The sequence below is a fragment of the Miscanthus floridulus genome, chromosome 9 (genome assembly GCF_019320115.1).
Source record: "Miscanthus floridulus cultivar M001 chromosome 9, ASM1932011v1, whole genome shotgun sequence".
Taxonomy (NCBI): Eukaryota; Viridiplantae; Streptophyta; class Magnoliopsida; order Poales; family Poaceae; genus Miscanthus; species Miscanthus floridulus.
In genome coordinates, this window is record NC_089588.1 from 48021543 (window position 1) to 48093458 (window position 71916).

The 71916-nt window shown below is 44.4% G+C and overlaps 4 protein-coding genes and 3 pseudogenes across 4 annotated transcripts; 4 read left to right on the forward strand and 3 right to left on the reverse strand.

Annotated features, from left to right (window-relative positions):
- Positions 1–24181: 24181 nt before the first annotated feature.
- On the forward strand, positions 24182–25459 carry LOC136479832 (uncharacterized; annotated as a pseudogene).
- A 9210-nt stretch (positions 25460–34669) lies between these two features.
- LOC136482842 (uncharacterized) lies at positions 34670–38068 on the forward strand (annotated as a pseudogene).
- A 406-nt stretch (positions 38069–38474) lies between these two features.
- On the reverse strand, positions 38475–39086 carry LOC136484393 (uncharacterized). The gene is made up of 2 exons (XM_066481616.1): positions 38678–39086; positions 38475–38605 (listed from the first exon to the last, which is right to left on the reverse strand). Exons 1-2 carry the CDS (start codon positions 39084–39086, stop codon positions 38475–38477), a joined length of 540 nt encoding a protein of 179 aa, XP_066337713.1.
- Positions 39087–41518: 2432 nt separating this feature from the next.
- On the reverse strand, positions 41519–42411 carry LOC136479833 (protein pxr-1-like). Its single transcript, XM_066477568.1, has 2 exons — positions 41862–42411; positions 41519–41700 (listed from the first exon to the last, which is right to left on the reverse strand). Exons 1-2 carry the CDS (start codon positions 42409–42411, stop codon positions 41519–41521), a joined length of 732 nt encoding a protein of 243 aa, XP_066333665.1.
- A 12383-nt stretch (positions 42412–54794) lies between these two features.
- LOC136479834 (uncharacterized) lies at positions 54795–55505 on the forward strand. The gene is made up of 2 exons (XM_066477569.1): positions 54795–55155; positions 55294–55505. Exons 1-2 carry the CDS (start codon positions 54795–54797, stop codon positions 55503–55505), a joined length of 573 nt encoding a protein of 190 aa, XP_066333666.1.
- Positions 55506–58900: 3395 nt separating this feature from the next.
- LOC136481872 (uncharacterized) lies at positions 58901–62748 on the forward strand. The gene is made up of 7 exons (XM_066479152.1): positions 58901–59143; positions 60009–60077; positions 60752–60865; positions 60974–61048; positions 61835–61966; positions 62061–62202; positions 62418–62748. The coding sequence occupies exons 1-7, from the start codon at positions 58949–58951 to the stop codon at positions 62567–62569; spliced, it is 879 nt and encodes a 292-aa protein (XP_066335249.1). The 5' UTR covers positions 58901–58948; the 3' UTR covers positions 62570–62748.
- Positions 62749–63031: 283 nt separating this feature from the next.
- LOC136484371 (uncharacterized) lies at positions 63032–70495 on the reverse strand (annotated as a pseudogene).
- Between the last annotated feature and the right edge of the window lie 1421 nt (positions 70496–71916).

Here is a 71916-nt window from a genome sequence, read left to right on the forward strand (position 1 = left end):
GATAAATGAATCCAATCCAATCTGAACTTCATCAGATTAATGAGATCGAGTATAGCAGTTAGAATCTGCTAGGGGTACCATTAATGGTCCCATGGGCGGCATTGCCGCTCTCCCCCAAAATCATCCAACCAGTGAAATTCAAAATCATTTCGATTTACTCATCAAAAACCTTTCTAAACCTTTCATACTCCCCCTAGAAACAAGAATCCATGACTAAAACATTCACATTGTGTGGGGGTATTAACCCCTATATCCTTACGGCTAGGCTTGGGCTGGCCCAGATCGGGAGGTCTGGCCCACTAGAAGACGACGCACGGCCCGGCTAATCTGTTCGGAATCCCACGCAAGGAATCAAGGTAGATTTGGAGGTCAAGCAAGATCCTGGTCGGTTAGAATAGGAATCCTTATCCGGCCACCTATGGCAATTGTAATTGGCTAGGATTAGTTTCCAGATCTATAACCCTACCCCCAGACTATATAAGGCGGGCAGGGGACCCCTCTAAAAAACATCTCTCATTGACATACAGCAATACAATCAGACGCAAGACGTAGGTATAATGCCTTCATGACGGCCAAACCTAGATAAAACCTCGTGTCTGTCTTGTGTCACCATCTTGTTTGTAGCTTGCGCATCTATCTGCCGACAATCTACTACCTTGGGCATACCCCTAGGTAGACTGCCAACCATATTTCGTTGATAGTGACGCGCCAGGTAGGGGGTGTGCGTACTGCTCTCCAAGCGAACAAGATGGTCATCATCTCTGGCTCCATGGCTACACCGAACGGCCTCATGTTCACCGTCGGCCAGATCAACTGGACCACTGGCTCCGACGACTTCATCGCCATGACCACGGAGGAGGCGCGGATTCAATCTACGTTGACCACTGCTTCACCTACATCGGCTATAGCTCCAACCACGGTGGATCTGGCTCCGACCACGCCCGCATCGTCTTCAGCCACGCCGACAACCCATCGTCCGCTTCCTCGCTACAAAGGGAAGCACATCGACAACGCCGACCTGCTCGACTCCATCGATCGGATTGGCACCAAACTTGCTGAAACCCTAGCTCTGGTAAGTTCAATTCAAAGTCAACCTAATGAGCAGGTAACCACTACCCACAACAGATCTACCCGACCAGCTTAGGCCAGTCATCCTACATGACTCGGTATGGATCTCGTGGTCACATCTACTCCTTAAGGGCGCTCCGCTCGTCGCCGACCAGCCTCTACGATGAGTCTCTGGCTCTCTGAGTACGAAGCCTCGACGGAGAACTACCAGGCCCAGCCCTACGGCCTGCGCAACTTCGTCAACATGGTCTGGATTGAAGATTATCAAGAAGGATCCATCCACACAGTTCAAGAGGGTGGCTCAAGCTCCTCGTCTGGCATCGCATCTAACGCCTCCGTCCACACTAAGCTCCAGCATCATGACGATGAAGGCATTGAATACGATCTGGATATCCTAGACCACGCCCCGGGTTTCCCATGATTCCCGTCTTTCCCACCAAGGCAAGGGGACTTGATCAATGTTGTCAGTAATGACGAACCACCGGCAGTTGGCGAAACAAAATAAGAAAGGCTGGCACGTGAAGCACGCAATATTGACCGGTTTAATCACCGACAAATCAAAGCCGAGGCAGAAGAGGAGGCACGACGCATAAGGGTCCAGCCATGTGACCTTAACAATGCCTTCGACAGGGTGGGGGACAAATAGGTCTTTAGGACTCCAAGCACCAACGTAGCTGTTGCTATGGTGATAATGCAATGACTACCCAATACCCTAGAAACCCAGGCAGTTTGTGATGATATACAAGCTTACCTGACGGCTGCTATGGCCCAGACCATAGAGATTGTAAATCAAGCCCGGGCTCCATCCGTCTCAGTCGAGTCAAGCCACAGCCGCTAGTACTCAAGTCGCTCATAGCCACCCAACCAACGTGGCTCATGCAACGATGACCCCTTAGACAACTGTCAAGGCGGAAACGGTGGCCATGATGGTGGTCGGGACGACAACCGCCGCAACTACCGGGACGACAACCACCGAGACAACCGTGACAATCACCGTGATAACCGCAGTCGTAGGGTTAACCAGGGTGGCAACCGGGATTGCCATGATGGCAACAACGATCTCTGCCATTACCTCGGAGAACGCGATCTGCGCGATCGCATTAACCAGAGAGCCCATGATCGTGCATCCCACGAAAGCCATCGTCGTATGGAATATGATACTACCCACGGCCCTCCAGGTTTGAAGCAGTTTACTTCTCACCTTCGCCAAGTCATATGGCCCAAGAACTTTAAGCTCATTCAGAAGTACGACGGCAAGGAGAACCCTGAATTATGGGTTATACTCTACGAAACCGTGTGCAGATCAGCCATGGCTGACGAGCACGTCATGTCTAATTACTTCCCAGTCGCCATTGGCCATGCAGGCCACCAATGGCTAGTCAGCTTGCCAGCGAACTACTTCGATTCTTGGCAGGAGCTCAAGCAAGCTTTCATCGACAACTTCATTGCTACTTCTGAGCAACCGGGCAACAAATATGATCTGCAATAGATTCGAGATTGGAAAGATGAGCCATTGCGCGAGTACATCCGGCGTTTCTTGGAGATGCGCATCAAGGTCCCGTCAATCTCCGACAATGAGGCAATCAAGGCTTTCATCACTGGCCTCCGCTTCCACGACGCCCTAAGGGACAAGCTCCTCCGCAGGAGACCTAAATCAGTCATAGCGCTCCTGGCCACTGCTAAGAAATATGTGGACACCGACGATGCTAAAAAGATAATCATCGAAGAAGCAGCAAGGGTTCCACGCTCCGACCACCCCCCACACCACGGTGACTACCACGGCAACCATGGTCGGAACAATAATTTTGATTGTCGCAACCAGCGCAACAACTCCCGCGACCACCGCGACCAGCGTAATCAGCGGCGTAATCGCCGTGACGATTACAGGGGCAAGCATGCTTGGGAAGACGACAGCGAGGTCAACACCATTAAAAAAGGTGGCAGACATCGTAACTACAAAGAAGACTACGCCAAAGCATTGAAAGGGCCCTGCCAGCTCCATCCCAAGTCAAACCATACCATGGAGAATTGCCATGTTCTCAAGTCTATCTACACACGTCAACAGGCTCTGGATACATCCGATAAGCCTAACGACATAGGAGAATAGCGCAACGAGGACAACGACGATGAAGACGCAGATCCCCATCACAAGTACGTCAAGCCAACCAATCGCGTCCACACCATCATGGGAGGCAAAGTGTCCATCGAGACCAAACGAGAACGCAAGCTGCTCGCCCGCACCTGCTTGAATGTGGCCAACACCGACAACCTCATCACCGATCCGTGGCTCCCTCCTTGGTCTCACCGCGAGATCTCCTTCAGCAGAAAGGACCAATGGGCTGCAATACCTGAGCCAGGACGTTTTCCTCTGGTCCTCGATCCTTGTATCAACAAGGTTCAGTTCGATAGAGTGCTGATTGACGGCGATAGTTCCATCGATATACTGCTCAAGAACAGTCTGCCAGCCCTAAAGATAACCCAGGCGGATCTCAAGCCATACAAGGCACAGTTCTAGGGTGTTCTCCCCGAACAGAGCTCTACACCTCTTGGGCAGATCACGCTACCTGTGCAATTTGGTACCCCAGACCACTTCCGCACCGACTACGTCAACTTCATAGTCGTTGACTTCGACGGCACCTACCATGCTATCCTTGGTCGACCATCGCTCACCAAATTCATGGCCATACCTCACTACATGTATTTGGTGCTCAAGATGCCTACCGAGAAAGGGGTTCTACCTCTCAGGGGCAACATATACGTAGCTTATACCTGTGAGGACGATAGCTTCAAAATAGCAGAGGCTCACGACCTCTCTATTCGCATGGCTGAGACCATGCTCAACGCTAAGAAGACCTCAGCCGACCACCTAGAGATCCTAGAGCTCGAGGCTCCACGCAAGAACATCAAGTCCAAGGAGCACAAGGTGATCCAGCTGATCGATGGTGATCCCAGCAAAACGGCCCTTATCGGGGCCAACCTGGATCCCAAATAGGAAGACGCGCTTGTCAGGTTCTTGAGGAGCAACGTGAATGTGTTCGCATGGAAATCTACTGACATGCCCGGTGTACCTTGGAACTTGATCAAGCACTCCTTGAATGTCAACGGCAAGGCCAAACCTATCAAGCAGAAGCTACGACGGTTCGCTCACGACAAGAAGGAGGTGATTAGGGTAGAAGTTACACGGCTTTTGGCAGCCAGATTTATCAAAGAAGTGTATCATCCGGAGTGGTTAGCCAACCCGGTTCTTGTACGCAAAAAGAATAATGAATGGAGAATGTGTGTTGATTACACTGATCTCAACAAACACTGCCCTAAAGACCCCTTTGGCTTACCTCGCATAGACGAGGTCGTAGATTCAACCGTCGGTTGCGAGCTGCTTTCCTTTCTCGATTGCTACTCTGGTTATCACCAGATTGCTCTCAAAAAGGACGACCAGATCAAGATATCTTTCATCACGCCTTTCGGTGCCTACTGCTACATGACCATGTCGTTCGAGCTCAAGAACGCCGGGGCTACCTACCAACGTGCCATATAGGCCTACCTCAAAGACGAGATAAAAGATGACCTCATCGAGGCTTATGTTGATGATGTAGTTGTCAAGACCAAGGAAGCACATACCCTTGTTGACAACCTGGAACGCACCTTTGCAGCCCTTAATACATTCCAATGGAAATTAAACCCAAAGAAGTGCATCTTTGGTGTTCCTTCTGGTATACTGCTTGGCAACGTCGTCAGTCACAACGGCATACGCCCTAACCCAGAGAAAGTCAAAGTTGTCTTAGACATGAAGCCGCCCAAAAAGGTGAAGGATGTTCAGAAGCTTACCGGATGCATGGCTGCTCTCAGTCGTTTCATATCAAGATTAGGTGAAAAATGACTACCATTTTTCAAGCTACTCAAAGCATCCGAGAAGTTTGAGTGGTCGGAGGAAGCAGACGCTGCCTTCACACAGTTGAAACAATTCCTTACATCACCTCCGGTCCTCACTGCTCCTAGAGAAGACGAAACTCTCCTGCTTTACATTGCGGCAACTAATCGAGTGGTCTCCACTGCCATGGTGGTCGAGCCCAATGAGTCTGGCCATGCCTACAAGGTACAGTGACCAATCTATTTCATTAGTGAGGTACTCAATGAATCCAAGACCAAGTACCCATAGATTCAGAAAATGATCTATGCCATACTGATAACATCCCGAAAGTTGAAACATTACTTCGATGGATATCGTGTGGTGGTCATAACCGAGTACCCTCTGGGAGACATCATTCACAACAAGGATGCAAATGGGCGCATCGTCAAATGGGCAATGGAGCTATGCCCTTTCTCCTTGGAATTTGCAAGCCGTACTACAATCAAGTCTCAGGCACTCATCGATTTTATCGTTGAGTGGACAGACTTAAGCACACCTGCCTCTCAGGGGCCCAATGAGTATTGGAAGATGTACTTCGACGGCTCTCTCAACATCGACAGAGCGGGAGCAGGAGTCCTTTTCGTGTCACCATCCAAGGAGCAGCTCCGGTACGTCCTCAGGATTTATTTCCCAGTGTCTAATAACGCCGCTGAGTACGAAGCATGCCTACATGGTTTGCGCATTGCGGTCGAGCTCGGTGTCAAACATCTCTATGTCTACGGAGACTCGACTCTAGTCATCAACCAACTCAACAAGGACTGGGACACGACCAACAAAAAGATGGATGCATACTGCAAATCGATCAGAAAGCTGGAAGGCAAGTTCTACGGCATCGAGTACACACACGTGGTCCAGGACAAAAATCAAGCAACAGATGCGCTGTCAAAGTTAGGATCATCCCGAGCCAAAGTCCCACATGGCGTATTCATTCAAGACCTGCTCACGCCTTCCATCGAAGAGGAAGATCCCACGGTCGACAAGCCTCTAGACCAGCTATTGGTGGCTACGGTTCTGGCGTCAAACACCACCGAGCCACCTCCGACCACTAATGAGCCTGACTGGAGAGTACCTTTCATTAAGTACCTGATAGATGGTAGCGGTTACACCAATTGGACAGAAAATGAACGCCTGATGCATCGCAGTAAGTAGTATCTGCTCGTCGATGGCAAATTATGGCGCAAGAACGCAAAGGAGGAAATCTTGATGAAGTGTATAACCCAGGAGGATGGCAAACATCTCCTAGACCAAATCCACTCTGGCTCCTGTGGCAACCACACGGCCTTGAGAACACCGGTTGGCAAGAATTTCTGAGCAGGGTTCTATTGGCCGTCAGCTATAGCCGATGTAGAGAAGCTAGTCCACCATTGTGAGGGTTGTCAGTTCTTTGCCAAGAGAATCCACGTACCAGCACATGAGATCCAGACAATACTAGCCTCTTGGCCCTTCACATGCTGGGGACTGGATATGATCGGGCCCTTCAAACCAGCTCCTGGGAAATTTACATGTGTCTTTGTGCTGATCAACAAATTTTCTAAGTGGATAGAGTACATGCCTCTGGTACAGGCATCCTCAGAAAAGGCTATCACGTTCATCGACCAGGTCATCCACCGCTTTGGCATACCCAACAGCATCATCACTGATCTGGGTACTCAGTTCACCGGGAATGCTTTTTGGGACTTCTGCGATGAAAGGAGCATAGTAGTAAAATACATCTCGGTGGCGCACCCTAGAGCTAATGGACAGGTCAAGTGAGCAAATGGTATGATCTTGGATGCACTTAAGAAGAGGATGTATAGAGAAAATGACAAAGCTCCCGAAAGATGGCTCAAAGAGTTACCAGCCGTGGTCTGGGGCCTCAGAACCCAGCCCAGTCGCAATACCGGCGTATCACCATACTTTATGGTTTACGGTGCTGAGGCAGTGCTCCCAGTAGATATAGCCTTCAGATCAGCATGGGTAGAGAACTTCGATGAAGACAAGGTTAATGAAGTGCGGGAGCTAGAAGTGAATAGTGCAGAAGAGAAGCGGCTTGATTCTTGCGTACGTACAGCCAAATACCTTATTGTTTTGCGTAGGTACTACAACAAGAACGTTAAGGAGCGGTTCTTCATGGTCGGGGACCTGGTCCTGAAGTGGAAGATGAATCAGGCTGGTGTCCACAAACTCGCAACTCCATGGGAAGGGCCCTTCATGATCAAGGAAGTTGCACGACCAACGTCTTACAGGTTAGCTCACCTGGACGGTACGGACGTACCCAATTCATGGCACATCGACAAGCTTAGGCATTTCTATGCTTAACTACTAAGATATGTACACCTTTTGTACTTTTAATTTAATTCAATAAAGCTATTATGATTTCTCCGACCACTCTAATGTGTCACTTCGAAGTCTATTGTTATTCTAACTCAACCAGTCAAAACCGACCACCATTCCTTCCTAGGTTTTTAGAGCAGGCCCTGTCTCCGGTTCCTCCCAATGCGTGCATGGGATCTGCTCTCTACACTATGGGTGATCAGCAGGTCCCCTCTGGTTTGACTTGTGGGCGTCTACGTGTGCACCGGCTATGCACCTCACACTCCGACCATAGGAAAAATCAGGGCCATACAAATCTGTCAGGATGATGTGTCGACTAAACTGGTACAACTAAACAGAACACTAACATGTTCTCACTTAGTTACACCAACATGAGATCCAAGCTTAAATACGTTTTCTACAAAATAGACAAGCTTATGCAGACATACAGTTACGTTATTACAAGCTTGCCTGAAAAGGTCTAAGTTTACAATAACACAACTACATCTTCTTCTACAGCTATAGCCTATCCTATTGGCTGGTTGGGCCACGCAGCACCTGTTGCTCGCTGGGCCTGACATCGTGCTCGAGTCTCGGGGACTCTTGTGCTGGTCGAGCTGAAGAAGATGGCCCCGCCGATGCCTGGCTGGTCGAGACAGTAGGCTTCGCCGGTTGGCTTAAAACTAACGGCGCTTCCAGCTGACTTGTTGATGGCATACCCTATACAGGTGCTATCCCACCTCTACATAGGTTAATGTCGCCAATTATTTTTGCCGACAAGTCCAGCTGGGTCATCCGAAGCTCCTCAGCCTTGTCTGGATCTACCTCCTTTGGGTATCCAGCCTCCAAGCGCTTGAGATCGATCAGGGGGTAGTGAGCACGCACCATGCTTAGCACATGTGCGCCTGTGTACTCACCCGCCTCCTTCACGAACTCCTAGAACCATCCCCATGCCTTTCGGCATCTATCGACCAGTCTGAGCTGTGGCATCCTTGGCATGTCCTCTGTAAGCGCTGGATCGATAAGGTTGAGGACCGACAAAATGCCCATTGCCACTTCCTGGCACCGGTTTTTCCATGTGTCCCGATCCTTGGTGATCTCTTGGAACTGCGCCTTCCAGCCATCATAATCTTTTATCATGGCTTCCAGATGCTTCTTGGCATTGACTTTTAAAACTGCAAACCACACAAGCTATTAAAACATCATACCACGACAATATAAGGCGGGCAACAAAAGTGAGCAAAGGGGTTTGGAAAACTTACTTTTTAGTTCCTCTTTCATCTTGGTCGTGTGGTCCCGGAGCTGCGACTGGTCATGCGCTAGTTTTTTGTTGTCCTCCTTCAGGCGATCACACTCTACGACCACACGATTGTTCTCCTCTCGGAGACGGACCACTTCGGCTTCTAAGCCTGCACTACATCTGTTACTACCAACAATGCAACAACACTTGTCATGCACTCATTGTGATAAAGTGACTACTTACTTGTTCTTTCCTACTCTTTGTTACTGAGCTAGACGACCAGGTTCTGGCTCTAGGACTCTTGCTCCATCCTCTCATGGTTGGTGGCTTCAAGTTGGTGGCACAAGCGTTCCACTTCGGCCGTCAGCTCTTTATTGTTTGCAATGATCCCCTCGATCTGGTCGAAGCATTTCTTACAGTACCTTGCGGTCTTCATTAAGTCCTATGTGCAAAAAGCTAAGTAAGAAAGTTTGACTAGATAGCAAGATCAGGTGGTGAAGCAAAGCATACCTAGACCTCCGTCACCAGTCGTTTAGCCGCTCGTTCAACTTTCATGGTCTCTTCGACCTCTGGGATTTCCTCATGAACAACCCATTGGTCGTTCCGCCAGCGCGACACATATACATGTTGTCGCATGTCCTATGGATGGCCCAGGACCTCTTCTACTTCGTCCTCTTTGGCCTCTTCTTCGGGTATCGGTGCTGGTCCGGAGTTAGCAGCTTCTGCAATCACTATGGACTTCCCACGGGCTGTAGCATCGACAAACGTGCTCTGTGCTTTCGCCTCCGGCCACTGCTCCTCGGTCTGACTAGTTACCCTTGGTGCTGAGGTGTCGCCCTCCGCAGGGTTGGTGCTCGGAGCACTTGTGTTTGGCTCGGCTCTTCCCTCGACCCCCTGCTCGGGGACTGTTGTCTGACTGCTGGTGGGCTGAGGCTTCGATGGATTTTCTGCTATGGGTCCCTCCATGGCCGGCTACTAGGCAGTCTTCTCTGCAATTGCTGGCAGAGCCATGCCGCTCCCAGCTAGTTGATCCAGATTTTCGGTGGACGCCGACCTAGTACATCCAAGATAAGTTCAGAGGGCAACCATAATCAAAACAAATTGCAAGCTTACATCAAAGTTACAAATACTTACATGTTGGAAGCGCGGAATGATGTGGCAAAGGCACGTCTCTTCAGCCGTGCTTGCTCCATGTGTTGTGCGGGTGACACTTGGTCTCCCTCTACATCTAGCACCGACGCTGGGGCTTGGTGCTCGACCCCTCCGCCACTTGTCCTTCACGCTGCAGTGGTCGGTGATGTGGGTCCCACTAGCACAGAGGACCCACCTTGCTCCATCGACTCCAGTTGCCTCCTCCTTTTTCGAGGGACGAGTTGAAAGATGTCTGCATCCTCTCCCTCCTCTGTGTCATCGTTCGACAGAGTAAAGATCCCCTGACGACGCTTGCTGGCCGTCGGCCGCTTACCAGCAGCTTTGGCCACTGCCTCCTCTCCAACTCCGAGCATGGCCCAGACGACGTCTTCGACCCTGGCGCTGGTCTGGGCGGTTGGGTCAGCAACTTACGGCCAATCTACACTAGGGGTGGCGACACAAACACTGTTGCTCTATCTCGACCATTAATCTGGGAAACAAATAGGAGATAACACAGTAAGTTCCTATTACAATATAAGACTACGGGTATGAGGCAAGATGAGTTACCTTTGGGGGAGGTCGAGCGAGCTTGAAAGCGTGCTCGATGTCGCTTAATCTGACATAATTTGGATCAGTTAAGTTAAATAGCTCTCCAATTCTGGCCCTGACTTCGATCTTGTCAAGCGCCTCCTGCCTCGTCCTCATCGGGTCTGCGCTACCTTGGTACTCATAGCCGGGATGTACCCTCCTCTGGCAGGGCTAGATCCATCGATTGATGAAGCTCCTGACCACGCTCGGACCATCCAATTTCTTCCATGGGATCATCCCAAGTATTTCTAAAATCTGTTCCAGGTGCTCGGGCTTCTCTGACCAGCTTGTCCTCTTCTCTGGAACGAACCCCACATCGCACAGTGTGATCATGTTTGGCTCTTCGCGGATGTAGAACCATTTCTTGTACCAGTCGTCAAGCGACGTGTTCCAAGGGCAGTGCAGGTACTGGGCCTTCATCCCGTCATGGAGGTTGAGGTACACACCTCCAGCTATCTTTGAGCAGCCGCTTCCTTTCTTCCGCAGACAGAAAAGATGGCAAAAGAAGTCGACATGGGGCTGGAAGCCGCCATATGCTTCGCAAAGATGAATGAAGGTGGAGACAAGGAGAATCGAGTTGGGATGTAGATTGCAAATCCCAATCTCGTAGTACAAACAGAGCCCCTGAAGGAAAGGGTGCACTGGAACCCCAAAACCCCGCTTAAAGAAGTCTTCGAAAACCACAATCTCACCTAGTTGTGGATCGGGGTACCCCTTGCCCTCCAGCGCACGCCATCCTGCGAGTTCCTTGTTGTGGAGTACTCCCATGATGATGAGGTCTTCGATGGTTTGCTCGTTGCTTCTCGATTTCCACCACTCCTTCGCCATGACTCCTGCTTTCTTCTGGGCATCACTTTTCGCCATGAATCCGGCCTTGCAGATGAACGAGGATACGGTGGAGGATTGATTGGTGGTGATTTCGGAGGTATTAGGGTTGGCAAGAGGAAGAAGAAGGTTGTAGCGGCGAATGGTAATGGGGTTCAGTAAAAAGTAACTTACCAATTCTATACTGTATTTAACCAAGAGTTCTGCTATTTCGTCTGCCCAAGATTCTTGGGAGATGTGCGCATGCGCCGCAGACGGTTGTTTTCACAACCTCGAGATCTATGCCAATATATGCGTCTCTTCGTTATCAGTATATGCGCCTCTTTGTTACTAGTGTGAGAGGGCCCATGCTGACGCACCTACTTACAGGTGTCACGTGACTGTTTGCTTGAAAGGACAAGAAGGTAGTATGACATGCTATACCCGTCTACTTTTTTGACCAGACCTGTCAGATTGGACTTGACAGAGCAAGTAGATAAATAAATACACAAAATAATAGTACAAGTGGCATTTGGTTCTTCGCCGCACCTCTCGTGCTCAGGGACTGCCCAGACCACTACCGTGCTCGGGGACTATCTAGACCACTACCGTGCTTGGGGACTACCCAGACCACTACCATGCTCGGGGACTGTCCAGACCACTACCATGCTCGGGGACTGTCCAGACCACTACAGTGCTCGGGGACTGCTTCGACCACTATCGTGCTCGAGGACTTTTCAGACCACTACCGTGCTCAGGGACTGCTCCGACCACTACCGTGCTCAAGGATTTTTCTGACCACTGCTCAGAGACCGCTCTCCTCGGCTACATGTGATTTGTACTCACATACAGTCGAGAGGCATTTATTTAGACCTTGCTACAAGGCTTATACTTCGCCTTCCAGCAAGCTCGGGGACTACATCGGTATGATGCACTTGTCGGTGCATCTCGTATTGCTTGCACGATGATTGGATTCTTAACTTCAGTGGAAATTGTTTTTAGACCCTAGCATCACGTGCCTATGTCACCTACTACCAGGCTCAGGGACTAAGTGGGCACACTTCACCTTGCGGTGAATGTGCTTATTTTATCGACCCCTACGCTATGACTGTTCGCCAGAACTACTATTGTCCAAGGGTCACTTACATTTCTTTTTAGAAATACAAGTGGGCACACTTGATAAGGAAAGAAATCTTTTTCTTTTTTCTTTAGAGCACCATGCATTCTTTGGACAACCAGAATCTTCAGCTATAATCGTGGTCCACTGCTTTCTGTTCTGACCAGAATGTTGGCACATTCGATTGGTCAATATTTCAACCAGTTGGAGATGACATGACGACGGATCGCATTAGTTGAAGGAGATCAAATGGCGTGTCGCAGCAAAATACATGGTGCTCAGGGACTAGCTGTGTGGGTATTAACCCCTATACCCTTACGGCTAGGCTTGGGCTAGCCCAGATCGGGAGGTCTGGCCCATTAGAAGACGACGCGCGGCCTGGCTAATCTGTTCGGAATCTCGCACAAGGAATCAAGGCAGATTTGGAGGTCAAGCAAGATCTTGGTCGGTTAGAATAGGAAACCTTATCCGACCACCTATGGCAATTGTAACTGGCTAGGATTAGTTTCCAGATCTATAACCCTGCCCCCGAACTATATAAGGTGGGCAGGGGACCACTCTAAAAAACATCTCTCATTGACATACAGCAATACAATCAGACGTAGGATGTAGGTATTACGCCTTCACGGCGGCCGAACCTAGATAAAACCCCATGCCTGTCTTGCGTCACCATCTTGTTTGTAGCTTGTGCATCTGTCTGTCGACAACCTACTACCTTGGGCATACCCCTAGGTAGACTGCCGACCATATTTCGTTGACACATTGCATAGATCGAATGGGGTTAGGGTTTCACCTTGCTTCCAAAACAATGGAATGGAGGGAGAAGTGGAGAAGGGGCTTGAGCTTCCTATAGGGGGCCCACAACAAGGAGACTTGGCTGGCTACAGGGGCGGCACTGCCTAGGTGGCGACCACAAGGAACGGTGACGGAGCGTGCTTGAGAGAGAAAGAGAGAGAAGCACGGGCGTCAGCGTCGGCTGGGAGAGAAGGAAAGAGTTGGGTCGGGGGCCAGAGAATGAAATAGATAGAAGAAGACGGGCCCCGTAATCCAGTCAAAATTGGTAGAAAACGGCCCAGTTTTTAGAGGGCGGCACTGCCGGCCATAATGGGCGGCACTGCCGCCCTACCAATCTTGCAGGGATTACGCTGAAACTTTATGACCTCCTTTACCTCAGATATGGACATATATTATCTAAATATCATGACCAGTAAGCAATCAACAATACAGACAATGGTCATGACACTTAGTTGGCCTTTCGAAATGGTTTTGAAACATAATATAATATCCTTTTAAATCATTTTCCTATGTCGCTAGGTTGTCAAACCGAGGTGTGCCATATTTCAAACCACGTTATGAGAATCAAGTATATTTAGCTCACTTTGCAAAGAACAAAACCTTGACTCATCGAGAGGCTTAGTGAAGATATCAGCTAGTTGTTTTTCAGTGCTCACATGACGAATTTCAATATCTCCTTTGGTTTCGTGGTCTCTCAGGAAATGATGTCGGATGTCTATATGTTTGGTTCTTGAGTGGCTTACGGTATTGTTTGCAAGCTTTATGGCACTTTTATTGTCACACAAGAGTGGGATTTTGGTAAATTGACATCCGAAATCATGAAGGGTTTGCCTCATCCAAAGTAGTTGAGCACAACATGCACCGGCTGCAACATACTCGGCCTCGGCGGTGGAAAGGGCTACACAATTTTGCTTCTTTGAACTCCAAGACACTAGAGACCGTCCAAGGAATTGACATGTCCCCAAAGTGCTTTTTCTATCTACCTTGCAACCGGCATAATCGGAATCCGAATAGCTAAGTAGATTGAACTTGGAGCCCTTGGGATACCACAAGCCAAGGTTAGTAAGTGTGTACTAAATATCTCAAGATTCTTTTAACAGCCACTAAATGACACTCTTTCGGGTTGGCTTGAAATCTAGCACACATGCACACACTAAGCATTATGTTCGACCTAGATGCACATAAGTAAAGTAGAGAGCCGATCATGGAGCGATATACCTTGATGTCCACAGCTTTCCCTTCTTCATTTAGATCAAGATGTCTATTGGTTGGCATGGGAGTTTTGATAGGCTTGGCATTCACCATGTCGAACTTTTTAAGCATATCATGGGTGTACTTGGTTTGGCTAATGAACGTCCCTTCCTTCATTTGCTTGATTTGAAATCCAAGGAAGAACTTCAGCTCACCCATCATGGACATCTCAAATCTCTTAGTCATGATCTTACTAAACTCATCACAATACACATGGTTAGTACTACCAAATATTATGTCATCAACATATATTTGGCACACAAATATATCATTTCCAACTTTGTGAGTAAAGAGTGTAGGGTCAGCTTTGCCTATTTCAAAGCCTTGTTTGAGCAAGAATTCCTTAAGGCATTCATACCATGCTCTTGGTGCTTGCTTAAGCCCATAGAGTGCCTTTTGGAGTTTATAGACATGGTTGGGGAACTTGGAATCTTCAAACCCCGGTGGCTGCTCCACATACACCAACCCTTGTATTGGGCCATTGAGGAATGCACTCTTGACATCCATTTGGTATAGCTTGAAGTCATGATGAGCAGCAAAGGCTAGAAGCATTCGAATTGCTTCAAGTCTTGCCATAGGTGCATATGTTTCTTCAAAGTCCAAGCCCTCTACTTGAGTGAAGCCTTGGGCCGCCAATCTTGCCTTGTTCCTTGTCACCATGCCATTTTCATCTTGCTTGTTGTGGGAGACCCACTTGGTACCAATGACATTGGTATTGGGCCTTTCCACCAAGTTCCACACTTGATTTCTCTCGAAGTTGTTGAGCTCTTCTTGCATAGCCATGACCCAATCCGGATCTCCAAGTGCTTGTTCTACCTTGAGAGGTTCCAAAGAGGAAACAAACGAGTAATATTGACAAAAATTTGCTAAATGTGAACAGGTTGTTACCACCTTTCGAATGCTCCCAAGGATGTTGTCAATGGGGTGATCCTATTGTATAGTTTGACAAAGCCTTGGATGCTCAACACCTCCTTGTTCTTCGTCTGGACTTTCAACTTCTTCTTGTTCAAAGATAGGCTCCAAGTTAAGCCCTTGAAGTGGTGGAGTAGGAGTTGAAGGAGCTGCTGTTGAGGTGGATGGGGCGGCACTGCCGCCCTCAAGGGCAGCACTGTCGCCCTACTGATTTTCAGCAGGTGAGTGCTGCCCTTGTCGGTGAAGTGCATTAGCGGAAATTTGTGCAGCAACAGCCTAGGGATCCTCATCATCAGTGGCTCAATCTTCTTGTGGCCTAATGTCACCTATAGCCATTTGCTTGATTGCCTCACATGGTGGATCCTCCTTTTCTACAACACTTGAATCAACTTGCTTCACTTAAGAGCCATTAGATTCATCAAATGTCACATCTACCGTGACTTCAACTCTACCCATGGTTTTGTTGAAGACACAATAGGCATGCTCATTTGATCCATAATCAAGAAGAATGCCTTCATCAACTTTAGGTGTGAATTTAGATGTTTTGGGTCTTTTGTTAAGTATAAAACACTTGCACCCAAACACTCTAAAGTATGACACCTTTGGTTTGTTACCGGTTAGAAGCTCATATGAAGTCTTCTTGAGTTTCTTGTGTAAGTAGAGGTAGTTGATGGAATGGCCAGCAGTGTTGACGGTGTCACTCCAAAAGAGGTCCGACGTCTTGTACTCATCTAGCATTGTCCTTGCCATATCAAGAAGTGTATGGTTCTTCCTCTCTACTACACCATTTTGTTGAGGGGTGTAAGGGGTTGAAAACTCATGCTTGATGCCCTCATCATCAAGAAACTCTTCAACTAGAGTGTTCTTGAATTCAGTCCCATTGTCACTTCTTATCTTCTTGATAGGAAGACCGAACTCCCTTTGTACTCTTCTCACAAATATCTTGACTTTCTCTTGCACCTGGGACTTATCATAAACAAAGAACATCCAAGTGAAACGGGAATAATCATCAACAATAACTAGACCATATTTGTTACCCCCGATGCTTAGGTAGGCGACCGGTCCAAAGAGATCCATGTGAATCAACTCCAATGGTTGTGTGGTGGTCATGATGCTCTTTGGTGGGTGAGGTACACCTACTTGCTTTCTGGCTTGGCAAGCACTACAAATCCTGTCTTTCTCAAATTGAATATTGGTTAGTCCAAGGATGTGGTTGTCTTTTAGGAGTTTGGCCAAGTTCCTCATCCCAACATGGGCTAGTCGGTGATGCCATAGCCAACCCATGCTAGATTTTGCCACTAAACAGGTCTCAAGCTTAGCTTTACTTTTGCTGAAATCAACTAGGTAAAGCTTGTTCTTGAGGCGACCCGTAAAGACAATAGAGGAATCCTCCCTCTTAGAGACTTCCACACCCTTATCCGTGAAGAGACAATTGTAGCCCATCTCACACAATTGAGAGACGGACAACAGATTGTACTTCAAGGAATCAACATGTAAGACATTTGTAATTGAATGATCAAGTGTAATAGCTACTTTACCAAGTCCAATCACACCCCCTTTTGAATTGTCACCAAATATGTTATTCTCATCTGAATTTGTAGTTGGGAGAGTATGATGAGAAGCATACTCCTTTCTCCGGTCATATGATTTGTATAGCCACTGTCAAGTATCCTAACTTGACCCACCGGAGGAGTATGCCTGCAACACAAGTTTAGTTCCTAGTTTTAGGTCCCCTAAATATTCTTGGGGCCTTGCATGTTAGTCATAAGAACTTTAGGAACCCAAATGAAAGTATTAAGATAAACATTTCGACCATTGCCAATAAACTTGGCAAACACTTCCCCCTTGCTGTTGTGCTACAAAACAAAGTTAGAATTCAAATATTGTTGAGGTGTTTTTGCCTTTGGTTGATAAGCATATCTATTTGGAGTGACCCAGATAGATTTCTTTGGTTTCTGGACAACCTGCTCAGGAAGAGACACCTTCTTCTTGGGCTTGACATGAGCAGAGGAGGAGGAGGTGGTCTTCCCTTTTCTGTGGGGGCAGCACTGCCACCCATAGGCTGTGGTGCTGCTCTGGGCTGTCCTTGTGCCACCATCTGTACAGACCTATCTATACCTTCCCGCCCTTTGCTCATGAACTGAACACACTCATATCCATTGATTACCTTTCTCCCATTGGTTTTACCTCCATGAGTGTGCCCAAGCCCATCCTTGATGTGTGGATTTCTTCCATCTTTGTATTGCGGCTTCTTTGGTTGTTCAATTTTGCCACCAACAGATTTCTTGCCTTCCATGCACCTTTTGCCTAACATAGCATTGAGCCTAGCAATCTCCTTTTTCATAACCTCCATGTTTGCAAGGTTAGTGGAATAAATATTTAAGTCAAGATTATAGCATTTTCCACACCCTTGGCTAGTGGAGAGAATAGAAATGTCATTTGTGTTGGAGGGCAGTGGGGTGCTCTCGCATAGAAGATTATATTGCTCCTCAAGTTTGTTGTGCTTTTCAACTAAGACACAATACTAGTCATTGAGTGCAATATTTGCCTTCTTTGTGAGAGCATGTTCTTTTTGTTCTTCAGCCAAGGCCTTGTTCAAAGAGTCCACCTCACTTCTCTCTAACTCAAGAGCTTCCTTGCAGCCAATATACATCTTTTCGGTTTCCTCAAGATTTTCATCTCTATCAGCTAGCTTGGCTTTGATACTTTCTAATTCCTCCATTAGATTTGTGATGAAGAGCTTGGTCTTAGGATCCAAATTTTTAGTCAATTTAGCATATTTCTCAACATCACTAGTTTTATCATCACTAGAATCACTAAGTTCACTACTAGAGATGTCACTAGGAGGTGAAGGAGATTTGTCTGTTTGTTTTACCTTCTCACCCTTTGCCATAAGACAAATGTGAGTGGAGTGGTGGTCATCATCATCGGACATGTTGTTGAAGAGCCTTGGTGTAGAGGATGGCTTTAGAATGGCCACGGTTGCAACCTTCACATCCTCATCACTTGACTCTTTAGTTGAGTCCCACTCATGCCTAATGTGTGCCTCTCCCATTTGCTTGTATCTCTTTTTGTGTTCATGCTTGCCTTCATTGTTGTCCCTCTTGTATTTGTTGTCTTTCTTCTCATAGGGACATTTAGCAATGAAATGCTCGGTGTTGCCACAATTGTAGCAAGTCCTCTTCTTCTTGTTTGGGAACCTTCTTTGCACTATTTGATACCCATTCCTTTTTAGCCCCTTGTGATAGTTCTTCATGAACAAAGCCATGTCATCAATCTTCATGTAATCAGCCCCATCATCTTCATCTTCACTTGAGGATGAACTTGGATCATCATTTTGTGGAGTTGACTTGATTTCCTTGGGCTGACTTGTTGATGCTTGCTTGCTGCCCTTCGCCTTGTTGGAGGTGCCTTGATTGCTTGATTTATTGGCCTTGAGAGCTACTTCCTTGATTTTCATGCCTTCTAGCTTGGCTTGCAACTCACCAAGTCTTCTCCTCTCATTGGCTTGTTCTCTTTGCATGTCAAATGTCAACAATCTTCCAAGCACATCATTTGGTGTGAAGTGCTCAAACTTCTTCTTATCTCTAATCAAGGTAACTACGGTCTCATTTCTTGGTGAGTAGGCTTCCAACATAACCTTCACCACTTTATGATCATCAAGCTCATCACATCCATAGCCTCTAATCTTGCCCACCAAGGTCATCAATCTATCAAACATCTCTTGTGGCCCCTCTCCATCAACAATCACGAACCTATTGAGCTTAGCCATCAACAAATCAATCTTTGCTTTCCTCACTTTATCGACACCTTCATGTGCTAGATGCAATGTGTCCCAAATCTGTTTTGCAACATTGACATTCATCACTCGGTTGTACTCATTTCCATCCAAGGCACTAAGAAGAATGCTTGTGGCTTGGCCATTGAGATGGACAGCAGCTAACTCCTCATTTGTTGGCACTTCAGGATCTTTCGGTGGATGCAATCCATTCACCACAATCTCCCAAAGACCGGGTGAAGACCTACAATATAGGCACTCATCAAGTGCTTCCACTTGGCAAAGTTTGTCCCATCAAAATGGGGCAACTTGCCCACGGGTACATCGATAAAGGACCTTTTGTTATGGTTAGACAAATAAGAATAATTAAATGATACGGCGGCATATTTGTTCTTGTTGTTGTTGCTGCCCTTGTCATTGCTATCCTTCTTCTTATCCTTGCTCTTCACCTTCTTGCTCTCTTTTGAAGCATGGTATGACACATCATCATCTCCATCATCCGAGCTACTAGAGAGCTCTTGCTCTTGAGCTCTTGCTGCCCTTCTCTTGACTCTTGCCTCTCTTGTGATTCTTCTAGCTTCTTTTCTCTTCTTCTTGTCCTTGAGCCGCTGCTCTTCCTTCTTCTTTTCTCTAGCTTCTCTTGTTGCGATCTTGGTGGCTTTTCTTTCTTTTCTTGCCTTTCTTCTTTTAGCATCGGTGGTCTTGGCTTCTTTGATGGTGCCATCACTTGTTGTCGACATGGACAGCTCGCTGCTGCTGCCGACATCCTCGATGTGCACACCACTTACATTTGCATCGCGAACGGTCCTCGAACCTCCTCCTTCCATACTTCACGCAGTGAAGCATATACGAAGCAACCTTGCTTCAATACCACTTGTAGGATCTACAGGAAGATAAAGGAGGCCTAGAGGGGGGTGAATAGGCCTATAAAAATTCAACTCAAAACTCTGTCAGAACCGAGGGTGGCACTGCCGGCCTAAAGGGCGGCACTGCCGCTCTTGGAAAATAAATCTAACACAGCTGAGATTTTACAGAGATGAACCTGATCCCACTAGCTGCTTAATCCTACAATATAAAGATAAGATCCAGTTCGAAGACTGAATACCACAGAAACTCCACACAAGAGTGGATCGAGCAACCAAACCCTAGCACCAGCTACCAAAGAGCTAAACTAGCAAGTAAACAAGATGAAGCATGCGAGACACAAGATTTATCCTGTGGTTTAGCTCACCACAAAGGTTTGCCTAGGTCCATGTTGTTGAGGAAGCCACAAAAGGCTTGGGCTTGCCACTAAGGCTTGCCTTACCCTCGTTCTCAAATCAAGAGAATGAACTCTTGAAGTGAGAGGTGATTTCTTAGCTATGAGAATGAGGTTATAAACCTCCCAAGGCTGCCACATGAGTTGGCAAGACCAAGGGTGATGCCTAGCCAACTAGGAGCAAGCTCCAAGAGTAACAAACCCTAGAACTGTCGGCCAAACATGAACCAAATGCTCTTAGACTTTGGGAATTAGTGAATCAGCTCTCTAATCGAGTTTTGCTGCCTTTTCTCTCAAGTTTTGATGGTTAGAATCAAGGATTTTCTTGAGGGATGGAGGAGCAACAATGGAGGAGAGAGGGTGAGCTTTGGTTCTGTTCTGTTTTGAGCAGAATGGCTGAGTGAAGTAGATGACCGTTGTGGGCTAGGCTTGAAGGGTATAAATACCCCTTGGGTCCAACAGTCAGTTAAGGGTGGCACTGCCGCTCTTAACAGGGCGGCACTGCCGCCCTAGCCAAAACAGGTAAGTTGAGGTGAAATTTGGCTCGCTGTTTTGACTAGGTGAGAGGATGTAAATCTGAGAATTTGAGCATCTGGTTCAACAGTTGACCAACTATCCTAAAATCCCTCTTAGTAGTACGGCTTTGCCTAAACTCAATTTCAAAATATAAAAGAATTTAAACCTCCTTTGAGCTAGGTCTAGCCACCTTTTGTAATTAGGACAACTGCAACCTGTACATCATCCTCATTTTTTCGATTCCCTGCTTGTCATCTCGATAAATCTCATTAGTCCTCTAATTTGGTGGCCATCAATGGCAAAACCCACAATAGGACTTGATTGCACTTACATAGTGTAATGCCTTGGCATCTACACCACGTCACCCTTCACGCTGAATCTTCCCAATAAGCGAGTCACCACCAAGTACTTAGCTTACTGCCCTCATTTGTGATATGTGGTTTGTATGGGTGGTTATTACTCAAACTCGCTATCCCATGCATGGTCTTTAGCTACTCCACGAGCTACGTCACATGCATGAGATCCAACACTCAGAGTGACCTTACCCCTCGCTTGAGTAGAGATTACTAGAATTCATCATTACTTGATTATCTCAAATTGAGATTGGTCCTCAGTCACATGATTAAATTGAGTCAAGTTGACACCTTGCAAGTTTTAGGTAATTGCTTATCCTAGTGTAACTCCTACATGTGCGAGAGTGAGTTCCCTTCTCACACATGACTTGTAACAAAGCAAGCCAACTAAGCAATTAAGCGATCCAAACCCATTGGTTAGATAAAGGCTATGATTATATTAGGTGAGTTGGTCTAACTTACTAAAACATGATTAAATAGTTTGTCATTTTATATGAAATGCAAACTCGTAATGCAATGGCATGTAAGTATCCAAAATAGGGTAATAATAGTGAGGTGCCTGCCCGTCATGAAGTCCCGATGACCGAGGATGATCATGATTACACACATTCCTCACATCCTAAGTGAACCTAAAAGAAGGCATTGGACGAGTTGGACATGAGCTCATCCATTGGATTGCAAGACAAAGAGTAAATGAGAGTCATCTTGTGGTAAGGAACTTGGGAAGAGATATCTAACAGTGAATTAGTGATGTACTAACTTCCCTCTAGATAGGTGATAGGGTGGTTAGGTCCTATTTATGGTTAAGGGTTAAACAATTTAACATTATAAAATATTCGACAGACACTCCGTTAGCAAGGATGGATGCTCTATGTAATCATTTCCCGAAGCTAATAAGTTTGGGTTGGGCTCTAGGTGAACTAACGGAACATTCCATGGCCATTGATGGACGCTCCGTGTAGTGACAGATGGTTGCATAGAATGATCCATGGGGTTAGGACTTAGTCATTTTGGGTGAACCGTACCTCACAGACGCTCCATACAATTTGACGGATACTCCATGGTGAACTGGGTGCTCTCAGGTTCTCTAGAAATTAATTTTAAAACTTGATAGATGGTCCATGGATTCTCATGGATGATTCGTGAAATTATTCATAGTGAAGATCAAGTGTGTGGATATGAGTTTTGGCTAAGTGCTGATGTTGACGGACACTCTATCAGGTGTCGACAAAACCTAGGATCTTCATTGTTCATGTTGCTCAAGTTTGATTCAAACCTAGATTGTGGGTGAAGTTCATCATGCATGTTCAAGAGGTTCCTAGGGGTGCTTAGGAGACATATTGGGCTAGTGATAGCTAGGTTTTGGGGTCCAGATAGCATGTGCAACAAGTGATTTGGAAATTGAATAAAATCATGAGAAATGGAGAGATGAATTCATGAGATTGAGTATTACAACTTATCTTTGAGATCTTGAGATTCCTAGGCCACCAAGATTAGAGATGGAGTCTTGATTGAACTTGCTTCCAAGCTTGAGAAATGGATTTGTCCATGTATGAGATTTTCTTGCAAAAATCCACAAAATGCATTAGAGAGAGATTAGAGAGATGCATGAGAGGATGGAGCAAAACTTCCAAACTTCACACTCCACTCATGCATAAAGAGAATCATGAGTTAGGGTTTGGGGATTGATTTCAAGAAAATGAGAAGAGAGAGAGAGAGAGAGAGTTCTTGAGCTAACCATGGATTGAGAGAGATGGTGATGCTCATGAGCTTGAGGTAGTGCTAATCTTTCCTTTTCTTCCTTGTTTTCTCATCCTTCTCTTCTTCTTCTTCATTTTCTCTCCCTACTTGATCTTGTTCTTACTTTGTTCTTCATGGTAGAGAGAGAGGGAAGGGTGGAAATGAGGGAGTGAAGGGGTAGCTGAGTTGAACCTGCTGAAGACTTATCCCCATTCGAGTTGAAAGGTGGGGCCATCCCATGTGAGTCGAGGACATCTCAATTCCCACTCACTCTGTTGATTCTACGGACAGTCCGCTAATACTATCGGAGGCTCCATCAATTCTCTGATCTTGACCATTTGACTGAGAGAAAGGGGCCTTTGGCATTGAGACCAATCCTTGTGTCCAAGAGATTGATAGGTGACCATAAAGGGGTTTGAGAGGTGGACTAACATCTTTCTCCGAGTATTTACCTAACATTGACCAACATTAGACTGTTGTTCACTCTGAGTTGACATGAGAGGTTTGATGAGATTGAGTTGCAAATTTGGAGTCCTTGTCCTAGTAGAGATCCCTAGGAATCCTATAAAGAGATTAACAAGATGGTTTTTGGGTGTTTGAGGGTCTGTGCAAGGTTATTAAGGAGGTATTTATTAAGGGTTTTAGTTGGAACAACTTTGGGTCGTGATAGCTGGGCTTTCCAAAGTGGGGCGCGCACTAGATAGGCTGAGGTGGGGGTGGCTGCCAGAGTGCGCTGGGCCTACGGGAGGTTGGGAGGACAGGGAGGTAGCGCTGGTGGGCTGGCCTGGCAGTGGAGACAACCAAGCTAGGCCAAGAGGGGTTTAGGAGGAAGGTTTTTCCATTAATATTTTCTTTAAGGGTTTGAGAGAGATTACACACCAAACAAAATCTGAACAAAACCCAAGCACACAAGCATGCAACTAAATTACATGAATGCGTTAATTTAATTGTTATCTTTCTTTGAAGGTGATGTGAGGAGTTGGGGGTTTTGGTTTTTCAAAACATTAATAAATCATATAAGAATTGGATACATGTTGAATTCATGTGCGGGCTCGAATTCAGCCCAAGTTTTAGTCTCTTCGAGAAACATTTTATTTTATTTTAAAAATACCTTTCGCCATGTTGTTGACTTGGTCAACTTCATGATAAGTGGCTTGTTGCAAAAACAATTTGGGAAAACTGTGTTCTTGCCCTTGTCTAGTAGTCTAATTGTGATTTTGCCCCTGCTTTTTTAACTTTATATTTTTATCCCTGCTATTTTGAAATGAATGGTCTGTTAGCCCCTGCTTTAGACGTCCATCAGATGGACATGGATTAAATGAATTAAAAAAATTATAAATATGAAAAGCAAAGGTGAAATGACCACACTGCCCTCTATCCTTATCGCCTCATCCCAAACAGAAGCACGGGTCACCTCATCCCAAGTCTCCTATGCGGCTGCATCTAGTCGCGGGCTTCTGGCGGCGGCAGCGGCGGAAGAACCAACAGGGTGGGGCTGCCTCTGGGGCACGGAGCGTGGCTGCCTCCTGGCCACGGCGGCTGCATCGGCGGGGCGCGTGGCTTCCTCCAGGCGGCCGCAGGGAGGTCGTGGCACCCGCCCGCGGGTCTCGGCGTGCGCAGAATGCATGGACGAGCAGGCCACCACCGCCTGCAGCTCGGTGCGCCGTGAGGGCCAAGGCCGGGGTGGCCGTCATCGCCACCGGACGCCGTGACCTACAGCGCGAGCATCTCCACCGACATGCCCCTCTATGAATCCCTAGGGGTAAGTCAGCTACCAGCTACCACCTAATCTCTGCGAGTGCGGCCATAGATGTGGATTGGGGCAAAAATTGAAGCTGTCCCGGATGGGCCATGCGTGCGCGTGCAGGTCTCCTTTGACGAGTACCTTTCGGACCGCGCGCGCGTGTTACACGCCATGTTCCCCGACGAGAGCAGGAGCCAGTGGGTCGGCAACGTACGTAACCACCACCTCACGTGCCCGCTTCTGTCGATTTCTCCAGCTCGCCCGGCGAAACCGATAGATTTTTGGTTCTACAAGGGGAGTGGTGGGTCCAGATGCTGCCGCTGCAGTTCCTCCTCCTCACCGTGCGCCCCGTCGTCGTCATGCAGCTACAGCACTGCGCCAGCAGGCTCGACCTCCGAGTCGTGTGTATAGCCTGACCAGCCGGCTGGCTTACTAGAATTCTTCCTTCCTTCTCCTTCGTGTACCAGCACCTACAACTGCGAGTGGTGATCGAAATGCGCCTTTTTTGGCTATGGCCCTTTTCAGACGGAGTGGGAACTAAGGGGGCTAGACGTCAGCTACGCCCCCTCTAGCTTCGACCTCGGCGTGAGCGGGTTGCTGTACGCCGACCGGAGCCAGAGCTGTGGGTGCTGGATGAGGGGCCACCTGGAGATCGCCATCACCTGCATCCTGTCGCCGCCCCTGCGCCTTATGCCAGAGACCATCCTGCGCGACGTCGCCGAATTGGTACCTAGCTCAGTAGCTCCTGCCTCGCCTAGCATCCAAAATAGTACTCTTATGATTCCTAAAAGCTAGAGCCAAGTAATGTAATGCAGGTTCTGTCGAGGCTAGCGGAGAAGATGAAGCAGGACATGGACGTCGACCTCATCGCCGACTTCAGGAGGTTTCACCGGGAGAAGGCGGCAGCGTCCAGGGCTATGCCGACGCTGGACGCAACGGCATCGAGCAGAGACCAAAGCCTCTGAAAGCTAGAGTCGCTGATGATCCTAGCCTTAGCTAGTACATGGAGAGGCATATGTGTGTCAGCACCCTTAAGTTGCAATGGAAATGTTGACTCTGTCAATCGAGAGCATTGTATATTCTCCAATGCTCAATCACCCAATTTTCAGAAATGTATCAGGTCAGTTTAGAGGCCAGGATCCTTCTTTACTGTTAGTCTGTTACCACTCATTATTTCAGAACTGATGACTTGTTGTTTCTGTAGTAAATGCTGCTATGGTCGATCATGATGATTCACAACTGTCGTTTTATTCATGTCATTCTCTTTTCCAATTTGGTTAGTAAATACATGGTGTAGTTTTAGTGCTTGTAGTGTTACATGAACCAACTTGTATGGCGGTTACTTTTGCTGAAAATACATGTACTGTATGACATTCCTATGTGGTAAGGTACTAAGGTTATTGGTGCATGCATCTATTTATACAGTTTGTTAACCGATGTTCTACATGCATTCTTATACATTGAAGATTTTTTATCCCACACAATAGATTATATCGAAATATTTCTTATGGCGTTACATCTGTCATCATTATGAACCTTTTGGTCCCAAAATTTTGAATATTTATCAATATTAAATCTAAGTTCAAATAATTGTAAGTTGTGCCAAATATGTTTGACCAAATTTAATCAATTGTCAGCATACAATAAAAAAGTCTAATTGCAAATCAGGGTAAAATCACAATTAGGCATAACAAATAGGGGCAAAATCGCATGGGTATTCATGTCCTTTTGTACAAAGTTTAACACCGTTAGGGGTGGATGACAGAGTAGGGGCAAACTAGTGCTTCGTTTTGAAATCATAGGGGTAAATTCACAAAGTCAAAAAAATAGGGGCAAAATCACAATTTCGATACAAAACAAGGGTACAAACGCAAGAGCCCCAAACAATTTTGAAGTTGTGTTTTTTAAGTTTGGACAAGAAGGGGAAAAGTGTGACTTATTGACTACATGGTTCACACATTCAGGTAAATATTTTTAAAAAGTTCGTATTTTTGTGTTAAAAACTCAGGTTGTTACACTATCCATCAGCCTTGTGCTACACGTGGGCTCCGAAGGCACACACTCAGTGGCCACGGAACACAAAAAGAGAGGTGGATTGCAAGAGAGGGGGACCGCAAGGGGAATTAGATGGAGAGGGTGTTTTTGTAACTTTAACTGGCACGACCACATAGGTAGTTGGCATTGGCATGGTAGGTTTGGGACCTTTAGTTGAGTGTAACAATAGATTGAGGACCTAGTTGGTCACTTTTTTAGTTCAAGGACTAAAGTGAGATTTAGTAGTAGATAGAGGACCTAGATGATCACTTTTTTAGTTCAAGGACCTAACTTAGAATCAATGAAAAGTTTAAGGACCTAGATTATAGTCTTACTCTTTTAGATATACTATTAAATGGATGGCAATCAATACTACACAAATGATTTTAGGAGGCGGTGCCCAAACATTAACGGAGGCGAGCACAAAATCCAACCACCTCCTAAAATGTCGGGCTAATAATGGAGGCGGTCATTTTTATTTTACGAGGCAGTCATGTTTGCCCGTCTCGTAAAATCATTTCAGGAATCGGTCAAAAAATAACCGCCTCCTAAAATGGATTTACGGAGGCAGGCGCCCTAAGACAACCGCCTCCAAAAATTCTTTATTTTTGGAGGCGGTCGTCTTAAAGCGTCCACCTCCGTAAATCCATTTTTTGTGGCGAGCACACTGTAAAACCCACCTCCTAAAATCCTGGCCCAGCGCCGAGCCCAGCAAAGCCCATATTATAGGGCTCATATATAAGTGCGACTTAGGGTTTCTCCCTTTCTCTCCAACACTCCCTGTCCTATCCTCTCCCTCCCTGACGTGCATCCCTCCTCTCTCGAGTGTAGCATAGTCCTCTCCTGAGTGCGCCGCGCGCAGCCCTCCTCTCTTGGTGCGGCGGCACCCTTCCCCCTCCCTCTCCCGGCACGGCAGCGCCCTCCCCCCTCCCTCTCTTGGTGCATCGGCGCCCTCCCCCTTCCTTTCCCGGAGTGACGGTGCTCTCCCCCTCCCTCTCCCAGCGTGGTGGCACTACCCCTCCCTCTCCCTGTGCGAGCAGCAGCGCGTGAGCACTGACGTGGTGGTGGATCTACTGGCGGCGCTCCTCCACCGCCTCCACCAAATCCGGCCCTGGCGCGGGTGGATCCAACGACAGTGGTGCACAGGGAGGCAGGATCTGGCCTCGGTGCCGGCGGATCTGGCCAGGTGCGGGCACGGATCTCCTCCGACGGCGGTGGGCTCCACCACTGCAGCGAATCAAACTACCCCAGAGCGGATTGAGCTCCTGTGTGGCAGATCGAGCTCACCTGCGGCAGATCAAGCTCCATGCTACTACGACGGCAGCAGCAATGGTGGCGGTGGCCCAGATCTAGGGCTAGGCCCGGTTCGGGCTATGGGCTTTTTCCTTTTTTTGTTTCTTTAATTTATTTTTGGAGGTGGGCAAAGCAACCGCCTCCGTTGATCTCCATTAACCGAGGCCTTTGATTGGAGGCGGTTGCAATGCCCGCCTCCATTAGTCGATTTTGCCCGCCTCCAAAAAGGTTGTGTAGTAGTGAATCAACTACACGACGAAAGAAAAGGTAGATGGCTCAGTTATTCAAATGGAAGAATGCTTTCTTTATTACTATATTTACTAGCATACATGCATGCTCATGTGTTGTATGAAACCCAATGTATTGGAGTCAATCGTATCATCGCTAGACGAGATGTTTTAACTTGTATGAGCACGGGTCATGAATTCAGGTCATATATAAAATACGAAGGGTGTGAGGGCAGTTTAGGAAGCTAGTAAAGAAGGGGACAAAAGAGTATTTTGGAAAATGAAAAGTGGGTTGGAAGAAATGCTTCGTTCTTTAATATTAGAATGATAGAGACAGAGATAGAGATAGAGATAGAGATAAAGATAGAGATAGATAGAGATAGATATATATTATGGTAAGAAAGAATGTATAAACAGGCCGAGCTATCATACCCTAAATGCAAGAGAACTAGTCTATTTGGTGGCCCCAGTGTTTCTATTTGTTCACGAGCTACGTGCCATTGACTTGATAACGAGTTGATATAAATTATTTTTACTAGCAAACGTGCTCGTGCATTACAACAGGAAAAATAACTATCAAACGTTTATGGCAAACAAGAATGGAAGTAGTCTAGGTATGTTTTATCCTTTCTATGAAATTTGAAATCTATAATTTATTTTATGATGACCTATATTGTATTTGTTATTTTAATGTTTACTAGCAAAAGTGTGTGTTTTGCACCGGGTTATTATGTGCTTTCAAATTGTCATTTGCTCAATTATTGTTTTAGTGATAGATGATGTTACGTGTGATAGCAAGACGTATGTGACGACTTTTATCAATTCCAGTGGTCTTTCAAAGCAAAGATGCTCATTAGGTTAGAGTGTGTATGCCCATAGTGATGAATGATGCATGTAGTGACTTCATTAATTTCAAAATCATGCACTTAGTCTATCGAAAGTGCTCACGCACAAATAGCGAGTACTCCTCCGTCCCATAATACAAGATGCTATAGAGTTTAAAATTTGTCTCATATTAGTCGACGCTATAGCCTCAGCAGACGTCTCAGACTACCCTGACGTACCAGACAGCCATCCGTCACGTCGTGGTTTCCATCCAAGTGAATAGAATAAGGCAGAAAATAGAGCGGTAGCCGGCTGCTAGTGGTGCTCTCCTAGGTGAACATGTGGTTCTGTGCTCCAGGGAGAGCAGTATGTCTTCAATAGTACAAAATAAATGCAGTCATTCTTTTGAAGAGGCTTTTACGTCTCTAGGCTATCCGCACCGCGACCCCTAAACGGTCCGGCACCGCGGGGTAGCGTGGGCGCGTCTGTAAACTGACCTGTAGCATGGAAGCACAGCGCGCGCAGCACACGCTAAACACTGTAGCATGGAGAGAGAGAGTTGGTGAGAGAGAAATGGGGAGAGAGTGGAATAAAATATAGAATAGTGGGTATAGAGTACGGGATAGAGATAACACGGGTGCGGAAGAAATATATATAGAGTAGAGAATCTCGTTGATTAGAATGGAATATTTTTTTTAGAGATGGAAATAGAAATAGGTGAGTGAGATAGCCTTAAGCTTTCTCCTTGGTAGCAGCGACACATGCTAAAATGACATGCATTCCGGAGACAGAGGGAGTACGTGGGTAAGTTTACATAAATGTATGAGGACATGCATATATGTAACATTTGTATCTATATGATTAAAAAATTGAAATATAGCATTTTTAAATACACAATTAAAGCATAAAAAATATCATGTTGTTTCATATAATTAATTTGGTGTGGGTGAACCAACACAACTGTTGAAGTGACCAAAGCTATCTTCTTACTGCGTATTATATTACTTTCTATTTCTACAGGCAGAAACCAAATTGTGGCATCACGGTGCTTTGATCGGCGCCGTCCAGGTACGAGCCTATCTACGGAGCACTACGCTGTGATGGACAGAGACGAGCAGGACCAGCGGGCAATCCCAGCGGACGATGGACGGGTGGGGCGCAGGGACCCAAACTTAATGGCATGAACGAACACCTAAACGCCTAAACGGACAGGAAACCCAACGGACGGATGACAGGACACAGAAGAAGGGGGCCGATCCTTTTTTGGCTGGGGTGCAGCTATCCCTGGCAAGCACGCGGACAACTAATTATGTATCATATCCGTGTTGGAGACAAAAAAAAAAAAAAAAACTAATTTGGTTCGGTTTCGAACCTAGGAGGAGGGGACATGCATCGGAATTCTTCTCGTCTGAACGGGCTCGGATAGGAATCTTTCGCCGATGATTTCTGCGTGATGGTTTTCCCGCGCAATGGTTGTGCGGACGGGAGCCGCCGCGGCCCACATGCACGCGATATACCCAGCATAGGTAAGTAAGGTACTCCCTCCGTCCCAAAATAAAAGATGTTTTGGGTTTTCATGCCATAAGTTTGACTCGATTTGTAGAAAATACGTGCAATATTTACATCTTCAAATAAATTTATTAAAAAACTAGACAAAAAGATCTTTTCGATGATACTAATTACTTAGCATAAATATTTATATATTTTAATATATAATTGCCGGTAGTCGTTTCTCGGAAAGCGAAAACGTCACTTATTTTGGGACGGAGGGGGTAAGTACGTATGTTTTGTTTTTTTTCTTTTCTTTTCTTTTCCTTTTCATTTTCCTTTTCTTTTCTTTTCTTTTCTTCTTTTTTCTTTTTGTGCTTCATTTTTTTATATTTATTTTTTGTTTATGTGATTTTTTATTGTTCTTTTAATTTTTAATTTTTAATTTTTATGTTTGTTTTATTTCTTTTTTTCTTTTCTTTCATTTTCTTTTTTTTTATTTCCTTTCTTCAATTTTTTTTGTTTTTGTTTTTATTTTTTGTTTCATGTGATTTTTTATTATTCTTTCATTTTTTATATTTTTATTAATTCTTTATTTTTTGTTTTTACTATAATTAATTATTATGTTTGTTTTATTTTATTTTATTTTTATATTTATTCTTTTTATATTTATTTCTTTTTCCTTTTCTCTTTCGTCTTTATGTGTTCTATAGATTTTTTATTTCTTGTTTTTTTTTATTTTATCTTGCATAACTATTTTTTCATGTTTAATTTTTTATTTTCTATATTCTATGAGATGTTATCTTTATATAGTATAGATGTGATGTTTTATGATATTTCGTGACGTTCTATGTTTTTTTGTTGTTCACGTGTTATACATATGATGTTCTGTGATGTTTTTTATGTTCACGTGTTATTCATGTGATGTTCTATAATGTATTTTGTGATGCTCGCGTAGTATAAATATGATGTTCACGTAGTATACAACGATGCTCTATGATGTATTATGTGATGTTCACGTTGTATACATGTGATGTTCTATGATATTTTTTTTATGTTCACGTGGTACACATATGATGTTCTATGATGTTTTTTTGTGATATTCGCGTAGTATACAATGATGTCTATGACATATTATGTGATGTTCTGATAGTATACAAGTGATGTTCTATGATTTTTTTTATGTTTATGTGTTACATACGTGATGTTCTATGATATTTTTTATGTTCATACGGTATACATATAATGCTCTATGATGTTTTTTTTTGATGTTCGCATAGTATACATGTGATGTTCTCGTAGTATACAAGTGGTGTTCTATGATGTTTAATGTTCTCATAGTATACATGTGATGTTCTATGATATTTTTTGTAATGTTCACATAGTATATATGTGATGTTCTATGGTGTATTTAGTGATGTTCATGTAATATATATGTGATGTTCTATAATGTTTTAAGTGTTGTTCAATGGTGTATTTAGTGATGTTCACTCAGTATACATGTGATATTCTATAGTGTATTTTAGGATGTCTGAAAAGTATCCATGTGACGTTCTTTTAAATTTTTCTCTATTATGTATTTTTATTTTTTTTCTTACGCTTTGCTCTAGATTTTGTTATTTTTATTTATATTATGTATTTATTTATTTATTTATTTATTTATTTTTATGTATATTATAATATCAATTTCATGAATCTAAAACTAAATATTGTTCTTCTAAACCAAAAACATTTTCTTACAAAAACAGAACATTGTTCTCTGAATCTAGAATATCATCTCTGCTGAATAAAAAATGTCCTATCTTCATAAGATAAATGTTTGTTATTAAAATTTTATCTTAATATATCTATGTAGGATGTTATTTTGAAAGATTTATGGTAAGAAATCCGATGATACAATCGAAGTTTAATTTGGATGTTTGGTTTAGGAGCTATGATCTAGAGTCATTACGTGCATGTGTCAGAGCTGACGTGGGTGTGTTGCACCGTCTCGTCTCGTGGGCTACCTGCGCGCCCTGCTTGAGGGAAAGTTGTGAACGGAAATTAATTAGCGCAGAATTGACGGGAACGGGCAGTAAAAAGAACCTGGAAAGCATGAATAGGAACACATGGAACATCCGGGAAAACGCGGATTCAGCTCATGTTTCCTTTTTATCATTTTTTGTTCGATGATCAATTAGGATTCCGGAGAACTCTTGTTCTGGTCGATTATGATGTGTCCTTGACGGAATCGGAGAAGAGTAGGATACGGATACACTACCGGATTCGGCGCTTCGCCGAGTGCCTAATGCACTTGGCAAAGGCTACTTTATCCTCAGCAAAGTCTTTACTGAGTGCAGCACTCGGTAAAGAGTCTTCGGTAAAAAATCCATCAACAAAGAATTCTTTGTCGAGTGTCTTTTATCGGGCACTCGGCAAAGTTGGAACCGAAAAAAACCCGAAAAAATGGAAAAAAAAAATAGAATTTTTTTTAATCGGTGGAGGCCCCCACCGGCCGACGCCCGCCCATCTCTGGCATTTTTCATGTAAATTTTGCAGCAACGATGGGATTCGAACCCACGACCTCCCCATGCGCGCGAACCTCCTCTACCACTACACCACACTGTCACTTGTGTCTAGATTCCGTTTTAGTTCCCAACATATTATACTAAACTGAGTGTAAATTGCTTGTTTGAGGCCCTAAACAAATTTAAATAAAAAAGTTGTAAACTACAAAGTTTCATAACTTTTCGAGATCTACACTTTTAGTTTATGAAGTTTTCCCATCCGATGTCGTTTACAAAATTTGAATTTCAAAATTTTGAAATTCAAACGCAGTTTTGCATGACAAGATGATTTCAAATCAAAAAGTTGCCAACTACAATGTTTCATAACTTTTTGAGATCTACAGAGTTTATTTTGGTTGTTTTTCCATCCGAGGTCGTTTGAAAAGTTCAAATTTTAAATTTTTGAAATTCAAACACAGTTTTGCATGACAAGATGATTTCAAATCAAAAAGTTGCCAACTACAATGTTTCATAACTTTTCGAGATCTACAGAGTTTATTTTGGTTGTTCTTCCATCCGAGGTCGTTTGAAAAGTTCGAATTTTAAATTTTTAAAATTCAAACACAGTTTTGCATGACAAGTTGATTTCAAATTAAAAAGTTGTCAATTACAAAGTTTCATAACTTTTCGAGATATACAAAGTTTATTTTGGTTGTTTAGTCATCTGTTTATCCGACATGGTTATTCTAACATTATTCACAAATCTTATATATCTCTCTTGTAGTTTCATAAACTATAAGAGAGATATGTTAGATTTGTGAACAAATTTACTTTCACTTTGTCATATGAAGAAAAGACCAAAACAAACATTGTACATCTTGATGAGTTATACAACTTTGTAGTTGAAAACTTTTTCATTTGAATTAATTTACTGCTTCAAAATGTGCTTTGAAATTTTCTTTGCCGAGTGTAAAAAAAACACTCGGCAAAGAGCTTCTTTGCCGAGTGTCAAAAAAAAACACTCGGCAAAGATGCTCTTTGCCGAGTGTCAAAAAATACTCAGCAAAGAGCTTCTTTGCCGAGTGTAAAAAAAAACACTCGGCAAATGCGTCTTTGCCGAGTGCCCAAAAAACAACACTCGACAAACCACTTGACACTCGGCAAAGAGCCGGTCTCCCATAGTGATAGTAGCAGAGAAATACTATTTGAATTAGGATTCTTATTCAAGATCGATGGTGTTGGATTATGATTCTTAGTTATCCACGTTAACTCAAGAAGTTCTGCATATGTCGTACAAACCATAACTCTAGATAGACTTGAAGAGAGATAATTTCTACAATCATAGAGTTAAGGTTACTGGAGCCAAACCAAAAAAATGAAAGGAAAATTTTGACTCTATAATATTACTATTGATTATTTTTTAACAAAATAGCAAACGATGCATGAGTGAAAAAAAACTTGGCCTATGACACTTTTTATATATAGAAAATAGCAAACGATGCATTAGTGAAAAAAAACTTGGCCTATGACACTTTTTATATATAGAATATAATATAGTATTAATAACTCCATCAACCAGGTGTAAACAATTTTATGCCAAAGACAAATACATTTACAGCTGGACATAGTGACCCTTCTAATTTTGCCAGCAAAGAAATTATACTAGTACTTCAAATTTTCCCCACTTAAACTTCAACTGCAAAGACTGGAAAAAACAAGAATAGGAAAATGCTTGCTTTCAGCATTATTATCTCCGTTTGCTCTCCCGCCAACCCACAGACCATTCCCAACCGCTGAAAACCTCGTGACCCCGGCCGCGGCCATGGCCGCCTCCGCTCCCATCCGCCTCCTCTCCCCCTCCCGCTCGCCATGGCCGCCACAAGATCTGAGCCCCAGGCCCGTACCGCCCCTCCACGCGTCGCCGGCGCGCCACCACCATCTCCTCGCCGCCCGCTGCCCATTGTCCCCGCCGCCGCCGCCGCCGTCGCTCGACTTCCCGCTCCTCCCGTTCCAGCCCGCGGAGGTAAAGATATTTTAGATAGGATAGTTGTCTGGTTGTTCAGATTTCAGTCAAACCCGATTCTTTAATCTTCCATTGCCGACGTCGATGTTGATTATTCGGAGGAGTGGATGGTCCATTAGTGCAATCAGTTGGTCCCATTTGAAGTGCCAGCCTGAATCATAAATTGAGATACTGCAAGAAGGTTTATACACCAAAGTGATTGCATTACAGGTTGAACAGCTAGCGAACATGGAGCAAGACAGCAAACAGCTATCGAAGAAGGGAGAGGATTAGCGCTAAGGCAGACGACAGTAGCATCTGTTTCCAAATCTCTTCTGGCAGAGGACAGGTATCTGTTTCCAAATCTTGTCTGAAGACAAGCATTTTAGCATTTCCAGATATTATTTTTGGAGACTACTTTTGGATCTTATCTATGAATTTGTATTGTGTATTTTATCTGTTCAAAAACCTCACTGTTTCATATATATTTTCTAAATTGCTATAAGTTCCTTCAATCAGTTATTTTTCATTGTTTTTTTATTTCTGAAACAACGCAAGAGAGCTGCATGATCAGATTAATCAGCAGTTTGCATTATCAGTAAAATCTGTGGGATTCTTCTAAGATAATGAAAATGTTTAAGGTGCTGATACCATCTGAATTCAACACTCTACACTTGTATGAAGCAAGATATATAGCATTGCTAGAGGAGGTATGGATTTTTTGTTCAGTACATTCTTTCTTTTTTTCTTCAAAATGAGGATTTCCATTGTTGAATAACGGAAGTACAGAAAGTCTAAGTTATCAGAAACATGGATAAGAGAATGCACTGTACAAGTCGATTAATCTAGGACTAAACTACTTGATTCATGCAAATGCAACTAGCCTAGACTAACATGCACCTAAAACAATTAATAACCAGAAACTCCAGAACATCACAAGTAATAAGCTAACTAGTACTAGTCCTCATGATCAGAAATCCTCGATGAAACCTACTTGTAATATTTAGACATGATGAAGAATTACATTTTTTTTCTTGATTGACTAAATCTTCTTTTTGTTTGCTTATCAAATTTGTGTCCAAATAATTTTCTTTTAAGATTTGTTAGTTTTTCTTGGATCCAAAGGAACACAGACTTAGAAACATGATATGACAGAAAATTTTAGCTATATGGTTTTAATGTTGACTGGAAGAGTGTGTGGACAGTCGGTGAAATCGTAGTTGAGGGGTGAGAACCCTATATATGCGATTTTGGTGCATCATTCTTGAACACGAGATCTCCATATTTCTTTGATCAGATACTAACAACTCAAACCATGAGTAGAGTGCTATGCAACATCCTTACTGATTTATTTCTAATATTTACTTAACAGGCCTTGTACAAGAGGAAAAATTCTTTTGTTCACTTCGTGCTTGATCCAGTTGTAGATAGCTCTACTCCAGCTTCATTTGCTGTAAGATAAGGTTGCTTGGTCCACGTAGAAAGTGTAAGCTATTTTCCTTCATGCGACACCTTTCTATAAGTTTACTTACAGGATCTCACTCCTGTCTTTTTTCCTGCCACATTTTGTGTTAATGGTCTGTCTTTAGTGTAGGTTCAAAAGCTGGAGATTGGAGCACTGATATCAATTAGAGGAGTGTGCCGTGTAAAACATTTCAAATCTTTTGGATGTAAGCTCTTTCTTTCTTTTCTAGTTTTGAAATTTTATTCCATTGTTGATGTTAAAATCATATCATATTAATTATCGGGTACTTTTAAGTATACATATTTGTATACTACTTAACATTTTCTATAAATTGTCTTTATAATACCTTTGAAGGCCATCTTTTGCTTGATATATGAACAGGTCAATTCCTTTTGATATCTGGGATGGGAGATGTGAACAGCTGAATGCTAGTGTTATAGTTGGACTGCCTCAATCTCACTATTCTAATTGTATTATGAAGTTTGAACAAAACTTTCACCTTCCAGTTCGGATTGAATTGCCCACATGCTCTGGTTCTGTAACCTTATTTATTAAAGCTATAAATGCAGTAGATCAGAACGTTTTCATACCACTTCTTAAGTATTCTGAGTTGGAGCTGCTTCATTGTGGGCATGACAAAGCTCGCCGATGATGACATGTGTTAGGATCTTCCTAGGTATGTTAGTGGAGCCAGTCATGCGCAGGTGGTGGTGTCTTTGTGGCTTTGGGTACCATGGGAAGTCGAAGCTGCTTTGTCCCTTTTGCCCTAAAGCTAGGCAACGATGAAGCATGATGGGCTTAGTCGCTAAGTGCTATAGCGACTGGACTGTTGTGCGGGTGTGTCATGGCTTTGTATCAACTTCTATTCTTAATTGAGTGGCAGAGCTCCTGCTTTTTTGTTCAAAAAAATGTTTTCTGATACTGCCAAGAAGAAATAATAGAAGCCCTGAACCACATCTTTGTCTTTGTTGACCCAGATGGAGCCCTATTTCCGTGGTACAGTTTCTACAATGATGGTTGATGGATGAGCCTTATGACGCTATTGATTTAGGGACAAGAATTTTCAAGCTAAAAGAATCAATGTGCAATTTACACAGCCTACAAATGAAGTTGAAGTTTCGATCACTACCTTAATCCCATTCAGCAATTAGAAGATGTTGAATATTGCTTCTTATCCTAGTCATTTCTTATTTCAAATTTAGGTACCTGAGGATGAACCACTGCAAACTAACATCAGGGCGTCTCTATTGTGGTCTCAATTTTTGAAGAGTATAATGAATCTTTTATCCCTGGACGCCCAGAACGTCTCTCATTTGCTGCGTGCCAAACAGTTTAAGGTGATGTTTCATTCTGATTTCATCGATCGAGTTCAAAATATTTAGGTCCTATCATATTGATCAAACTTTCACTGCACATCTCCATATTCTATAAATGAGAAACATCTGGTTTACATATGACAACCACCCAAAGAGATGATGCACACATACATCAACCACCGTTATACCTGATCCATAAATTCGTAGGTATCTAACTTTTAAACTGTACACTACGCATGTCAGATGAAGAACTTCTCACCCTGCAAAACTACAAGATACAAGCAATAGATTTGATAGACACCCTTGAAAGGCTAAACAATGGTATCAAGTTTGTAGAACATAATATTGGAATGGTAGCCGCAAGGATCGCCATTCAAAATATATGATCTTCAGTGGCAATGTTCAATTCATATGCTAAATGATGTCCATGATGCTAACTCCATCTGGTCAAAAGACTCTGATCTCAAAGCTTTTCCAGTTTCAACTGTAAACATGGAAGGTGTGATACATTCCGATTGATTTTGACATAACCAATTCATTCAGAAAAAAACATGAAGATGAGCAACACAATATGAAGTTACATGCTCATTTTGTATGGGTAGGGTAACAGAAAACACCATAAGTTGTTCAAACATCCAGTACAAGCTTATTCCATCAGATAAACCATACAAGTGTTTATCAGGTATCGAGATAAAACATAAAAATTGTCTGATCAAATAAAACACACAGCCTTATTCAAATACCAAAGACTACAAGTCTTGCTTCAACTAAGTAATGTTTGAATGAAAAAAGTAATGTTTAACGGAAAGAAATATTATGCCGAGCATGAGTCCAGATGGACTTATTAATCTTTGACTTCTTTCTGACCTTCAGCAATGTTGGTGCCAAAAAGACGAATGGTGCGACCTTCGTTGTTGCTAGGCACTGTCTGCTCTGGTGGATTCTTCACTTGATTCTGTGAGGGGTCTGCCAGTTCTGTTCAAAAAAATTGTAAGGGGAATGTAAAGAAGGTTTTGGAGCCAATGAGACGAGTGGAGGGATGCTCACCATTCGCAGTCACCACTCTCCCTTGTGGTGGATTATCCTCTTGATTCTGCAAGGGAATTGCAGGAACGACGCTGCTGATAGTTGCAGGGAATGAGAACCAATCGCTAGCCATAGCAGCTTGGAAATGACCAGTCACAGGATTGCCAGCCATAGCCGCCATCCCTTGAGTTGGCTGGTGCACCGGCATCGACACAGGAGGGGCATGGATGGCACTTCTGCCAGTTTGGAAGAATGGCAAGCGGGGCATAGTATTGGCAAGAGCATCAATGGCTGCAACATTGTTGTTGACCTCTTGGTTCTGCAAGGGAATACTAGGAAGGACGTTGTTGGTAGTTACAGGGAATGACCAGCCAGTGGCAGAGATGGTAGCTGGGAAATGACCAATCAAAGGATTGCCATCCATTGCCATCCCTTGAGTTCGGTGGTGCACTGGCCAGGACACAGGAAGTGCTTGGGTGTCGCTTCTGCCAGCTAGGAAGAATGGCAAGCGGCGGCCCATGGTATTGGCAGGGGCATCAATGGTTGCCAAGTAGTTGTTGACCCCTATAGATTGGGAGGGCTCAACAATGCTAGGACGAGGAGTGGAGGAGCTGCTGGCAATGTCATTGCCAGACACAACTGCTATCTCTTGTCTCCTTGAGAATGGGAATAATGTACTGACGCTGCAGTGTCCGTGGTTGTGGGGCGCCTCTGCTACAATCTGTTCCTGTGGATTATCCTCTTGATTGTGCAAGGGGGTTGCTGGAAGGATGCTGCTGGTAGTTCCAATGAGTGACCAGCCAGTGAAGGTGTTGGCAGCTGAGAAATGACCCGTCACAGGACTGACAGCCATAGCCATGGTCCCTTGAGGTGGTTGGTGCACTGGCACCATTGACGTAGGAAGCACGAGGATGGAGCTTCTGGGAGCGCCAGCTGGGATCCGCCAGCCCATGGTATTGTAAGGGCCATCCACAGCTGGTGGAATTGTCACGGCCACTGTTGATGTAACAACAGGAGCTCCTTCAGTGTTCAAAGATGCTGCAGCAGCATGAGGTGCAGGCGGAGGAGTTGGCACGGCCACCACAGGAGCTGGTGCCATGGCTAGAGCTACTGCCGCATCAGGAGCTTGGCTAGGTGCTCCATTAGACCCCGTGACGGCGATGACAGGATTTGCATCATCATCGTCGTTGTCAATGACAATCACGGAAATATCATCGTTGCTATGGTTGTTCTCTATGACCTCTTTGCTGTCGGGCATGGTGGCCGCAATGTTGGGAACAATGACATTAGACCCAGATCCCGAAACATTTACCTCAGCAGGGGCATCTCTAGGGGTTCCATTGCGGTGAGCGTGGTTGCCCCATGTTGCCTCCAGCGGCGTCACGGTCCTCAGCTTTGACTTCCGCTTCTTCCTTCTCCTATTCGGTGTGCGCGCATCCTCCTCAGAGTCGGAGGAGAGGTGGTCACGCTTGTGTGACCTCATGTGCCCAGACAGTGCCGTCTCCCGACCAAAGGTCATGGAGCAATCAGCACAAGTGTAAGGCCAGTCGTCCACCGCAGCAACGGTGCCAAGACCAGCTAATCCAAGCCTAGCCACCACACGCGAGTGCCGCCGTGGCAAACCACGTTGCTCAGCAGTTAGCTTGTCCCTACTAGGACAACCCACCAAAGATCTCGATGAAGTTCTGCCCTCAAGGCGGTGGCCAGATCTGGAGAGCTCGCGGCAGCCAGATCTAGAGAGCTCATGGCGGTCTGATCCAGAGAGCTCATGGTGGCCAGATCCAGAGAGCTCGTGGCGGCTAGATCCGGAGAGCTCATGACGGTTAGATCCATAGAGCTCATGGCGGCTAGATCCGGAGAGCTCATGGCAATCAGATCCATAGAACTCATGGCGGCCAGATCTAGAGAGCTCGTGGGGCGATGCGCGTGGTGATCCACGGCAGAGAGCAGCACCTTCCATATCACCTACTCCTACGACGCTTCCATCTCCTTCATCATGCAGCTTTGTGGAGATGAGAGGTGGGTGGCCCTTAGTGTTACCATTTTTTGGTGGTGGTGGTGGTGGCATCGGTGGCGGCGGCGATGAGAGCAGTTTTTGGTTTGAGTCCATGGGTCGATGGGAGAGACTAGGGTGTAATCAAGGGATTAGTAAGACTAATATGGCAGTGTTGCGGGAGAGGCCTATATTTATTGTGGATAGTAATAGCTGGATTGCCAACTTTTCAAGTAAGCCTCACTTCTTTTTCTTAATTCCATATATGCCCCTATGTCAGATTCCTATTACACACCATCAACACCCTTGGTAAGCATATAGCAAGAATCAAATTGAATGGAGGATACATTAGCATTTTTGTTCTTGTTCTTGCAATATTGCTCTAGATGCCCGGCTTGCTTGCATCTATTACAAAACCGACCATTGCTCTTCACAAAACTAGTATTGTGAATAGCAAAGGCCGCCTTACAAATCTTGGGGATATAACCCAATCCCTCTTTGTTGAGAGAAAAGTGTTGGCTACCCAAGCACTTTAGCAAGTGGGCCTCAGCACCATAGGCCTTTCCTAGAGCATGAGTGAGCTCATTGACCTCTCTCTTGAGAGACTCATTTTCCACCATAAGTGAGGCATCACAAGTGAAACCCTCACTTATAGGTGAAGTAGTAGTGGATGAGCTACCTGAAGCATTAGTAGGAGCAACAACAATAGGATTATAGAAAGTTTCATCAAGAATATCACAAGTGACTCCTACACTGCATGTTGCAATAGGTTCCTTCTCTTTTTGAGGAACAAGAGAAGAGTTATCTTTTTCAAGCTTCTCATGGGCTTCCACTAGCCTCCCATGAGTAGCATTGAGCTCATCAAAGGATTACTCAAGATCTTGATGCTTCTTGCGCAATTCTTTGAGTGACATTCTCTTCTCATCCATATAAGACTGAGCCTCTTGCAACATCTCAAAGATTTCCTCCTTAGAGGGCTCCTCCTCATCCTCACTCTCACTATCGCTCTCATCATCGGATTGTACCTTAGTGGCCTTAGCCATGAAGCATGCTGATAGAGCAGCAAAGAGAGAAGGCTTGTTGTTGATGGCAATACTAGCAAGCGCCTTCTTCTTGGTTGTCTTCCTCCCATCATCACTATCATCATCATCACTAGAGAAAACATCACTATCCCAAGTGACATAATATGAGTGGCCCTTCTTCTTTTCTTGCCTTCTTTGTCCTTCTTCTTATCCTTCTTCTTGTCTTTCTTATTGTATATGGGCACTCTGCAATGAAATGATCCTTGCTCTTGCACTTGAAGCATCTCCTTGGTTCTTCCTTTGTTCTTGGATGATGACTTTCTTCTTCTAGCACCATAGCTCTTCTTCTTCATGAATTTGCCAAATCTCCACACAAAGAGAGCCATTTCTTCATCTTCATCATCACAAGCACTTGAGCATTCATCATCACTTGATACTTCTTTCTTTGTCTTGCCCTTGATCTTTGATGGTGATGTGGCCTTGAATGCCACACTCTTCTTATTCTTCTCATCCTCTTGACTAACCGCATCCCTTTCCACATGGTATGCCTCTTGTGTAATGACATCACCTAGTACTTGGATTGGGGTCATGTTCTTCAAGCCACCTTTCACAACGATGGTGACCAATGTGTCAAACCTTGTAGGCAAGCATCTCAAGAACCAATGAGAGAAATCTTCATCTTCCACCTTTTCACCCAAGCTCTTAAGATCATTGACACTCACTTGGAGCCTATAGAACATCACTGGAATGGTATCACCTTCTTGCACCTTAAAGCTTGTCAATTTGTCTTTGAGAATATATAGCTTTGCATCCTTGATCACTTATGTGCCCTCAAACGATTCTTCCAATCTCTTCCAAGCCTCATGAGCATTCTCAAGATCTTTGATTTGTTCAAACACTTTTGGATTAATTGCATCATGAATGGCACTAAGACGAATATCATTGAATTGGAGCTTCTCTTCTTCATTTGCGATGGGACGCTTTGCATTAGCAACCTCAAATTTCTTCTCCACAACCTCCCATATCTTTCTATTCATTGATTTCAAGTGTGTGCACATCTTTGCTTTCCAATAGCCATAGTTGGTGCCATAAAATTGGGGTGGCCTTCTAGTGTTGTTGATTTGAGCTATTTTGACACCGAAGGTTGTTAAGCCTCAAATTAACGATGAACATGCCTCCGATGCCACTTGAAAGGTCCTAAAATAGCTAGAGGGGTGTGAATAACCTAATAAAAACTCTACAAAAATACTAGAGCAACTTGTTAGAAAATAAGATAGCGAATATGCGATTTAGCTCTAGCTCTAATTTTACCAACTAGCAAGCTAGCTACCACATACTAGTAGCTATGATCTCTATGTTGATTTCACGCAATCAAGCATGTTATGTCACAGCTACTACAACTAGTGAGCTAGCAAGAGAACTAGTTACAATTAGTCTCAACTAAACTATCAACTATCTACACAAGCAAGCTACTACAACACAAGACAAGTATGTATGTATGTATGAAATAAAAGTGAGGTCATGAGCAATATCGAACTGGGCAAGCGTCAATTGAGAATACCAAAAGACAATTGGGACAAAAGAAATTTATCTCATGGTTCAATTGCTTGTCGGCAACCTAGTCCATGTTGTGGCGATACACTCACTTGGTGGCTCACGCGCTAATAGGCATCACACGTCCAGCCCACCACTTGGGCGCCGTAAGAACCAACACAAGAGAGGATCCACAAGCCACGAGCAATCCACTAGAGTTTTCTTTCGCGATCTCTCGCGAAGAATAGGTACAAGAACCCCTCACAATCACCATAGTCAGAGCCAGCAACAATCACTAATACCACTCAATGATCCTCCACTATTCCAAGCCATCTAAGTGGCGGAAACAACCAAGAGTATCAAGAAATCCTGCAGCAACATGATCACAAGTGCCACTAAATACCTCAACTCTAAGCAAATGCACTTGGATGCTCTCCCAATCTCACTATGATGATGTATCAATGAAGGACATGAGTGAGAGGTGTTAGACAAGACTCACAAGGTTGTGTATCAAAATAGCCAAGAGAGTGAGACCAAGCCGACCAACCTCTATTTATAGAGCCCCAATGGCTCAAGTTGTTGTTGTCCATTTATTGGCTAACTGTGTGGCCATCGGACGCTATAGTGTCCACATCAGACAAACGCGCCAGCGCCTGATGCTCCAGATGAAGCCACGTGTCACTAGCCATTTGAAGGCGATCGTTGCCACCCAATGGCTCTCTTTGCACACCTCTGCTACCTTGATGTCTGATGCCATATCGGACCAATTGACCTCCATTGTCTGATGCGGTCTAGAGAGCATACAGATCCATTGAACACGTCCGATAGGGGCCATTAGACAAAAGCTAGCGTCTGATGCTCATTGACCCACCTGGTCGCTGAGTGAATAGTGCTAGCATTTTAAACGATGCCCACTTTTCACTTGTCCGATGAAAATGCCATGCGGGGCAGAGAGCTCCCAGATCACATCGGACGCAACCTTTATTTGTCCAATGCTTCTATGCCAGCGTACGATGCAAACTAAGTAGGCTACCCAAGCCTCTGCTGCTTATAGTATGCCACCAGACACAGAGCTGATTTGACCGATGGTTGCGCTGGTTCTGTCTGATGCAAGCAAAGCTCCTCCTTCTCTTCTTCTTCTTCAACCCTTGTGCAAATGTGTTAACTCCACAAAGTTTCATCACTTGTGTTCGCAAGTTAGCATTTTCACAATCATTTTTCAAGGGTTGTTAGCACTCACTAGGTCCTAATGCACATGCATGGAGTTAGTTCATCTAGTGGCACTTGATAACCGTATTCACCGTGAGAGTTCCCCTCTTAATAGTATGGCTATCTATCATAAACCTGATCACACACTCTATTACGTCTTGACTAGCAAAACAAAATGCCCTAGCATATACCTTTGCCTTCAGCCCTTGCATTTTATTTTTCTCTTTCTTCTTTTCCATATTGGAGCACTTGATCATCACTTTGTGGCCATCCTCCATCACCTTGAGTGCCATCTAGCTCCTTCTTGGACTTGGGCCAACCTATCTCATCTACACAGTTAGAGCATAGGGTTAGTCCAATAGGTTTCATCAATTAATCAAAACCAAACTAGGGTTTTCGGGCGGAGAGTTGTATATCTTTCAATCTTTGTATCACAGGGAAAAGAAATGGTTGACATAAGCACCCCTCATACTTGGACCAAGGTATTGGGGTCTACAGTAAAGACTAAAAAACTAAGCTAGCCTAGATTTCCAATCAACTTAGCCCAAGACTCTATATCTTGGAAGCCCCAGTGAGCATCTAGAGAGGAGCTTCTAACTTTAGGCTTTTAAGTGTAGTAGGGGCACATGGAGAGTCTCCCCCAAACATAGACGCATTCCACTACTTCTAGAGCATCTAGGGGTACCCAAGATGATGAGGGTGTTAACCCTTTTCTTTGATCTTTGCTAACTTTTTTGCCAACTTAGAGGAGGAGCCTGAGGCCTCATGCCTCCAAACATGCTGGTCATTATCCGTGGTTAATACAAAGGTGTCAAGAATATTCATAACTAAAGGAATTCCATCAGACCATCCACTGAGTGACAAGCCGCCCCGAATGTCCTACAGCCATGCACGGTTGTCAAGTGCCTACTATACGGTGCGGGATTTCAAAAATCAAGTGCAGCCATGAAGTTGTCAGTTGGTCCAAAATAAAGTGATTCTACCATTCCTCGCATTTGTGGTCATCGAGTTGGGAAAAATTGATTGCACATTTGGATGTGTAGGGATGTCCAAACCACACCAAGCTCTATCGGTTGTGGTTTCTTTCAAATAAATCCATTTCTTTTGAAGAGACCTTCCATTATCTCCAAGTTTCATATTCTCAAACTACCAAGGTCTAATGGCCTTTGTTCATTCTCCCAAGCAACCAAGAAACATCCTCCATTGACCTCCTTTCGGCCCTTCCAAAGAAAACCACATTGTATCTTATCTATTGCGACATGCATGGAATCTGAGAGTAGCACTTTCATGAGCACAAACACCTAATTTGTATATAATATGCTTAATTCTTTAATTCAAAGTTTTTACAATGTAATACGCTTAAATGTTATTTTGGATGAGATGGTCTTTGTAATTGTGATGGTCCTTTTATTCTATTATTGTGTTGGGAGGTGATGCTTATATCTTTACTTATGGGGTTATATCATCTATGTTATATGACTCTACCTATGAATATGCAAAGTTTATGAGGGAGACTTTGCCAAAAAAATTATAATTTCTAAACCTAGTAGAATTTAGGTGTTGTTTGGTAACCTCCGGAGGTGTTTCTAACCTGGGCCTTATAGAAACTTGTCAAATCTTGTTTTTTCTTGACTTCTCTCAACCTCTCACCAAATCTAGCTAGAAAGTTAGGGGGATTCATCGACAGGAGGGAGCCATGGATGTTCTTGAGCTCTTTTGGCTATAGTTAGGTCACAATGAATGAGTGACCAAGCATTAGAGATGAAGTGGTATGAGTTTATATACTCCCAACTAAAGAGTCGTTAGTCTAGGACTTCCAGACCAATAGAACTTTTGGACAGTGGTCAAACTTTTAGAACTAATTTGACTCGGCCATGTCTAGAACTTTTGGAAAAAGTTTCAAATAGAGTAAAATGCACCATATGTCATTACACTTTTTATGGATTTTCACTTGTGTCCTTGAACTAAAAAGGTGACCATCTAGATCCTCAATCTAATGTGTATTTTCACCTGGGTCCTCCAACTAAAAAGTGACCATTTAGCTTCTTCAATTATTATCGCACCCGAGTATAGGTCCAAATCCCACCACATCACCACTATATGCTTCCTACGTGGTTGTGCTAGTGTGGATGATGCCAAGTGAAACTTGTAGGAAAAACCTCCATTCCTCCTCCCATCCACTCCCTTCTCTGTCTCATGTCGGTCCTGTGCCCACCTCGAGGCTTATGGCAGAACCACCCGAAATAACACACCTTCAGAGGCGCTTGTCTTCCACCAGACACTAAGCACATCGAAAGCAAGCTACATCAGACGGATTCCGTCGAGCACACCCCAAGGGAGAACTCGAATAATTCACGTTTTTCCTTCAGGATCCAATAATGAGAATGAGTTTACAATACTTAGTCCATTTCATACAACAAGAGTTCTTAGAAATACATTATTACAATACTAAGTTCAGAGTACGGAATTTAAACGGCGGAATTACAATAAACATCTAACGATAGAATACAAGGATCCGTCTGTGCCCACTACAAGAATCCTCCACACAACAGCTACTCTTCAAGCTGCACCTGCAACAGTGGTAAATAAACCCTGAGTACACAATGTACTCGCAAGACTTACCCGACTAGTGGGAATAATTTTCCGACTCCAAAGGATATGATAAGCTTTATGGGTTGCTGGGTTTCCTTTTTTTACAGAAAGCAATACTAGTAGTGAATCCTTATGTATGTTTCTTATTAGCAGTCATGATTAGTTCATTATCTAACCATTCTAGGTAAGCACCTATTCTACTTTCAAGCAAGAGTTGAGCAAACAGATCCATTTCACCATCTTTCATCTTCTAGTTCTTACTACGGTGCTAGATCGTAGGCAAGTCGTACCGGATGACCCGGTGATTCACGAATCAATGTGCCCAGCTGGGTACCTCAAAACACATGCCCCGCTTGTATCCTAGTCACAAGCAGGACCAACCCACCACTCTCCTGTCAAGGGGTCCAGGTCCCCGTCCAAACTTGAACTCTAAGCCCCCACTCCTGAGTCCTGGACTCAGTGTGGTGCTTAGACCTTCACCATCCCCGCCTCCAATCAGTCGGTCCGGAAGAGCTAGAACCCACGACAAAAGAGCAACGAGCCTTTCCTGCTCCCATAAACAAGTATGTGCTCAGGATAATAAGTCTGTGACCTGACTAGAATCTAATGCAATGGTCGGTCCTTAACCAACACGGATAGAAAAAATAGTGTAACCAAGCTATGCCCCGTTAGCCGCGGGACACAACCTCTTACACCCACCAATACTCGTACAATATCCCTGCCCGGTCTCCATTTTCTTTCACCATTTTATCATGAGAGTGATAATAATAACCACCTATTGCGAGTAACGGCAGGTTACTCACGCTACCGATAGCCTAAGCATGTAGTTTCAATATAAATCATGTAACATAAATGCACATCACATATATATCCAGTGATCATTCAAAATAAGGGTTATGCACCGGGGCTTGCCTTGGGCAGGCGCGGTGTCAGCTCAGTCAATCCGTGGTGGCTTTGGGACCTCCTCCTACATGAGGACCTCCTCCTCGTACTCTTCAATCACCTCTTCGTAGTCCTGCTCGTCCTCGGTCATGAACTCCACCAACTCGTTTTCTACATGTATGCAATGACGATGCAACACTCAATATTAAGGCAACAATAGTTCTTAAAATAAAAATATATCTACTAAGCCACTGAGCTAGCTCTAATGACTAAGATACCAAACTAATCATCATTCCCACCAAACCAGCATGGTTTCACCTACAAGTGCTACTTAGCAACTAAAATATATTCTTACTCTTATTAACGATTTCCTATATACTACAACAAGGAGTACTTAGCTATCATATTTCTCAACCAATTCTAAGTCTACAAAAATTACAGTCAGCACATAATAATACAATGAATCTACCGTAAAAATTTCATGGTCAAAACTATTACCAATTTGCCACAAAAATTCCTACAAATACTAACCTATATAATACTAAACACTCGCAAATGATTTAATAGTTGCTGGTATCAACAAATATATATATGAACTAAATAAACTAACAGATAGAGCACAATTTTAGAAACCTAACAAAATTGGTTTCATAATTTTTGGACACCTATGCGAATTGATAATAATTTTCAAAGTTCAGCTCAGAAATTAAAATATAAAACTATTTCTAATTCCTTAAGAAAAAGAAAAAATGAATTCCACCCGTGGCCCACCACCGCGTGGCCCAACGCGAGGCGGCCCACAATGGGGAGGCCCGCACGTGCGACACATATGCAAAAACGCCCCTAAACTCTAAGCAAACTAACCCGCAGTCCATGTCACTATTCCTAGAGAGAGCAACTATGCAACGAACCCTCGAAAACTCCCTCCTTTACAACGGCATGGTCCTCGGCCACCCGCGCTCACGCCAACGTGGTGGCGATGGCATTGGATGGCCACGCCGACCAGCTGGGACCCGCACTGGCTCCACTAACGGGCCGACCCCCGTCTACAACCCTAGTGCCTACACTAGCCTAGGTTATAGGAGCGGCGGAGCGAGCGGAAGTGGTGACCACGATGTGTGGCCATGCGCGACAGCGACATAGCCATGCCGGCCACCCTAAGCCATCGCGGGGTGAACTAGCTAGCGCTATAGCATCACTATCTTACCCTAGTTGCGGCTGCGGTGGTGGTTTGGCTAGAGGTTCCCTAAACAGGGCTGGCCACGTACGGGTGGTGGGATGCAGTAGCGCTCCGAGACGGCATGGCCACGTTAGTGGCTACAGCGAGGCAGTAGAGGTGCAAGTGAGGTGCACAGGGTGAAGTGGAGGTGGAGGCGAAGTTCGTGGTGTAGATGGATTGACGAGGGGTGAAGCGGTGGGTGGCTGCCCTCGGCCACGGCCGGTCCCGGCCTTAATGGCACGACGAAGGGGGAACTCCAAATTGAAGCACGTCGTGACACAATTTAAGGCGGGGTGGGGACAGTTGGCACTCGGACGCCAAGGCGGAGACATGAGCATGCGAGATTTAAGGCAAGCACCCGCACTTTAGCTCACCGGGGTCACGACGTGACTGCAGCGGGAAGCAGGGGAGGGCGCAGTGGTGGAAATAGCGATGAGCAGTGACACGGCTGGCGCTCTTTGGCGGGACACGAGCGTCGCAACCAGGGTACACATGCCAGGCGCAAGCGATAAGCGCAAATGGCTATGGCTGGCTCTGGCCCGCATGCCGCAGCGCCATTAATGGCGGGCCAACGGCGCCACAAGGCGGCATCCCACGTGCGTAGCAGCAAGGCAGCAATGACACGGTGCCGGAGCACATGTACATGGCGTTGCAGTGGCAGCGAGGCACGGCGTAGTGAGCAGGCGTGCAGCGCGGTGACGGGACGACGGCGGCAGCGTCACAGCGCGGCGGGCAGCCAGGCGTAGGGGGGGCGCGGCGTGGCGGCTCGCGTTGGCTGCTAGCTAGCGCACTCGAGCGGGCAACCTACGACAGCAGCAGCTGGCCAACGTGTGGCCATGCGCGCGCGTGCACACGCCGACGCCGTGACATCAGGGCAGCGGGCCCGGTGACCGCGCACAGACTGGGAAGTCGGCCGAGAACGCGTTGTGTACGGATTTTAAAGCGTTCGAAACCCCTAACCAGTTGTTCCAGTCCCCGAACCCACTTCGCTACACCATAGGGGGTCCATTAGGCTACTAAAACAAGCCATAATACTTCACTATTCCTTAACCCAATCTCTCGCGATAAATTGCTAAACATAGCAGTGTCTAACAGTCGATAGACTTGAAAATTTCGAAGTGTTAGAGCTGAATTGGATTTCCAATTGCGATCTCTAAGCTAATGAAAATATTAGCTAGCAATATCATTTTTGACCGCGAGTATTTCATTGTCATCTACAAAGTTTGCACTTCAAACCTTATTTAAGTATCTCATACATGTTCTATAGCATTTTTGCTTAATAAAAATTGGTTTTAAACCCTAAGTGATATAACATGACTATTGAATTAACCTTCGTTTCGCACTTCTGTTGATTGTTTTTTGTTACGGAAATTGATCTACACTCTTTATTACATGCACTAACACATAAACATGATGCTCATGACATGTTTTAGTAAATGATTTATAGTGTAACACCAAGGATGTTACAAGGCTATGCCCATGTGCTCTCCCATGCTATCCATTGGCTTTGTGAGTACACGTGGGCTCCGAAGGCACACACTCAATGGCCACAGAACACACAAAGAGAGGTGGACTGCAAGAGAGAGGGGGCTGCAAGGGGAAAGAGATGGAAAGGGAGTTTTTTGTAACTTTAACCGTCACAACCACATAGGTAGTTAGCAGTGGCGTGGCGGGTTTGGGACCTTTAGTCAAGTGTAACAATAGATTGAGGACCTAGATGGTTACATTTTTAGTTCAAGGATCCAAGTGAGAATTAGCAGTAGATGGAGGACCTACATGATCACTTTTTTTGTTTGAGGACCTAACTGAGAATCCATGAAAAGTTTAAGGGCCCAGATTGCAGTCTACTCTTTCATATATATGATATTAAATGGATGGCAATCAACTACATGATAAAAGAAAAGGTAGATGACTCAGTTATTCAAATGGAAGGATGCTTTCTTTATTAGTAGCATGCATGCATACTCATGTGTTGTATGAAACCCAATGTATTGGAATCAGACTCTATATCATCGCTGGACTCGAGATGTTTTAACTTGTATGAGCACGGGTCATGAATCTAGGTTATATATGAAATACGAAGGGTGTGAAGGTAGTTTAGGAAGTAAAAAAGGGGACAAAATAGTAGTTTGGAAAATGAAAAGGTGGGTTAGAAGAAACGCTTCGTTCTTTAATATGAGATAGAGATAGAGATAGAGATAGAGACAGAGATATATAGAGATAGAGATATATTCTAGTATAAACTGCATCGGGCTATCATACCCTAAACGCAAGAGAACTAGTCTATTTGGTGCCCCCTTGTGTTTCTATTTGTTCGCGAGCTACGTGCATTGACTTGATAACAGGTATTTACTTTTACTAGCAAACGTGCTCGTGCATTACAATGGAAAAAATAACTATCAAACCTTTATGGGAAATAAGAATGGAAATAGTGTATATATGTTTTGTCCTTTCTATAAAATTTGAAATCAATAATTTATTTTAAGATGACCTATAATATTGTATTTGTTATTTTAATGTTTACTAGCAAAAGTGCCTGTGTGTAGCACTGGGTTATTATACGCTTTCAAGTTGTCATTTGCTCGATTATTGTTTTAGTGATAAACGATGTTACGTTTGATAGGAAGACGTCTGTGATGACTATTGTCAATTCCAATGCTTTTTCAGTGCAAAAATGATCATTAGGTTAGAGTGTGTGTGCACCCATAGTCAGTGACGGATTTAGGATTTTGGCATACGGTATGCCACATCAAATTTCTCATATGCAATCTAACATGTGTGATGTAGTAAATTTACGGTATCCCTTCAAGATATGTGTGATAAAGTATATAGGAAAACATAAATATGTGTGTGGTAATAATGCATCAAAATTCTCATATCCTATGGCGAACTTTCTATACCACAAAATTATGTGTGATGAAGTATATAGAAAAGCAAATGGTAGTAATGCAGTTAAAGTATCCCTTCAAGAAATGATGAAATCTAACATCAGTTAATGATAATTGATATGCAATAGCAATTTATAATTTTTTTTCATCTATTGAGCAAACTTGCGGAGTGCCACGTTTGTATGAAGTAAATGTTATCGGTAATGGAAAAAAAAACATCAGCAAATATGCGCCTGTCGCTGCTACGCTGCCCATCTCCTGGCCTATGACGCTTTTGGATTATGGCCTACGACTCTGCTCATGTGATGTGAATGCTACGCGGCCCATTTTTGGTCCAGATGGAGGCGATAGGCCAGGAGCCCAAATGTGCATCAGTCGTTTCCTTGTCCCCTTCTCCTTTCGTCTTCCTCAGTTCCTCACGATTTCGACGGCGCACCGCCGCCGCGCCGCTGAGACCCCAGAGGCCAGAGCTGAAGTGGTGAAGCTGTCTGCAAGGGAGAAAGAGATGTTCGCCAGGTCTGGCGACCACCACACAATATTGCTGGATTCGTCCCTGCAACTTGCATCAGCCTAGGGTACCTGTGCCACCCGCTGGCTCCGTCTATGCACATAGTGACGAATGATGCATGTAGTGACTTCACTAATTTTAAGGTTTTGCACTTAGTCTTTTGAAGGTGCTCATACACAGACAGCGAGTATCTGCGTAAGTCTACATAGATGTAAATAGATGTAAGAGGACATACATATATATAACATTAGTACCTATATGATTAAAAATTTGAAATATAGCATTTTTTAAATACACAATTAAAACATAAAAATATCATTTTATTTCATATAATCAATTTGGGTTGTGTTCGGCTGGGAAAGAAGGCGGCTTGTTCGGCTTATTTTTCCAGCCAGAGCAGTATTTTTCTCTCACAACATTCCAGCATGAACAATATTTTTCTAGCATGAACAGTAAATAATCCATACCAGCCGAACACTTCCTTGGTGTGGGTGAACCAACGGAACCGTTGAAGTGACCAAAACTATCATCTTACTACGTATTACTAATATATTGCCCGTGCTTATGATTCGGGAACAATACTTACAATTGATTTGGTGATAAAAACTATAAAGAGAAATTTACACTTCCATTAAGAAAGTGTGCTCTTAGAGCTTGGTACATTTGATAAAGGTACCAAGGGGACCCTAGACATAATTATTACCTCAAGTACCCATATAATTTTTTTTAACAGCATCTGTTGTGCCCTAGAACCATCCAGCAGCCTCCCAAGGCATTTGCGTTGCAGCCAGCACCTATTGGTCGCCAAAATTATATCAGTAAATGTATGCTTTAATCATATAAAGAAATTTAACCAAGCTCCCAGATAGGAAACATGAGAAGAATATTTGCAAGCTCTTGACTAAACCAATCAAATTTGAGGTGACTTACCTCAAGAGATCCATTAGTGAAGATACAGATCAAAAAGAAAATACAATTTCAGGTTTTCTAGGCTCATGTCTAAATGAACAGGTAGCAGAATTGCTTTTGTTCATAATCCTTCAGCTACTCCAATGGCCCCTGAACCAGAAGTTTAGTGAAGTTCAGATAATTAGTAATATCATGTTGCATTCTAGAGTCAAATGAAATCGCTTTGAAGACCAAAACTCAACCAAACTCTTTGATTTCCATAAAAAACTTTAAGAAGGCACCAAATTTCACGATTAAACCCAAGTAAATCTAAAGAACAATGAACAAAGAACACTGAGAATGTAATATCAACACATGTGCTTCATCTACAGGAAAAGCATACATAGGACCATTTACAAAAACTATTTGTTCTTTTTCTCCAAAGCTAACTGCTTTTCTGAAAAATGCTAAGTGCCCAAGTGTAGCACTGGGTTATATATTAGGGGCTTTCAAGTTGCCATTTGCTCGATTATTGTTTTAGTGATAGATGATGTTACATTTGGTAGCAAGACGTCTGTGATGACTATTGTCAATTCCAGTGCTCTTTCAGTGCAAAAATGCTCATTAGGTTAGAGTGTGTGCACCCATAGTGATGAATGATGCATGTAGTGACTTTATTAATTTCAAGATCTTGCACTTAGTCTTTTGAAGGTGCTCATACACAGATAGTGAGTACGTGCGTAAGTTTACATAGATGTAAGAGGACATGTATATGTGTAACATTTGTATCTATATGATTAAAAAATTGAAATATAGCATTTTTGAGATACACAATTAAACCATGAAAAATATCATTTTGTTTCATATAATCAATTTGGTGTGGGTGAACCAACAGAACTGTTGAAGTGACCAAAACTATCATCTTACTACGCATTATATCTCCTACAACTAAAAAAACAAAGTGTGGATATTTTTTGGTGCGACATTTGTTTTGGTTCGTCCGTCTGCCCACGCCTGCAATCCCACGACATCTTAATTACTGATTGATCGTGCCATTCTCCTTGATTGAATATTGTCTGTCATGTGATAGAGGAATCACGGCAAATAGGAAGTAGAAAATTATTGTGCTATCCATATACACATTGCATGTTTGCATGCACCAGCATATATGGCAACGAGCAAAAGGAAAGAGAATTAACACAGAAGGAAAGAGAATTAAGACAAAAGGAACATCTTTGCGTTTCTGAGAATCTTGTCAAATCTGCCTATATTTAATTACTTCTTCTCTTTGCATTTGCAAAAGGGGCAGCTTTTTCCTCCTTTCATTTGGTTTCACGCTCACGTGTTCCATCGTCCTCGCTTGCTGTTTCTTGTGTGAACCATAGTTGATGTCATCTGTCTTCTATGGCTCAGCCTCCTAATCCCAAGAGAAGGTCCCTACCTCTCCCTAACTGGAGATCTGGCCTGCCAGAGGATCTCCTCGAGTCCAACGGACAGCGTCTCGCATCAGGCCACGACGCGGCGTCCTTCCGATCCGCTTGCTCCCCATGGCGCGCCGCCGTCCCGTTCGCGACCTTCGGGCCGCTCTTGCTGCTCCCGTTCGACCCTGACTCAGACCGCGTCGGCTTCTACTACGTCCTAGAGAAGAAAGTCTTGTCCAAGACGCTGACCGACGTGCACGGCAAGGTGGCGTGCGGCTCCTCGTGTGGGTGGCTGGCGCTCATGGACAAGGCGGCTTCCGTGATGCTGCTGAATCCATTTGCCGGTGCCCGTGCCCCCCGCGTTGAGCTCCCGCCAGCAGGCGAACACGTCGCGGCGGCGTCCTCATCGGAACGCGTGTCTAGGGTCCACGGCCGGTGGGTCCTCCATCCCACCAACGGCTACAGGGACGCGGATGCCGCAGGCAGAGCCATCAAGCTAGAAGACATGAGGGACGTGTTCTTCTATGAGATCGTGCTCTCGGCGCCGCCTGATGCCGCCAACCGCGAGTGCGTGGCCATGGCCATGCTTGGGTGCTCCACGGAGGTCGCGTTCTGCCGGGTTGGAGTCGACAGCGCATGGACGCTGCTCGACACCAAACTGGAGTTCTCCGTGGAGTCCATCGTCCACTGCTAAGACAACTTCTTGGCGATCGACTGCACTAGAGAAATCTCCGTCTGCAGCAGCAACGCCGTCGGCGCTACTCCAACCACGACGTTGTTTCCATTGTTGTCGCCACTTGCAGGGCTCTGCACCGCAGATACCTGGAATCAAACGGTGAGCTGCACATTGTGGGTGCCATGGTGAGCACGTTCCACAAGACACAGAGCTTCACCTACAGCAGCACGATCTACAAGTGCAACCTCCACGACCGTACGGCGGAGTGGTCTAGGGTGAGGGACATCGGTGATCAGATACTGTTCGTGTCTAAACATTTCAATGAAAGCTTCAGTGGAACAAGTGTATCAAAGTACAAGGAGAACAAAATCTACATGTCTGAGCCATTGTATGGGGATCATACAACTTGGTCCATCGACTGGAGATCATTGATATTGCTACCGGCGCATCCGAAGTGAAGCCCGTCCAGGAAAAGATGTAGGGTTCCGAGGCTCTAGATTGGATTCGACCCAGTCTCTGGAAGCTCTAGAGTTTGTAAGCCTGCGCCGCCGCCCGCGCACTCCGTGACTGTGTTAAATTCATAAACTTTGCTTTTTGGATTAAATATCACTTTAACGTTGGTACTTAATTTAACAGTATTGTTATCTTATCGTGCGATCCGTGTTTTTTAGCATAAATTATTAATTATCTTGTAGCAATGCATGAGCAGGTTTCCTAGTTACTTCCTATTTCTATTGGCAGAAACCAAACTGTGGCATCAAAGGTTTTGATCCAACGGCACCGTGCAGGTACGAGCCTATACACGGAGCACTACCCTACGATGGCCGGACGAGCAGGGACCAGCAGGCAATCCTAGCGGATGATAGACTGGTGGGGCGTAGGGACCCAAACTTTAATCGGATGAAGCAACACCTAAATGGACAAGAAACCCAACAGACGGACGACAGGACACAATGGTTTCAGGGACAGAAGGGGGGCCGTCCTTTCGTGGGCTGGGATGCGGCTCTCCCAGGCAAGCACGCCAAACAACTAATTTTGTATCACACCCGTGTTGGAGACAAAAACCTGATCTGGTTTGGTTCCAAAGCCTAAGCGGAGCGGACACGCATACGGGACCAGCGATCGATACAGAGACTGGGCAATAGATGGGGATGACGCGCACTTGGACTTGGAAAAAGAGGAGAGAAATTTTGTGTCTTTGATATTAGTATAGATATAGATATATATGAGAAAAAAATCAATGGTAAGAAAAAAGGTAAGAAAAAATAATATAATTTGGAAAACATGAATAGAGGCTATGAGAACGGCTGAACGGAGAAAAATTAAATAAAAACGATAGTGCTCCAGTTAAGACGTTCGGAATGGACAAACGTCTCGCTCTCTCACTCTCGCACACAGTCTCTCACTTTCTCCTCCCTTCTACGCTCACGCCCCGATCCTACCCCGATGCGCAGCCATGGCTGCCTCCTTGGCCAGCGGCGGCGCACTCCCCCATTCGGCGTCCTCCTCCCCCACCCTAGCGGCGCCCGTCCCCCTACCCCACTGGGGCCACCGGGAGTGCCCCAACGTCCACGGATCCGGTGGCCCTCTCCCCTAACCCGGCAAGATCCAAGCAAGCCGCTGACCCTCCCCACTACGGGAAACTGGTAATTTACCGAGTGTCGAATACTTTGCCGAGTGCCAAATATCGGGCACTCGGCAAAGACTCAGTTTGCCGAGTGCAGCCGTCGACAAAATAAAACACTCGGCAAAGGCTATTTTGCCGAGTGCCTAGTACTCGGCAAAATATAGGCACTCGGCAAACCTTAATATGCCGAGTGTCAGGCCCTCCTCATATCCGGCAGCGTCTCCTCTCCCTCGGTCGATGTGCGGGCATGCACCATCTAACGAGCCTGTGCCACCGCAGTTGCCCACCAGGTATGTCATGGCCGCGCAGCGATGCTGTGTTTCAAGTGTTTCTGGATGCTTTTTCAGACATGTTGCAAGCCCATGTTTCAAGTGTTTCACTTGTTTCAGATATATGTTTCAATTATTTTATGCGGATGTGATAAAAGTAGATCGGGATGTTGCATATGTTACAATGGTTGTACACGTATGTTACAAGCGTCTATCCTCAATGTTTCATCTGTTTTTTGCACGTATGTTGCAAGTGTTTCAGAAGCACGTCTCAAGTGTTTCATCTGTCTTCTTTTGTATGTTACAAGTGTTACAACTGGATATTTCAAAAGTAGATCGGGATGTTGCACATGTTGTAATAGTGTTCCAACTGTATGTTCTAAAGGTTTCATCTGTTTTAGACATATGTTGCAAATATTTTATCTAGATGTTGCAAAAATAGATCGGGGTGTTGCACAGCGCGGCCGGTGGCTGTCACTGCTGGGGCGCAGCCATGTGTCAACCCACGTGGGTTTCCCCATGCGGGGCGCGGGGTGGGCGCAGGTCCCTGCGACGGACGTGGGCACGGGTGCTGGGGCGGGACACGGAGCGTGGGCCATGGATGCAGATGCGGGAACGGCACAGGTGTCGGAGTTACGTCCAGACGCGACGTCCCGTCCGGACGTTAGGGCGCTAGGCGTACCAAAATAAAATCCATGAAATAGAAAAATATCACAAAAAAGAACTGGCGGTAAAAAGAATGCGGAAAACATGAACAGGACACACATGGAACATCTGAAAAAAATGAAACCAGGAAACGGGAAAAAAATCTGATTCAGCTCACGTTTCTTTTTTATCAGTTTTTGTTTGGTGATGAATTGGGATTCTAGAGAACTCTCGTTCTTGTTGATTATGATATGTCCATGACGGAATCGGAGAAGAGTAGGATACGGATAGTAGCAGATGGTTGAGTTGGTACAGAAACACAGACAAGGAAAAAAGAAACGAAAACTGAAACGAACACGGAAAATGGAACACTTTTTTATTAGGACTTTTATTCAGGATCGGTGGTGTTGATTAGGATTCTTAGTTATTTATCCACGTTCACTCAAGAAGCCCTGCATATATCATCAAAATATGATTGTATATAGGTGTGAAGTACATTCACAGAGTTAGTTAGTGGAGCCCAACCAAAAAAAATAAAGGAAAAAAATTGGCTCTATAATATTATTAGTATAAATTATTTTAGAACAAAAGAGCAAACCATGCATGAGTGAAAAAAACTTGGCCTATTACAGTTTTATATATGGAATATAATATAATATAGTATCAATAACTCCATCCACCAAAGTGACAGGTGTAAACCTTTGTATGCCAAACACTTTCACAGCTGGAATTGACCCTTCTGATTTTGCCAGCAAAAAAATTATACTAGTACATCAATTTTTCCCCACTTAAACTTCAACTGCAAAAACCAGAAAGAAAAGAAAAGGAAAATGGTTGCTTTCAGCATTATCTCCGTTTGCTCTCCCGCCAACCAACGGACCATTCCCAGCCGCTGAAAACTCTCCACCCCGGTCGCGGCCATGGCCGCCACCGCTCCCATCCGCCTGCTCTCCCCCTCCCGCTCGCCATGGCCGCCACAAGATCCGACCCCCAGACCCGTACCGCCCCTCCACGCGTCGCCGGCGCGCCACCGCCATCTCCGCTCCGTCCGCTGCGCGTTGTCCCCGCCGCCGCCGTCGCTCGACCTCCCGCTCCTCCCGTTCCAGCCCGCGGAGGTAAGATATTTTGGATAGGACAGTTGTCTGGTTGTTCAGATTTCAGTCAAACCCGATTCTTTAGTCTGCCGTTGCCGACGTTGATGTTGATTATTCAGAGAAGTGAATGGTCCATCTCCATTCCATCGAGTGCAATCAGTTGGTCCCTGAAAAATGAACCACAGAACCAACCAGTTCTACGATGATCAGCCAGAATTTTGCATTGGCTGCACTGCACGATGTGTTTCTTTTGTAATAACTGAAGATTTCAGACTAATTTGGAGACATTTTTACGGCAACTACGTCGGATCCATTTGAAGTGCCAGCCTGAATGATAAACTGAGATACTGCAGGAAGGTCCGTTTATAAACCAAAGCAATTGCATTACAGGCTGAACCCTTACAGGCAGGTGAGACAGGGGGCAAGACAGCAAACAGCTAGCGAAGAAGGGAGAGGATTACAAAACAGAAGAATTTCTGAAGACTCAACGCAAGACTTAGCGATGGCAGAGTTTGCTCTGTAGCCCAGAGTTGACAGAGGAAGAGACGACAGTACCATCTGTTTCCAAATCTCTTCTGGCAGAGGACAGACATCTGTTTGCAAATCTTGTCTGAAGACAAGCATTTTAGCATTTCCAAATATTAATTTTGGAGACTACTTTCGGATCTTATCTATTCAATTTGTATTGTGCATTCTATCTGTTCAAAAATCTTGCAGTATCATATGAATTTTCTAAATTGCTATAAGTTCCTTCAATCTGTTATTTTTCATTTTTTTCTGAAACGATGCAAGAGAGCTGCTTGTCATTTCATTAATCAGATTAATCAGCAGTTTGCATTATCAGTAAAATCTGTGGGATTCTGCTAAGATAATGAAAATGTTATAGGTGCTGATACCATCTGAATCCAAGACTCTACACTTGTATGAAGCAAGATATATAGCATTGCTAGAGGAGGTACGAATTTTTGGTTCAGTACATTATTTCTTTCCTTTTTCCTTCAAAATGAGGATACACCCCATTTTCATTATTGAATAACAGAAATACAGAAAGTCTCAGTTATCAGAAACTGGGATAAGAGAATGCACCAGTCGATTAATCTAGGACTAAACTACTTGATTCATGCAAATGCAACCAACCTAGACTAACACGCACCTAAAACGGTTAATAACCAGAAACTCCAGAACATCACAAGTAATAAGCTAATTATTACTAGTCCACATGATCAGATATTCTTGATGAAACATACTTGTAACAATTAGCCATGATGAAGAAATACATTTCTTTTTTCTTGAGACTAAATCTTCTTTTTGTTTGTTTATCAAATTTGTGTCCACCTAATTTTCTTTTAAGATTTGTTAGTTTTTCTTGGATCCAAGGGAACACAGACTTAGAAAAATGGTTTGACAAAAAAATTAAGTAATATGGTTTTAATGTTGACTGGAAGAAAGCGTGGACAGTCGGTGAAATTGTAGTTGAGGGGTATTGAGAACCCTATATATGCGATTTTGGTGCATCATTCTTGAAACACAAGATCTCCATATTTCTTTGGTAGGATACTAACAACTCAAACCATGAGTAGAGTGTTATGCAACATCCTTACTGATTTATTTCTAATACTTACTTAACAGGCCTTGTACAAGAGGAAAAATTCTTTTATTCACTTTGTGCTTGATCCAGTTGTAGACAGCACTACTAAAGCTTCATTTGCTGTAAGATATGGTTGCTTGGTCCACATAGAAAGTGTAAGCTATTGTCCTTCATGCGACACCTTTCTATAAGTTTACTTACAGGATCTCACTCCTGTCTTTTTTCCTGCCACATTTTGTGTCAATGGTCTGTCTTTAGTGTAGGTTCAAAAGCTGGAGATTGGAGCACTAATATCAATTAGAGGAGTGTGCCGTGTAAACATTTCAAATCTTTTGGATGTAAGCTCTTTCTTTCTTTTCTAGTTTTGAAATGTTATTCCATTGTTGATGTTAAAATCATATCATATTAATTCTCGGGTACTTTTAAGTATATATATTTGTATACTACTTATCATTTTCTATAAATTGTCTTTATAATACCTTTGAAGGCCGACTTTTGCTTGATATATGAACAGCTCAATTACTTTTGATATCTTGTGAAGGATGGGAGATGTGAACAGCTGAATGCTAGTGTTATAGTTGGACTGCCTCAATCTCACTATCCCTTGTACTATGATGTTTGAACAAAACTGTCGCCTTCCAGTTCGGATTGAATTGCCCATATGCTCTGGTTCTGTAACCTTATTTATTAAAGCTTTAAGCGCAGTAGCTCAGAACGTTTTTATACCACTTCTTAAGTATTCTGAGTTGGAGCTGCTTCATTGGGGGCATGACGAAGCTCGGCCATGATGACATGTGTTAGGACCTTCCTAGGTGTATTAGTGGAGCCAGTTATGCGCAGGTGGCGGTGTCTTGGTGGCTTTGGGTAAGGGTCCACCATGGGAAGTCGAAGCCGCTTTGTCGCTTTTGCGCCAAAGCTAGGCAACGATGACGCATGATGGGCTTAGTCGCTAAGTGCTATAGCGACTGAACTATTGTGCGGGTGCATCACGGCTTTGTATGAACTTCTATTCTTCTTAATTGAGCGGCAGAGCTCCTGCTTTTTTGTTCAAAAAAGGGTATTCTGATACTGGCAAGAAGAAATTACAGAAGCCCTCAACCACATCTTTGTCTTTGTGGACCCAGATGGAGCCCTATTTCCGTGGTACAGTTTCTCCAATGATGGATGAGCCTTATGAAGCTACTGAATTAGGGACAAGAATTTCCAAGCTAAAAGAATCCATGTGCAATTTACACAACCTACAAATGAAGTTGAAGGTTCGATCACTACCTTAAGCCCATTCAGCTATTTGAACATGTTGAATATTGCTTCTTATCCTAGTCATTTCTTATTTCAACATTTCAAATTTAGGTACCTGAGGATGAACCACTGCAAACTAACATCAGGGCATCTCTGTTGTGGTCTGAAAAAGAAATTTTTGAAGAGTATAATGAATCTTTTATCCCTGGACACCTAGAACGTCTCTCATTTGCTGCGTACCAAACAGTTTCAGGTGATATTTCATTCTGATTTCATCGATCTAGTACAAAATATTCAGGTCTTATCATATTGATCAAACTTTCACTGCACATCTATATATTCTATAAATGAGAAATATATGTTTTACATATGATGACCATCCAAAGAGATGATGCACGCATACATCGACCGCCGTCATACCTATTCCGTATATTCGTAGGTATCTAACTTTTAAACTGTACACTACAGGCATGTCAGATGAAGAACTTCTCACTCTGCAAAACTATAAGATACAAGCAATGGATTCGATAGACACCCTTGAAAGGCTAAACAATGGTATCAAGTTTGTAGAACATAATATTGGAATGATAGCTGCAAGGCTCGCCATTCAAAATATATGATCTTCAGTGGCAATGTTCAATTTATATGCTAAATGATGTCCATGATGCTAATTCCATCTGGTCAAAAGACTCTGACCTCAAAGCTTTTTCAGTTTCAACTGTAAACATGGAAGGTGTGATACATTCCGATTGATTCTGACATAACTGTGGTATTCATTCAGAGAACAACATGAAGATGAGCAACACAATATGAAGTTACATGCTCATTTTGTATGGGTAGGGTAACAGAAAACACCATAAGTTGTTCAAACATCCAGTACAAGCTTATTCCATCAGATAAACCATACAAGTGTTTATCAGGTATCGAGATAAAACATAAAAATTGTTTGGTCAAATAAAAAACACAACCTTATTCAAATACCAAAGACTACAAGTCTTGCTTGAACTAAGTAATTTTTGAACGAAAAAAGTAATGTTTAATGGAAAGAAATATTATGCCGAGCATGAGTCCTGATGGACTTATTAATCTTTGACTTCTTTCTGACCTTTAGCAATTCTGGTGCCAAAGAGAAGAATGGTGCGACCTCCGTTGCTGCCAGGCACTGTCTGCTCTGGTGGATTCTCCGCTTGATTCTGTGAGGGGTCTGCCAGTTCTGTTCAAAAAAACTATGAGGGGAATGTAGAGAAGGTTTTGGAGCCAATGAGATGGGTGGAGGGATGCTCACCATTTGCAGGCACCACTCTCGCTTGAGGTGGATTCTCCTCTTTGTTAGACTATTCGGATCATCTAGGAGTAGATCTAGCCGGGGTGCTTGATGAATCAAAGACCTAGGATACCTTCTAGTGCAGCAATAGAGAGACAGAGAGGGAAGGGGAAAGGTACCGAACCTGACATGGCAGAGGGGGAGGGTTCGGAGGCCGCCATCGGGTTCGACGTCTGCGCTAAGGCAGCGATGGTTGGTGAAGCGGTGTCGGCGATGAAGATGATGACGACGCAGTGCTGTGGCGGAGGAACTTCCCGTCACTGGCTGCGCCCCTCACTTAGATCGGGCTTAGGGTTTGTCGGTGGGGAGGTCGGCTCAGGTCAACCTCGTGATTAGAGCCGCCGACCCCCACCTCTTTATATAGCGCAGGGTTACAGGGGCCCTCCAGCCATGGTGGGCTGGGCGCCCCCGATCAGGGTGCAAATCAAAGGCCCAACTGGGCCGTTGGGTCCAGTTAGGTTAGAGATCAATCTAACAATCTCCCCCTTAATCTCTTTCCATCTTTCACTTTCATATTCTTTACTTTTGTTCATTCCATTATAGATTAACGCATAGAGCATGTCTCATCGTCACGGTCCATTACCGATAGATTTAACAGCTACAACACACTACTCTGTTCTGAAATAGATACTTATCTTTGGGCCTTCTTTTGTCCAGGAATTATAGGCTTTCCCTTAAACCCATGCCGACTACATGTTCTCTGAACATGTTGGGTGGTAAGCCTTTTGTAAGCGGATCCGCGAGCATCTTTACTGTACTTATATGCTCAAGACTTATGACTTGATCCTGGACTTTATCTTTCACAACATAATACTTTATGTCAATGTGTTTGGCAGCACCACTTGACTTATTGTTGTGAGCATACTGTACTGCCGGATTATTATCGCAGTATAACTTTAGTGGCCTATAGATGTCGTCAACCACCTTCAAACCGGGTATGAACTTCTTTAGCCAGTTCACCTGCCCCGTTGCCTCATAACACGCTATAAACTCGGCATACATTGTGGACGATGCAGTGATGGTTTGTTTTGAGCTTTTCCATGAAATAGCTCCCCCTGCGAGAGTGAATACATATCCAAACGTGGATTTTCTATCATCTCCCGCATAATCAGAATCTGAATACCCCACTATATGGAGTGAATCAGATCTTCTATACGTCATCATGAGGCCTTTCGTTCCTTGCAAATAACGCAAGACTTTCTTTACCAATTTCCAGTATTCTATTCCAGGATTGCTTTGGAATTTGCCAAGTAACCCGGTAACAAATGCCAAGTCAGGGCACGTACATACTTGAGCATATTACAAGCTTCCGACAGCTGAAGCATATGGAACCACTTTCATTTGATCGATCTCATATTGGTTCCTAGGGCATTGAAAATCCCCATATCTGTCACCCTTGACTATAGGAGCAGGTGAGGGACTACATTTGTGCATACTGAATTTCTTTAAGATCTTTTCAATGTATGCCTTTTGTGACAGTCCTAATACCCCTTTACTTCTATCTTGGTGAATCTCGATCCCTAGAACGAACGAAGCTTCACCAAGATCTTTCATATCAAATTTTGAGGACAAAAACTTCTTTGTCTCCAGTAATAGACTAACATCACTACTAGCAAGTAAGATATCATCCACATACAGGACAAGTAAGATAAACTTCCTATTCTTAAACTTTGTATACACACAATTGTCCTCTACATTCTCTTTAAACCCAAAATTCTTTATTGTCTGATCAAACTTCAAGTACCACTGTCTTGAAGCTTGTTTTAATCCATAAATGGATTTCTTTAGGCGGCATCTCATTCGTTCTTTTCCTTCCATGACAAAACCTTTCGGTTGTGCCATGTAAACATTTTTCTCCAAGTCTCCGTTGAGAAATGCCATCTTTACATCCATCTGATGTAATTCTAGATCGTAATGTATCACTAATGCCATTATGATTCTGAAGGAATCCTTATATGAGACTGAAGAAAAGGTCTCATTGTAATCAATCCCTTCTCTTTGCGTAAAGCCTTTTGCCACAAGTCGGGCTTTATATCTCTCTATATTCCCTTGAGAGTCAAGCTTTGTCTTGTAGACCCATTTACAGCCTACTGTTTTGGCTCCTTTAAGAATTATCTCTAAATCCTAAACTTTATTGGCATTCATTGATTTCATTTCATCTTCCATGACCTCAAGCCACTTTGATGAATGATCACTTCTCATAGCTTCTTCAAATAAGGTGGGATCATCCTCCATTTGAAATTCCTCAGTGTTGTACACTTCATAATCAGCAGGAATAGTTGATTTTCTAACTCTTTGAGACCTAGGGGCCTCCACATTTGGCACATCTTCTGTTTGAGGCTGTTGTTGCTCCCCCTCATTTGTGACAATAGGTTCTATAGGATCCTGAGGAACAGGTTCCTCATCATTATTCATTGTTGCCACAGGCAGGATAACAATAGGTGCTGGCACCATAGTGTCTTGCACTGTCGGTGCAACGACAGCAGGTAGTGAGAAAAATGGCTCATGAATCATCGAAGTGGGTGCATACACCCGCTTCTCTTCAAAGTCAATTTCTCGAGCTACCATGCTCCCCCTTATCATTTCATCCTCTAGGAAGACAGCGTGTCTCGTTTCCATAAACTTTGTATGTCTATCTGGACAGTAGAAACGAAAACCTTTTGACATTTCTGGGTAGCCAATGAAATGGCGACTTACTGTTTTGGGATCTAGCTTCCCAATGTTTGGGTTAAATACTTTAGCCTCAGCAGGGCTCCCCCCCACACACAAGTGGTTTAGTGAGGGTACTCTTCCTGTCCATAATTCATACGGTGTTTTGGGTACCGACTTACTTCGTACTCTATTGAGAATATGAATGGCGGTTTTTAACGCCTCCATCCACAGACTCAATGGTAAGGTGGAGTAACTTATCATACTATGCACCATATCCATTAGTGTACGATTGCGTCTTTCAGCTACTCCATTCTACTGAGGTTCGTCCGGTGTAGAATACTGGGCTACTATGCCATTCTCCTATAAGAACATTGCAAAAGGTCTAGGAACTTGGCCATATGGGGTCGGACCTGACTATCTTAATCTTTAAATTGTGTTGGTTTTCAACTTTTACCTTAAATATCTTAAATTTATCCAATGCTTCTGTTCTTTCTTTGATTGGATAAATATAGCCATAACGAGAGTAATCATCTGTGAATGTTATGAACGAATCATAGCCATCCACACTATTTACAGGAAATGGACCACATATGTCTGTGTGAATAATCTGTAGAATTCCTGTGCTTCGTTTGACATCTTAATTTTCTTTACATACTTTCCTTTTATGCAATCTCTGTATTGTTCTAAATCTGAGAGCTCTAATGGAGGAAGAATATTATTCTTAACTAGTCTTTCTATTCTCCTCCTCAAAATATGGCCTAAATGATAGTGCCATAATTTCGACAGCGCATCATGAGCTCTCTTTCGTTTTCTGTTTACATCCGCAGACGAGGATACATTCACATTGTCACACGCAACGTTCCCATCATCACATACAACATTCACATCATCACATAGTGATAACAAATAAAGCTCATTCTGTAAGATAGCAAGTCCAACACATGCATCATTAAATGTTATCTTACATTTGTCATTTCCAAAATGGCAATCATAACCATCATTGTCCAAACATGACACACTAATCAAGTTCCTCTGTAACAAGGGAACATAAAGAACATCTCTAAGTATGAGTTTGAAGCCATCAGCTAGCTCTAGAGAAAGATCGCCAACAGCTTCAACTTCTGCTTGGACTCCATTTGAGACTTTAATGTGTCTTTCGATTCTTTGTGTAGTCCTCATTGAACGGAATCCCTATAATGAATTAGCAACATGAACAGTTGCACCTGAGTCAATCCACCAAGTAGATTTTGAATACTGTACATACAGAGATTCATTTATGAACGTAATAATGTTCTCACATTTCTTTGCCATGATCATCTTTAGGTAATCAGGACAATCTTTCTTATAATGTCCCATCTTCTTGCAGTGGAGACATTGATCTTTCTCTACTGTGAACTTGTTTTGCTATGGCTGATGCAGCATGGGACCCTTTCCCTTTGACTTTGAGGAGAAGTTAGCATTAGTATTCTTTTTCTTGCTATCTTTCAGATAATTGATAGTGCCACCATTGGCAGCTTTCATTCTCTCCTCCTCTAACACACACATAGCCATGAGCCTCTCCATGTCCCATTTCTTGGGCTGTATGTTATAGTTGACAACAAAAGTGTCAAACTCTTTTGGCAAGGAAGCAAAAACCAGATGGATAAGGAACTCATCCTTGAGAGCCAGATCCATTGGTTTTAGCTTGGATGCCAAATGGCTCATCCTTAGTATGTGCTCTCTTATGCCACCATTGCCTGAGTATCTCTCTGTCACCAGCTGCTTTATCAGCTGGGTAGCATATGTCTTTGAAGAGCTAGTGAACTGACTCTTTATTCTTTTGAGATACTCAGTGATGGTGTCACACTTTGGGATTGAGCCCACAATTGTAGGCTCAATCGTGTTCTTTATCACAGCCAAACACTTCTTGTTGGCAGTGACCCATTTCCTATGCTCAAGGTCATAGGACATTCTTTGGGATGCAAAATCCCTCTCTCTGGTTGCCCAGGCGGCATCAGCCTCGTTTATCTCCCGCATCGGTGCCATAGGCTCTATGGGACACGGTGTGGTGACTACCTAGTCCACCTCAGCAAGGATGAAAGCCAGGTCGATCTTTTTCTTCCACTCAATGTAGTTATCACCTTTTAGAGTGGGGATCTCTTTGATACAACTCATCAAGTTGTACCCGCCTGAAAACACAATTCAAATAGTGTGAGAACATAAATAATAACAATAACAATTGCATGCCTTAGTTCCAATGTTGGTCAAAATTAAAACATACAATTGTTCTCTACACTAATTCTACATCACTGTTGGGCAGAAATAGAATTAATGCAAGACAAAACATCATAATATTGCCATTAATCAACGTTGGTTAGAATAATAACAATATTATGATCAATTAAAACATATCTATTTTTCAAAATTAAATTCTCCCGTTAGTTCAAATTTAATAATGAAAATAACATCTTTACATACGCAGCGAAAAATATTACAATTTGATGAATTTTACCCACAGGAAAATCTGCTTTTCTATTTTCTTTTGAGCCAATTTGTATTTTCAATTTTCTGGAAAAAAAGGAAAAACAAAAATGGGCTCGTTCTTTACTGTTTTGGCCCAAAACCGGCAAAAGCCGGCTCGGCCCACCGCTCCGCGTGCGCAGGCCGCAACCTAGGCCTGGGCTGGCAAAGTCGTGCCCCGCGCGCTCTCGCCTGGGCCACGAGTTGGTCGGCTCTATCTTGGCCGTCCGTCCAGCATCGGACGGTCGCGCGTCGACTTCGGGTGGATAAAAACCGCCGACGCTGGCCTCCAACCGAAACCCTAACTCATTTTCCACTCCGCTCTCTCTCTCTCTCTCTTCGCTGCTCCGCTTCTTTCCTCAGTGCACCACAGCAGTAGCCGAGCAACGGCGACCGAGAGCAAGCAGCCATGGCGATCGAGCATCTGGTGCTGTCGCCGGCCCCTTCACCGGCGCACGTGCTCCCCACATGGGTGAGCGTGCCACCGTCGAGAGGACTAGCGGCGACACCCTTTTCCCCTCGGTAAGGAGCTCCCAAAACCCCGAAAACCCTAGATCTCCCATCCTCTTCTCCACCTTCTTTCTCTTAGCCACGCGAGCACGCGCCCGGCGGTGGTACAGTGGTGAAGGTTGTCATTTTCCCTTCCCCTTTTTCTATTTGATTGCATTTCTTTTGTCTTTTCTTCTCAAATCTATCCGATTCCTACCTTTTGTTTTTGGATCTATCCGATTTTAGGGTTGGGGATGGGGATGGGGATGGAAGTTAGGGTTAGGGTTCCGGGTTCATTGTTAGGGTGTCACTGTTGTTCTTTTCCCGAATAGATTTTGGGTTTTAGGGTTTGGTTTAAACATGAAAACCAAGCCCTTCTTCTTCTTTCTTTAACCCAGATAGGGTTAGGGTTCATTTGAACCCTCTTCTTTTCTCAGATCCGAAGGGATCGAAGTTAGGGTTCAACCGAACCCTCTTTCCTTAACCCAGTTAGGGTTAGGGTTCATCCAAACCCTCTTTCCTTTTCTCAGATCTGAAAGGATCGAAACTGATATGCTAGATCTATACTCAAACTTGTCTCTGGTACCATTGTTAGACTATTCAGATCATCTAGGAGTAGATCTAGCCGGGGTGCTTGATGAATCAAAGACCTAGGATACCTTCTAGTGCAGCAATAGAGAGACAGAGAGGGAAGGGGAAAGGTACCGAACCTAACATGGTAGAGGGGGAGGGTTCGGAGGCCGCTATCGGGTTCGACGTCTGTGCTAAGGCAGCGACGGTCGGTGAAGCGGTGTTGGCGATGAAGATGATGACGGCGTAGTGCTATGGCAGAGGAACATCCCATCACTGGCTGCGCCCCTCACTTAGATCGGGTTTAGGGTTTGTCGGTGGGGAGGTTGGCTTAGGTCAACGTCGTGACTAGAGCCACTGGCCCCCACCTCTTTATATAGCGCAGGGTGACAGGGGCCCTCCAGCCATGGTGGGCTGGGCACCCCCGATCAGGGCGCAAATCAAAGGCCCAACTGGGCCGTTGGGTCCAGTTAGGTTAGAGATCAATCTAACACTCATGAGTCTGCAAGGGAATTGCAGGAAGGACACTGCTGGTTGTTTCAGGGAATGAGTACCAATCGCCAGCCATGGCAGCTAGGAAATGACCGATCACAGGATTGCCAGCCATAGCCACCATCCCTTGAGTTGGCTGGTGCACCAGCATCGACACAGGAGGGGCATGGATGGCACTTCTGCCAGTTAGGAAGAATGGCAAGTGGCGGCCCATGGTATTGGCAGGGGCATCAATAGTAGTAGTAATGCCAGGACAAGGAGTGGAGGAGCTACTAGCAATGGCATTGCTAGGCACCACTGCTATCTCTTATCTTCTTGAGAATGAGAATAATGCATGATTGATGCTGCGGTGTCCATGGTTTTCGGGTGCCACTACTGCAATATGTTCCGGTGGATTCTCCTCTTGATTGTGCAAGGGGGTTGCCAGAAGGATGATGCTGGTAGTTTCACGAAGTGACCAGCCAGTGGAGGTGTTGGCAGCTGAAAAATGACCAGTCATAGTATTGCTAGCCATAGCCATGGTTCCTTGAGGTGGCTGGTGCACTGGCGCCATTGATGAAAGAAGCGTGAGGATGGCACTTCTGGGAGCGCCAGCAAGGATCTGCCAACCCATGGTATTGTAAGGGCCATCCAGAGCTACATCTATGCTACTGATCCCTGTCGCTTCGAAGGGCTTTTCCTTAGCAGAAGCAAAAGCAGCAACAGAATGGTGAGGGTGCACAATCATCATGTGGGAACTGAGTTCCTGTTCTGTCTGGCGCACATAGTTGCACACTTTGCACTTGTGTGGACCACTCTACATGTCTAGCTTTGACTTGCCCTTCTTCTCCATGATCTTGTGATGACTAGAAGTGTGGCCTCCTAGCGCCTGGGGTGTGGAGAAGAATTTGTTCTTACACTTATGGCAACTGTACACATTGCCACAGCCTTTGTTGCTCTCACCTCCAGTGGCAGTAGATGTGTTGTAGGTGTGGCTGCCGCTGCTACAGCCAGCAACACCTTTGCCTCCATAGCCGGCTTCGCTATAGCCAGCAACACCCTTTCCATTGTCGACATTGCCACAGCCAGCGAGATATTTGCCACAACTATTGTTGTTCCTAGCAACAGCTTTACCATTGTTATCATATTTAGAGCGAGCACCGGCTTGACCAAAGTCGTTGTTCCCCTTCACCAGACCAGGTGTAGTTTGAGTGCTCGTACTCACCGTGGTGGCAAAAGCAGCTCTTGTGATGGTCGCAGCTGCCACAGCTAGTGGAATTGTCACTGTCGTTGTTGATGCAGCAGCAGGAGCTCCTTCAGTGTTCACAGATGTTGCGGACGCATGAGCTGCAAGCATAGAAGTTGCCACGGCCACCGCTAGAGCTAGAGCCATGGCCAGAGCTACTGTCGCATCAAGAGTTGGGCCAGGAGTTCCACGAGACCCCGGACAGCAATGACAGGATTTGCATCGTCATCGTCATTGTCAATGATGATCATGGGAATGTCATCGCTGTTGCGGTCGTTCTCTGTGACCTCATTGTTGTCGTGCAGGGTGACCGCTATGTTGCAAATAGTGACATTAAACTTAGATCTAGAAAATTTTACCTCAATAAGGGCATCTTTAGGGCACCCATTGTGGCGGGCATGGTTGCCCCATGTTTCATCCAGCGGCTTCACGGTCCTCATCTTTGACATCCGCTTCTTCCTTCTCCTCTTCGGTGTGGGTTCATCCTCCTCAGAGTCAGAGGTGAGGTGGTCATGCTTGTGCGACCTCATGTGCCCACACAGCACCTTCTCCTAACCAAAGGTCATGGAGCAATCAATGCAAGTGTAAGGCCGGTCGTCCACCGCAGCAATGGTGCTAAGACTAGCTAATCTCAGCCTAGCCACCTCATGCGAGCATCGCAGTGGTGAACCACACTGATGAGGACATGACACCCATGTATATGACCATGTTTGGCA

Coding starts and splice junctions, on each gene's coding strand:
- LOC136481872 (XM_066479152.1), top strand. CDS start 58,949: ATGGCCGCCACCGCTCCCATCCGCCTGCTCTCCCCCTCCCGCTCGCCA. Junction 60,866..60,973: donor GCTTGGTCCACATAGAAAGT/GTAAGCTATTGT, acceptor TCTTTAGTGTAG/GTTCAAAAGCTGGAGATTGG. Junction 62,203..62,417: donor TGCGTACCAAACAGTTTCAG/GTGATATTTCAT, acceptor TGTACACTACAG/GCATGTCAGATGAAGAACTT.
- LOC136479834 (XM_066477569.1), top strand. CDS start 54,795: ATGGCTCAGCCTCCTAATCCCAAGAGAAGGTCCCTACCTCTCCCTAAC. Junction 55,156..55,293: donor GCTGCTGAATCCATTTGCCG/GTGCCCGTGCCC, acceptor CGGATGCCGCAG/GCAGAGCCATCAAGCTAGAA.
- LOC136484393 (XM_066481616.1), bottom strand. CDS start 39,086: ATGGCAATGGATGGCAATCCTTTGATTGGTCATTTCCCAGCTACCATC. Junction 38,606..38,677: donor GAGAGTGGTGACTGCGAATG/GTGAGCATCCCT, acceptor TTTTTTGAACAG/AACTGGCAGACCCCTCACAG.
- LOC136479833 (XM_066477568.1), bottom strand. CDS start 42,411: ATGTTCTATAGGCTCCAAGTGAGTGTCAATGATCTTAAGAGCTTGGGT. Junction 41,701..41,861: donor TAAGAAGAAGGACAAAGAAG/GCAAGAAAAGAA, acceptor CTGCTCTATCAG/CATGCTTCATGGCTAAGGCC.